Source organism: Tachypleus tridentatus, chromosome 9 (genome assembly GCF_004210375.1).
Source record: "Tachypleus tridentatus isolate NWPU-2018 chromosome 9, ASM421037v1, whole genome shotgun sequence".
Taxonomy (NCBI): Eukaryota; Metazoa; Arthropoda; class Merostomata; order Xiphosura; family Limulidae; genus Tachypleus; species Tachypleus tridentatus.
In genome coordinates, this window is record NC_134833.1 from 61,666,116 (window position 1) to 61,733,315 (window position 67,200).

The 67,200-nt window shown below is 32.4% G+C and overlaps 1 protein-coding gene and 1 long non-coding RNA gene across 2 annotated transcripts; one reads left to right on the forward strand and one right to left on the reverse strand.

The window, feature by feature from the left end:
* Positions 1–17,325: 17,325 nt before the first annotated feature.
* LOC143227101 (uncharacterized) lies at positions 17,326–58,427 on the reverse strand. Its single transcript, XR_013014876.1, has 4 exons — positions 58,131–58,427; positions 23,471–23,559; positions 22,127–22,253; positions 17,326–17,818 (listed from the first exon to the last, which is right to left on the reverse strand). It is a non-coding gene; the product is annotated as an uncharacterized LOC143227101 (long non-coding RNA).
* On the forward strand, positions 44,016–46,126 carry LOC143227099 (uncharacterized). Its single transcript, XM_076458622.1, has 4 exons — positions 44,016–44,154; positions 44,562–44,641; positions 45,314–45,418; positions 45,932–46,126. Exons 1-4 carry the CDS (start codon positions 44,064–44,066, stop codon positions 46,019–46,021), a joined length of 366 nt encoding a protein of 121 aa, XP_076314737.1. The 5' UTR covers positions 44,016–44,063; the 3' UTR covers positions 46,022–46,126.
* Positions 58,428–67,200: the final 8,773 nt, after the last annotated feature.

The window sequence follows — 67,200 nt, forward strand, 5'->3', positions numbered from 1 at the left end:
TGTGTTTAAGAATAATTTAGGAGAATTTTTATTTATTTTATAAAATATACAGACTGGTTTTTTTCCCTGTAAACCAGATAATGAAACAAACAGCATATAATTAAATAGATTTTCAAAATCACACGGTACCCTTTGCTTCATCACAACCTCAAAATGATATTTAACAAACCACTTCAAACTCAACAATGTTGTTGTTTTGACCGTTTTGTTTTCAAAATAAACGTATTTAAAAGTTAAAAACATTTCAAAGAAAGGAAACCACGACAGATTCAGGTTATTATAAGTAATATTTAGATGCTGATCCTCATCAGCTGCTAAATGATCCGTTGAGGCTGTAAATATAATAATATTGAAATGATTAAGTATTATGTCAATTACATCGAATAAATCCAATAACATTTCTTATACCATTGAAATTAGTTATCTCCAAATGTGGTAGAAAAATCACATAATAATGGCCAGCGTTCTAAAGTAGTAAGAAAACTTGGTTATTTTTAGATTGAAGTTTATATGTCTTAGTTGAAGCTCAGAGATATGAAAAATTTAAAATGTTTTTCATATAATGGAAGTTAGGTTTTCTCCTTGGAGTAAATAAATCCTGTCTTCTTTCAGATATTTGAGTTTCATTTTTTTAGTTCATGATTCAGATTCTCTGTATGTGCTGTTTACTACCTCTTCAGTGATTGTCGCATTTCATTTGTCAACTAAAGTAGTTATAAATGTATAGGACGTAAAGAGGACACATTTATCTTTTGTGTCCATTAAACATATAACATTCATTCTCTCATTATTGTTATTCTAAAGTGTTGTGTTTGTTTTGTTTTACAATTTTGCGCAAAGCTACTCGAGGGCTATCTGCGTTATCCGTCCCTAATTTAGCAGTGTAAGACTAGAGGAAAAACAGCTAGTCATCACCACCCACCGCCAACTCTTGGGATACTCTTTTACCAACGAATAGTGAGATTGATCGTCACATTATAACATCCCCATGGCTGAAAGAACGGTCATGTTTGGTGTGACGGGAAATCGAGCACGCGACCCTCAGTTTACGAGTGGAACGCCTTAACCCTCCTAGCAATCCCGGCTTAAAGTGTACCACAAGGTTTTTAACGTGGGTTACCGGTGGTAAGTTTGTAATTACCATCCTCACTAGTTGTTTTGGCATGTTTGGTTTTAATTTTGCTTGCCGTCCCTAATTTAGCAGTGAGAGACTTGAGGGAAAGCAGCTGTCAATATGTGACGGTCATGTGTTTTCCTGCTAGTTTTACTTAAAAAGTACATTTTTATAACTTAAAAGTTTTAAACACCTCAATTCTAGTAGATTTTCATTTTTATTTTTCTCTTTTCTTATTTTCAACTTTCGAAGGTCTAATCAAATACTTGGTTGTCTCTAACAAAGAAAAATGTATATTTTTTCTTTATGTTCATTGACCTTAAGATTTTGGCCAGCAGTGTGTTTATAATTGGAATGAAATATCACTTTTCACTCAACACAATTTTCCGAGGCGAGATATATTGTACAACTGTTGCATTTTTTTACAAAATCATTTGGTAATTTGAAATAATGTTACAGTATAATTTTTAGCTTTTATATTTATATTTCATATTTTTCTCATATTAAAAGTACCAACTTTCGAATGATTAGTTAAACTGTATATGGTTTTGTGAAGAATGCAAAATATATTATTGGATACTATTTAAATTTTTACATATAATATAAAAAAAATCAACATTAATATTTTATGTATTACAACGGATTATTTTGTTTGTTTTTGAATATCGCGCAAAGGTGCACGTGGGCTGTCTGCGATAGCCGTCCCTCTTTCAGCTGTGTAAGATTGACGAGAAGGGAACTAGTCATCACCACCATCCGCCAACTTTTAGACTACGCTTTTACCAACGAATAGTGAGATCGACGGTTACTTTATGACGCATCCATAGCTGAAAGAGCCAGCATGATCTGTGCGACAGGGATTCGAACCCGCTACCCTCGGATTACGAAACAAGCGCCTTAACCACCTGCTCATGCAGAGCCTTACTACCAAGGAAGCAAGTTGACTGAAAGAATGTGGAGTACGAACGTTCATTAAAGTAATTTTTTTCAAGAGTCCAAGGTTGCAACCAATGGAACAGAGGAAATTAGGATGTCATTCCAACTCATCCAATGACAGAAAAAATAGCTGAATGTACTTTCGTTGTTTTATCCACGGCATATGCTAAAATGGTTGAGTTGTATATAATACCGATATTTATCTTCTGGTCAATTACGTAAGAGCCATCACCAAACAACACACTCACTAACTGAAAGGAAGGGAAATTCTAATTTTATGGGTTAATTGGAAAAAAAGACGATAAATCCATTGTGTTGTGTGATCACTAATCAACCAACCTTAACAGGTGTAGTGAATACATATAACATCTAGTACATCAACAGCTTGCACATTTAAAGATGATAGCTAGAGTTTCAAGAAAAGGTACTTTAACCACTGAATTCTGAGTTTCTGATAAGGAACAGCATACCAATTATCTCGCATATTTCTATATTTTGTACAATTATGCGATAGGTCTGTCCAATAACAGCAAGTTGAAATAGGAAATTTGTGGGGGTGACTGTTCTTATAAACCTGACTGAATTTTATGATTATATGAGAAAGGAAGAAGGCTAAACAAGTATAATAATGAGAAATAGAAAATCAAACCAACAAAATTTTAACTTACCTACTTTAGAATTTATTGTTGTCACAAATGATATCAAATAACATAATAACTATCCTTTCTTAGAAAAATGCTCTTTCTATCGCAGCTATCCATGTAACAAATACCTCGCACGTCGAGGTTTACCTACATCACAAAATATGTCACCACCCTTTAGTGTTTTTGGCTGAGTACTTTTAATGAGTCAGATTTCATCACTAGATAACAATTACAAATATAAAGCATGCTATATGTAATGTTAATAGACATGTTATTCCACTAGGTTTTCGGTTTACTGTTTCTTTAAAATAATGAAGCATACAAGAACATCGATTAAAATATAAATATTTGTTTGTCATTAAATGAGCTAACCGCGAGAGTTGAAAATTTTATAAAATCGGATTTAGTGTTAAGTTATAGGGAGTGTGGTAAAAGTTTGTGAGCTGAAACATTATTGAATTGTTTGTTTGTTGGAATTTCGCACAAAGCTACTCGAGGGTTATCTGTGATAGCCGTCCCTAATTTAGTCAATGTAAGACTAGAGGGAAGGCAGTTAGTCATCACCACCCACCGCCAACTCTTGGGCTATTCGTTTACCAATGAATAGTGGGATTCACCGTCACATTATAACGCCCCCACGGCTGGGAGGGCGAGCATGTTTGGCGCGACTCGGGCGCGAACCCGCGACCCTCAGATTACGAAGCGCACGCCTTAACGCGCTAGGCCATGCCGGACCTATTATTGAATTGTCGCAACAGGTTATGTAATACAGGTTTGTGTTTAATATACCATTGATTATTTTCTGAGTGTGACACTGACGTCAGATTGAATAAGTAACAACTGCTATTCCCACATTTTTACATCTACTCCAAAGTTTTAACTTTTTTTTTGGTACATTACCTAAGGTTGTTATTTAAACATAGTTCTTGGGTGTATTCTATAGTTTATATAAAAAATTGATATACATTTTTACCCAGTGTAGAGGTATTTGATTCTTATTTAAATGCAGTTATCAAGTGTTTATTCAGTACTTTAAAATAGAGCATGTTTGGTGAGTCAGTATTCTACATGTTTCTTTATCACAATAATAGCGAACACATGCTTTTATTATAGTGTTTGTTATAGTGTTTTAAATTAACTTCAATTCTAACAAATAGATAAGCAGTCGCCTTATGTGTTTTTTTTTTTTTTTACTCTTTCCTTTACCTATATCATTCAGTCTTTTATAATGAAATACTGCCTTAATTCAGACAGACTTAAATAGGATTCACTGCAATATGAATAATTCGTTTTACCAAACTACACCATTTTCTCCGTAACGACTTTAATTTTTTACTAGTTGGGAACGTCTAGAGAACGTCTTCCACACAAAAGAGATTAAATATGATTTTGTTACAAAACAAACAAACTTTCCAGTTACGCATATATATATGTAAAAACGTAGAGTTCGCTCCTCTGCGTAAAATATTTTCCCAACCCAAAGTATCCGTTTTTACATATATATTTTTCTCTACAAGTGGCTTTTCTCGATATCACTAATTCCCAGTTAAACGTTCTTATATCTTACTTCTTTATTCATTTTCACCATTCACATTCATTTGAAGGCTTTGCGTCATGAATCTATCAGCTTTATGAGGCAAATTACTCACACCTGTTTTTCTCCTTGTTTTCTGTTTACTTCTATTTTGTTCCAGTCACTATTTTTAGTGCACTTTGTCAGGTTACTTTACATTCTCACTTCCACATTCCACAATCTTCTAGCTAGACATGTCTTACACATTTTATCTACATAACATCAAACTGATTAAAATATTATAAAGCATCCCTATACTACAAAAAGAGAAATAAACTAGTAGCAACAATAATAGACCAGAGTTTACAGTGATATAATTGTAGTAAGCCTGAGAAGTATTCGTTATGATAACCAAAACATAAAGTTCTTTGTGAGATGTTAAATACGGACGTATGACATAGCACTGTATTAATTAGTTATCGTAAGAGTTAAATAAATTACAGTACAAACTGAGTGTGTATGCTAGATAAATAATAATGTACACTTAGTATGGTGTGAAGTTAATAGTATAGAATTCGATACAAGACCCTTGTGACAATTGCGATAAAAATCACGTTAAAGTTCCGTAGATTAATTCTTCAATGACAAGTATTGTTTGGTTGGGATACAGCTGAGAACAATCTACTTAGTGTGAAAGGGACTAATGGGATTTTTCGTCTTTTTCTCTTTTAATTAAAAGTGTAATTTTTGACAATAGCTCACACATTTTATTGTTATTACAAATTAGTTACATGTATGTATACACACTCACACACACATGGGCGTCTGACCCACAGGGAAAAGGGGACGGACGCATCCTCAACTTTCTTCACTCACCCTGATGCATAAAATACAACATTTAAATATCTTCTCAATCCATACAAAACCAACAAACAGTCTAACCTACACTCAGATTTTCGTGCTACCACAAAACAGCTAAGACATTGATTATGACTTCCATGTTTCTGAAAGCATTTATAATATGTTACTATTCAGCCTTACATAAAGAAATTAAAAATATTTATTCGATCTTTAAAGGTCTCCAATATCCTGTTAGGTTTATCAGAAATGCCCATTCACTTATCTTAAGTAGCTTTAAGCTTAGAACAGTATACATCTATTTATTATTAAATTTTATTTCAGTTTGCCATGTTGATTGTTCCCTGAACCGTGTATAATTACTATCCAGGACATGATATGCTGCAGGTCACTCGAGGAACTTTATGCTATCGAAGTAACTGGAAAAGACCTATTTTTCTCTTCAAACTCTGCTTTTGTGATCTGGGTAATGAAATTTTCAAATTTACCCATTTACCAGAACATTCCAGGTAGATTCAGTATTGAGTAGGTGACGGAGAATTTTCTCAAATTTACAAGAACTTTCAAGAATGTTGTAGAACTTACAAGAATTTTCAAGAACCTTTTAGAATTTTCTAGAACTTTCCATAATAATATATGTACAGTGTATCACCAATGTGGCCAATTTATTAAGACAAGAGCGAAAAGAACTCTGCGACAGCATCTGCTAAAATGTGTGAAGCCTACAAGGCATATTTCGGCATGCCTATCGGGAATGAAGATAAACCCTGGGTACCTTATTTTACCTGCGAGTATTGCAAAAAACTCTTGAAGGTAAGACGGACAATTTTTTGCTTATTCAAATATTAAGATTTTATATTATTCAAATTTTAGGTCTTTTAAAATTTAAATATCTTTCGATGCACCTCAAAGAGGTATACAACAGCGTCAAGACCTTGCTAAAAGCCTTGAAATATAATGAGTATGGCTGGGAGGTTATCGGATACTTCAAAATCGTGGCATTCCTGATGGTTCTCCAAGGAGGCTTTACCAAGTTTCCCTGTCACTGTTATCTTTGCCTTTGAGACACCGCAGCGCATTACAACAGGAAGCACTGGTCACAACAAACCGAGTTTTGTGTAGGGAGGCCTAATGTCAAATGTGAGCCACATGTGGACCTCTAGAAGGTGTTTTACCCACCATTGCACATAAAATTGGGTCATATAAAACAATTTGTCACAGTTCTTGATAAGAAGTATGCAGACTTCAAGTACGTTCAAGACTTCTTCCCTGAGCTGTTTGAGGCAAAAGTCAAAGCTAGTGTTTTCCTTTGACCACAAATAAAAAAAATCCTGGAGTACACAGAATTCCCCAAGAAGCCCAGTACGAAAAAAGAAAATCTTGATGCGGCTTTGTCGCAGTAATTTGGGGCTTCTTGGGCAATCACAAGGCTGAAAATTATGTGAAACTGGTTCTGGCTTTGTTGAAGAACTACGGCAAAATGGGCTCCACATGATGTCCCTGAAAGTCCATATCCTTGACGCACGTCTTGATAAATTCAAGGACATGGAGGCATACTCAGAGAAGCAAGGCGAGTGCTTCCACTAAGATATACTGGACTTTGAAACGCTTCTACCAAGGAAAGTATAACGAAAACATGATGGGAGACTATATTTGGGGGCTAATACATGAAAGTCATTTACATTACAATCATAAATCTCGAAAATCTACTCACTTTTAAACCTTTTTATATAAATTTAGTATAAATACATGTAAATCTTGATTCATATGTTGTTTTATTCAGACCTTATGTGAATGAAAATGTGCAACTTTGCCAGTTTTTACATAGAAAATAAGTTAATTTCTATATTTCATTATCCAGGTAATAAAAATAAAGTTTGAAGGGAATAAGGCCAATTTCTGTACTTATACAATATAAGAGATGAAGAAATAATACATATTAACCAGGTACAAAATTTGTGTTACACGGTGTATTCCACGAGCTATTGCAAGATGCTCTCCTGCGAGCCAGGGAAACATTCTTACATATATTTTTATTGTTATTTATTTTATTAAATCTAATCTTAACATACATCAAAATATCACCAGTTTTACAGTTTAATTACTTTTATAATAATAAATAAATAATAAACATTAAAAAACAAGAAATAAAGCAGTAACCCAGTCTTCTTTTTTATTTCTTAACCCTAGACTTTTATTCTAACTGTACCAATCTACAAAATAAAGTTTATTTAATCAAGTAATGAAACTAAGAACCTAGATTAATAGCATGGCAAAAATATTTCTCCTAACTCTCAATTTTATTCTGGCTTTCTGAATAAGCCACAAGAGCCATTACCAATTCATTAAAGATACTTCGCAAATTTCCCACGAGAATGCACAAATGAAGTTGATGAATTTTTGTTCATAATACTAGTTATATAATCCGCCATTTGCTAAATAATAGTCTAGACTTTCTATTGGTTATATATAGTATATAATTAAACAAATCCTAAAAGAGAGAATGTGTTGGTTTGTGCGCGTTTAGAGTGGTCTGATAGCTCTGTAACAAAACAAAATTGAAAGCTGTAAAAAGTGTGGTTTGTCCGAGCAATGACGATTTCTATAGTGAGTAATTTACGTTTAATTTCATAATTTTCAAGGCATGGTGGATGAAATGGGGAAATTCGACCACTTTCAATAGAACACTCCGTAGAATTCTATAATTCTGAGTACCCCTAACACTCTCAGACAGTAATAACTGCCAAACACGCCTCCAATCTTCTTTGCACACACAAATCTTGTGAATATACGCAATGCATTTCTAAACTGTTCATAGCTCCTTTCGTACGATGTTCTGTAATGCACTTTACCTTTCGCTTTCAAAGTAAAACAAATATATAATTTGGAAAAAAATTGCATAAAACATTAAGACTCTTTAATGATAACACAGTATTAGGAAATGCCATTAATTCAGTCTGAATAATGACGTAATATTTCTAAGAATTAAAACTTGATCTGAGAATAAAGAGGCGAATCAACATTCACCTTGGTCACATATTGATTTGGTATTGAAGGACACTGCCTCGCTTAAGTGTGTGTTTAAAGTTAAGCACAAAGCAACACAATGAGCTACCTGTACTTTGTCCACAACAGGTATCGACACTCGAATTTTAGCGTTAAAGTCCGCAGTACACCCCTGTACTACTGGGGAACAACAGGCTGATGTGCAGGGCAGAATATCGAGTTTAGAAAATTTCTTTGACGTCTGTACTATTAATGAAACCACACATCACTTCTGCTTAAATCTGCGAAAAACTGTTATTAAAATAAAATTCAGTTATATTACACTGTCACTATGATTTTACATTATACTTATTATTGAAAATAAGCGCAACATAATTTTAATGTTCTCCACACTTTAACTAAAGTTTCTGCATCATATTGAGTTTTAAAAGTCAGTAAACATGGTTCATAACATAGTGAAACAAAACAATAAATGTATATTCTCAATGTCTGATAGGTTAGCGCTCAATTATTACGAATTGTGCCCGATAAATATCCAGAATATATCAATTGCCTTGTGACAAATTTTAATAATTCAATTCCACGTTATGATATCTGCGTATTATTAATTACTATAAATAAGACATAACGACTTTCTTCAAACCATAAACAATTATACATTTGTAATCCATAATTAAATTGACTGACCTCTGTAACTTATACCTGACATATTACACCATAATATACTGTCTTAAATATATGCATATAAAGAATGTTATCCCAATTTCCAATGTATTAAGCTACCACGAAATGTTTGATTAATAACAACAGATTCTTTGTACAACGTTTTTCAATGCTGTTGAAGTTGTATGTGTTTTTAGATATCGCTGAACACCAGAAGAAAATTTGAGCTTTTAGTTTTACTTACTTTGTTAAGAAAATCTGAAATAAAGAGAGTCGGCATGACCAGATGGTTAAGACACTCCCCTCATAATCCGAAGGTCGTGGGATCTATTACCCATCACTCCAAACACGATCGCCATTTCAGCCGTGGGAGCGTTATAATATGACAATCAATTCCACTATTCGTTGGTAAAAGAGTACCCCAAGAGTAGGCGGTGGGTGGTGATGACAAGGTGCTTTCCGTCTAGTCTAACACTACTAAATTAGAATGGCTGGCGCAGATATCACTCGTGTAGCTTCGCGCGAAATTCAAACCAAATCCTGTACAATATTTAATTTTCACGAGAGACATAATTCTCACAAAGAACAATAAAAACCATCAAAAATACTCTGTAAAACAACAACCCAAACTTGTATAAATTTATACGTCAGGTAACACAGATCATATTGTTATAAAATTAATAATACTATGATTGGGTCATATGCATTCTGAAACATTACCTGGACCGCTAGTTAAAAACAGTTCGCAGAGATATAAGAGTTCAAACTGGAATAATTAGTTACCTGATTGTCACGTTAGAGGTTATCAATGCGAGAGGGATAATACTGTACACAGGCTCCGCCTTCACTTTGAATCATAATTTACAAAACAAATAACTTTATGCTCTGCTTCCATCTATTGGTTTAAATTGGTAATAGTTAATTCAGAAGGAAAAACGATAAATGTTTACTTTATTTTTACAAATGCATCTACGTTCTTGTTATATAGTTGTACACTAGTTAGCAAGAGTAATTGTGAAATTAATTTCTTAAATAATCTCAATCTAAGATTATATTTTTATTTCTTGTAATCGCAAAGCAATTTTTAAAATAATTACACTAATTTGATTTTATAATATACAATAACAGAAATATCAGAAATATATATTCATGTTTATCATAAATAAGTCACGATTTACTATAAGACTAATTATTTACCGATAATGTTTTTTATCAAACTCCTGCCTTCACTTGAACTGCTTCAAATTAAATTCTTCTTTGAAAGACACAAAATAGTATCACTTTTTTTTTTTTTTTTAAATCTACGTCCATAAACTAGATCTACTTCCGACATCATTTTAATATCGTACATTAACTGTTTTCCTTCATGTACAGAGAAAGACATTAAATTGAAAAAAAATTACGAAAGGCATCAAAATATAAAGCTCGAACTTTAAGTACTTTCTTATCAGATAAATTACAAAAAATACGGAACTGATTATTTTAATTAACGCTAGTAAGCAGTATAAAATATATTTATTCTCATTTTTAAAATTAGGTCCAGAAAAACAAAATATTTGGTTAACAATGCAGTATTATGAAGCCTTCATGGTAGCATGTATAGTTTTCCTTTGATAAGTTGCTGTTTTCAGTTTGCAGCATATAAACGAGTGGCCAGACACATCGACTTTCAGACATTGTCATTTTTAATTTTGAACTGCTGAACAAAGGGAGGTCAACTATTAAACGGCACCCGTGCTTGGGTGTATACTTTTAAACAATTGTTTTATTTGTTTTGTAGGTTTAACGCTTCTTCAGAGATAATAAGGTCTGGAATATGTTTTCCGACATATTGTGGTTTGAATCTTGGATCATATGGTGCTCTAAGCTGATAGAGCACGTTTTGCATTTATTATTTCAGTATACCATACCAATAGCGTTAAGATTTTTATTCTATCAGTAGCTTGGTTTAGATAAAAAAAAAATAATACTGAACTTCAACACATTTTGGAAAGAAGTTTTAAAAACAATACTTATTTTATTGTTCTTTTCAAAGCTGTATTACGAGCTATTTATGTTGAAGCCATCGCGGGTATCGAAACACAAAAGACACGTTCATAGGTTTGTTTTAAGGTAAGCTATTCCAAATTTCAATATTGTAGAGTAGAAAAAGCATTTATTAGTCAACTTGCTGACTGCTCTACTCGAATAAAGAAATTTTACTTCCACTTTTATAAAGCGATTTTCTATTATATATATCAAGTCATCCAATAAGTGATAACCGAAAATGTAATACAGAAAGTGCATCATTAATTCTGTCTTTGTAAAATGCTTTAATGATTAAAATATGTAGTAAATGTATCAAAATATTCACACACATACAAGAAACTAACCCAACTCCACTTTTTCAGATGATTAATCAAATACACACTGATGAAGAAGGATGTGGCTGAGGAGTACATAAGGCATATAATGCTTTATGAGTTTAAAAAAGGCAATAGTGCAACATAAACTATACAAAACAATCAAGATGATTATGATGGGGAGTTTTTCAATGAAAGACAATGTCAAAGGTGGTTTCAGAAGCTTAGACTAGGTGACAACAGCTCAAGAGGCACGCCACGTTCAGATCGTCGTAGTGAATTTAATGATGACTTGCTACTGGCTGCACTTGATGAAGATTGTACTATAATAGTTATAGAACTATCACTATTGAAGCTTAATTCAACCCATTGAAAAATTCATTATTATCTGCAACCGCTTGGAAAGGTGTCAAAACTAAAGAAATGAGTCCCCCCTGATTTGACAGAAGCCATCCTCAGAACAAGAGTGGACATTTGCACTTCTCTGCACTCTCATGAGCGTAACTCTTCCTTTTATTCAGTGATTGGAGATGAAAAATGGATATACTATAAAAGTGTTAAGCGCCACAGATAATAGTTCAGTGCATGTAAGCTAACTAGAGCTCAGCCTAAAATGGACCTCCACCATAGAAAAGTCTTGCTAAACGTTTGGTGGAAGTTGTTGGTGTGATCCACTTTAAATTTCTGCCGCTTAATGTAATGATTACTTCAGACTACTATTGTCAACAGTTAGAGCGCTTGAATTTTGGACTGAAAAAAGAGAGACCTGATATTTGTAGATGCATTAACTAGAGTAAAGTACAGTACAAGTTGATAGTACGTATATTCCAAAAAGTACAGAAATGTATCTTCTAACGTGTTTTATAAAAATATTTACTTTACTTTTAATATTTTTTGTACATTATATTGTTTTCTTTAGTATATATTATTGAAAAGACAATATTATCATAGTAGGTGTTTAATTTTCCATTCAACACCAATATGTCCCAAAAATTATTGCGTCTTTGTGCAGTTTGGCTAGAAGTCGCCCATGAGAGATGCTTTCAAAAGGTTCAGATCGTATGGTCCAGAGTTAGAGCAGCCACACAGTTGGATATGGTCCACACTTTCAGCTGTGAGAGCATTATACAAGTGACATTCAATTCCTCAGTCAAACAGCATGATAAAACTCAAAGTTACCGAATGGCCGCCCTGCCTCTGGTTAATAATTTAAAATTAATGTTAAGTAAATTTGAATATATTGTGGTTTTAAAACTTCGCTGTTTGGCCTGTGTATCATATGAGATACCTTTCAGGTTCAAATTTACCTATTCTCAGTAAAATGTATATATTAGTATCAACTACTTTCCACTGGGGTGGAAATTTTTAGCGTTCCAATTTGATTCGGTTGTGGTTTTCTATTCTGATTTCTCATGTCACAAACTGGGTATTAGGGACAAGGGTCCTCATGTGTCAGAGTCTAGCGACATCTCTGCTTGAAATTAACTGTCATCTTCAACAGTTACATAAATGTTTATAATTCACTGTAACAATGGGTAGAATTTCCATTTTAAGTGTGTGTATGTAACATTTAAAAATGAAATTTAGTTGTTACTTTATGTTCTGATAATAATTTTAATGTTCCAGTCCAACTACTGACCTATAAATCACCTGAGAGCTTTTCTGTCAAAATCAAACCTAGAAACCTCGATAATAAATGGTTTAAGTATTTGACACTTGAGTTCTTATCTCGTCACTTGTTACAGGTACACCTATAAATATTTGGTTTATTTTATTTAACAGTTTTTTTTTACCGTTTGGCTTGTTTATTTTTCAATTAATATTATTAACCTTTGAGGGGATAGTACATTTATGAGAGATTTATTCAAACCAGTCTATTATTTTCCCCATGATAAATTTTTTTTTTACAATTTAAACAATAAAGTTTAAACACATTTTAATTACGTTTGTCAAAAAAAAATGTTTAAGAACGAGAGGTAAACTGGGATTATTTAGATTTATTTCTGATTCCTTACCTAATTTAACGTTATTTTATTTTTCAGAAACCTTAGTGGTATGTCATAACTATGAAAATTTACATACATTCAGCTGGATTATTATATTTTCTTCCAACAATAACCGGTAAAAAAGTTATTTAAATTTTTAACCTTTCAACTGTGAACTTCATATTAGAATGCATCGGGTTAGGATAAAAATAAATTGTAAAGAAATTAAATTATTTAAAAATTATAGTATAATTTATCCAAATTATTTTATTATAATTGAAACATACTGTACGTATAAAAATCATGTTTACTATGATTTATCTCTTCCATGGTTCTTTCAGATACGTCAAAGCTGTTGTTCTATTAAACTTTATGGATTTCCCTGTTTGTCCTATAGACACTCTTTACGCTTATTACAGTGCTTGAAATAGCTCTTGTGTCTTTCGTTGTCTGTATTACTCTCCTACTCGTGAAGTCCACAACGTAGATTCTTATATATATGTTGCCTTTATATTTTTAATATAAGAAAATCAAACTATAAATAATAGTGAAGAAGTGGTGATATTCCAGTGTTGCATTATAGCATTTATAGTTTTAAAAATAAAAATATATAGCATATTTTCCCAGTAAGCTATTAAATTAATCTCTGGTAGACTTCTATAAATTCCTGGCGTCAATCACCATGGCTTTTTATCTCAACGCCTAGTATTCTCTGTCATGTAGAGCTATACTAAATAGAACTTGAATCTAAAATAAAGTGTGTGTGCCTTTCTTATTGCAAACTCACATCGGACAATCTGCTGAGTCCACAGAGGGGAATCAAAACCCTGATTTTAGTTTTGTAAATTCTTAGACGTAACGCTGTACTATCAGGGGACGAAAGAGGAAGTACTGCTGTTGCACAACACGTTACTAATTTCGTACCATCTTGTTTTCTTTCTCTCACACCTGCCAATCTCTCGCGGCACACAGGTTGAGAATCACTAGCTTGAAAATACACATCAGGACCTACAAAAATGATTGCCAATGAGTCCACACAACCTTAAGTCCACCACTGGAACCAGAGAAAGTTATTTTAGGCAATGCTATCAAGTGGTTGTTTATGCGATTGTCAGTATAAACTCATTGCTGTGGAAATAAACACACACTGGCTACTCTGCGCAGTTCGAGAAAAGCGAAAACAAGGTGGATAATCAAGATACTAGTGTGTCTTTCTAATTAGCCCATTGTTTAATCTAAATAAAATTTCAATATTTCAGTTTTCTTGTTTTAAATTATATGTATTTTACTGTAATTTAATAACATTATCATTAAAAATTATGAAAGTTTCTTCAATCATGATTGCCAAGTGTCTGTCGGTAAGTCAATGGGTCGTGTTTGATTTCTCCGTATTTTCTGAGTTACACGAGTCCAATTTCACTTTTATCCCACAATACTTCCTCTTTTGATTGCCTGTTTCTCTTTTAGTTACAATTGTGTCCATTACATTCGCCCCATTGGTTTTCTGTTAAGAGCATAATCCTCGGCTGGTTATCAGAGCCCTCATCTTCTAATTAATTTTCTCTTTGCTATCAATGGAGAATTTTCCCACCCAGATCAAATATAACAATTGGAACAACGAAAAGCACATACATGTTTATCTCTGATCGTGAAGTGACCGCAAACCGTGACAACAAGATATTGCCTTTTTGACTCAATCACAACCAGTTTTAACGTAGACTTTACCATTTTATTGTCTTATTTGGTGGTTTTCAGTTTTAACTACTTCACTACAGCTCAAAAATAATCATTGCTTGTATCATCCATTTATGTAAAAATTTGGAGTATTCCTTTTTCCTGACCATCTCCAAACGACATAAGCTATGTTGAATATCTAATTCAAGAAGAGACTTTCCAAGAATTTTTACTAAATACTAACTGTTTGATTGAAAAGTATTTGTGAATTTCTTGATTACTTTTAATTTTAAACCAATTTCGTATATGTTAAAAAGAAACAAAGAGTGGTATGTGACTGTGTTCCTACCCTCCAGTGGCACAATAGCATGTCTGAAACCTCGCATTGCTAAAAATCAGGTTTCAATTCCTTTGGTGGGCAGAGCACATAGTTCGTTGTGTAGCTTTGTGCTGAATTCCAAACAATCCGCTCCTTCATTGTAGGTAGAATTCAACCAGTTATTATCTAGATGTCTTTGACACTTTGAGTGAGGTTTAGAGAAAAACACGTTTTGTCTTTTGAAATTACTGTTGTTCATGTGAGAACACTAAATTAATACATTTTCTGCTCTAAAGTTTTTAGGTTTTTTCCATGTTGTATTGTCAGGTGATTGATTTCCTCGCAATTATTTTAGACAGTTCTACATAATAACTGGTGGAATCGAGCTGATAATTTAGAAATTTATCTCAACCTGGAAACTACGTTTTAAACTGTGTGAGAAATAAGGAGACTGGACACCTGTGGCGGAAGCTCAAAACAATTTTATTGGTGAAACAACAACAAAGAAAAGCAGTGTGCGAATATGCATAAACACAACAGTTTCTGCTGGGTCTGTTAATAGACTGTCATCATTTGTTGTCTCGAGATGTATTTTTGCAGAATTAATGAAAATGATATATAAATTCACTTTGAAATTACAAAGGCTTTATATTGATTGTTATGTATTACAATTTCAAATAGCCTGAAACTGAGTTAAATGAAAATTTGAATTTAGAAGTTAAATAAATGTCTGTATATCCAGTTTATGATGCTTGCCAACTAGAATGATAACTTTCTTTTTAATACCAATGTATTTTAATACAAAAAGAATAACACAGTTTACAATAATCGATTTTCAAATAATGATCTCCTACAAAGATCTTCAAACTTACAATCAGTACTGAGTTTTCTTTCTGGTCATAAACATCCCAAATATCTTATCAAAGATTTACGATGAGCACGTTAATTTCAAATTGATGTAGGTACAACTCACTTAAGAGGGAGCTAGCTAGCTTTACATTTTTCGTTTATCATATTTTAATTTTTCATAACTGAAGTTATATAATGTCTTCGTAAAAATATTTATGTCTGGTATGAATCCATTGATCGAACATCTGAAGATTCCTATTAATAAACATTAATCACTCATACTTTTGAGGTTTATAGTATACTACCTGTAGCAAACAATAATATATACTCTCATTTGGTTCGTCATATTAATCATATTTATTTGTGTGAGAAGTGTTTCTATAAATTTCAGCCTGTACTACAATATATTTGATACATTAGTGTTTATGTACTCACACAATGTTAATTCTTACACTTGACAATCTTCTACAATTTTAATAAACAGACTAAAGTCTTGCAATGCAGATTTAACGGTTTCAGTTATGTACATTTCTAAATATGTTTCACTTTAAACAGGCATTGATATTAAAACTGATGCGACAGTGAGTCGTATAACAATGATATAAAATCCTCATACCAATTCCTTGAAATAGTGTCACGAAAAAAATGGTAATTCCCTCAAAATTTACTGGTTGAAACATACAGACGCCGTCTCCCCAGCCAATAAAAGTTGTTACTATTGCTGCACATTTCCTACATTAACGTACAAAGGTACTACAACATCCTCTTGACCAAAATAGGAATTATCTATTACTGAGAACAACAAAGACAACTAGAAACAGTTTCAAGTTTTCTTAACTACTTATTTATAGCAAAACTACATATAAACAAACTCAAGTGAAGAAACTTAAAAGCTCCAGTAGTATAATAAAAATGGTGTAATGTATAATATTCCCACATATCCATCAGCTTAAAAAAGTAGAAGTGGGAATGTAATGCTATTTAAAACAGTTTCCTTTCTGCAATTATCACACTATTATAAGATCAATGTTTTCCAATGTTGTGACTTCACGTACATTAAATAAGAACAATTCTGCTACCATCTTTGGTTCAGTCCATAGCGAGGACTTGAAGTCATCCAATGTAGCCAGACAAAAGATACCAGTGTATAATACATTTAGTTCACAGGAATATTAGTAATAAACCTCATTTATGTAGTGAAGGGTAATTTTAAACAGCAACTTGGTTAAATATTGGTTATTGTTAAATTACTTCATATTTTATTCTATGTTACCATCAGTGTTTCACGGGATCAGCTAGATATTTAAAGATCACTGTTGTCTCAAGATTATTTTTAGTTCAAATAGAAAAATCATTTTCATGGAAAGAATGAAAAATAAAAATATTACTCTGTCTTTTAATCTACTTTTTATAATGTTTCCCTTTATGGAATCATAAGCCTATACAACCTGAATTTCCTTTGCACTCGAGAATTGTTAGTATCGTACAAGGATGATTCAATACTGTTCAATCCTGCCATGATAATGTGTGATTTTTATGGACAGAGAATCCACTTATACTGATAATCAACAAATATATGATCTGCTTAAAAGGTCTAACCAAATCCAACATAATGTGAAAATACTGATATATTTTAGATGTTTCATTAAGGTTCGCTATGTTTTGTAGTATGCAAACAAATGTTTGATTAATCATTTAGTAGTATTACATCTCTTTTTCATTTATTAAGGTGTATCTTTGGTCAAGAAAGTCTTAAGTTCCTTTTGCTATTGCTGCCTTTGGCATTCATCAAATATAACACCTATTTACCAATGGAGAAAGAAGTTGTGAAATTATACTTTGTAAATGAAGATAGATAGCAGTCTTCAATATCAGTAGGTCAGGTGATACCATGGGACTTCAGTTGCCTTTTTTTCTAAATGAAATAAATAATATTCATATAATTAGCACAAGTTACTGATAAAATGCATGACATTATAGTTTTAAATATATGTTATATTCATAATCTGAAAGAACTTATGCAAATATAGGTTTAGGTAGAATATGGTCTGAACCAACCTTTTGTAGATATAATAATTTTCATTTTTTCAGCAAAATAATACTGTCTTTCACCTAATAAATACCTAAACCATTGTTTTACAATAAAGGCTGTTTTCACTGTATGTTACATAACATTCAGTCTTTCCTTCATAAACTGAATTAGTTAAAATCTAAGTGTTGTGATCCCCTTGAGAAATACGTTGATTTTATATCCTCTTCTTACAGGAAGACGTTATCTAATGAATTATGACGCGGATGTGTATTATTTTCCATTAAAAGAAAGTTCTAACTAACAACACCCAAATATTATAACACTTATGATTGTAGTATTACTCCTATCTGCTGTATTCCATTCATAGTGCCATTTCACATACTTAATATTCAATCTGCACTTTGGAGCTATGGATGTTCTACAAGAGAATAGCAGCCATTTAATAAAATGTATTTATCACTTATAAGCTGTCTTACTTTCTTAAATATGCACACAATTCAAAGAATGGAGATCCAAATCTTCAAAATAACTTTATTGATTTGTTTATTTTCAATATTCCTCTAAATCAATGCATGTAAAAAGTAATAATGTAACAGCAGTTCCTTCTACCATTTTTGGTAATGAGGTTTGTAACATAGATGTGATAAACACTGACATTTGTGATAACTGGATCCAAACTACGTTCATATAATTATCTCGAATAGCACTACATTCAATACCAATATATTTTATTCACCTATACTTGGATAATCTCAACTTCCATTTTTCTTTACGTGTAAAATGTTTGAACTCTATCTTTTCTGCTTTAGAATTTTACTACCTCACAACATAAGCTACTTTAGCTTCAATTAACCTTTAGGCTGGTTTTTAATTACAAAGTTTTAAATTACATTACTTTAATTCCCCTCATTTTGTTCCTGAATGTATTTGGGCTTTTACCATGTAGCTCTCATTATATGTACATATCTTAGAATTTTCAAGAATATTCTATATAATTCTAAAAGATTCAACAGTTTTGGGGATGTTCTAATATATTTACTTCAGGTAAGAATAACTGCTTATTTTACATTAATCTCATATGGTAGAACACATTATAATGGAATCTTACTTATTCATACCAAACATAGAAATTCAGATGAAATTCATTAACGTTAATAACAACAAGTCCCTAATTTTTACCTAATAGAATAAAAGTAAAACAGCTACATAAAACATCTACTAGATATGTTGATTACTCTTCTTTTATGGAGCATCCACAACCTCAGAATAGGGAGCGTTTTATGACATGGCAAAATGAATGTCATACAATACAGAGGTGTAGTCTTATAACAATTAATGCTGTTATATGAGTTACAAATTTCTTTTAACGGATGATAATACATGGCCACATCATGCTTCACTGGGTAATATCTTATAGGAAAAGGATATCAAATGAATGGACTTGTTGAGAGTATCACAACACTTGGATATAACTGTATGCTCATGGGGTGTATAACAGACCTGTCTTTGAGAAATAAATGTTTTTACCAACTATTTTAGCTTAACATTTTGGAGTAAAAGATCTTGCATATCGTCTGAAGGATTAGTATTATTTTACTTATTTCTATACACACACACGTTTTATTTTACTTGATATTACTACTTAAATCACGGAATTTCCAAAGTAAAAGAAAATTTATAGCATGTACTAAAAACTCAAATATACAGTATAAAACAGATGTGAGATAACAATACTGTAAGAAACAAACAATGGTTAATTTCTCAATAGCAAAATAAATAAAAAAACATGCAATTTAAAAACTAGCCCAGCAATAGATTCCTCATATCAGCATTGAAGGCGAAATGTTAATGTGAGATTTTTATTGTGAAATATTCTGAAACAGTGAAATGCATCAAAGTTATTATAGTTTTTAAAGCTTTTAATAGTTTGAGCTTTAAAACGTCAATAAAAGATACTTTTCTGTACTTTATTGCATGGATTTGTGATTTTATTGTGTCCCATAAAAGGAATAATTAAACTGCAAATATTTTCTCATTATTCAAATAATAATAACTATTAATTGTAACATCTGTTTATACTAATAAGCACTATCATTCTGACATCAGAGATTCAAATAGTTTTTTCTTTAATATCCAATACTCTGTTGGTATTAGTTCTTTTCACTGGAAGGGGGTTTGCATTTTTTATAGCAAAGCCACATCAGGCTGTATGCTGTGTTTACTGAGGAGAATAACTTAACCCCTAATTTTAGCTTTGTAAATCCATAAACTTATGTAGTCCTAGCAAAGAACTTTTATGAGCAATCTTCGAAATAATTTGCACTAAATTTTACTAATGTATAATAAATGTTACTGTTGAATCATAAAATATTAAAATAATTATAAAAAACTTAAATGAATTTGCATGGATTTAATTAAGAAAAATTTGGCCAGTTTATGTAACTGTAAATATGATTTAAAGATCTGCTTTACCATGTTTAATGAAATGACATACTTACTGTAAAATACATAAGCATTTAAATTTATGTACTTCTTACTATTACTTGGTGAATTCAGTCTACGTTTTAAATACTCCTTTTTATTAACAGATGTATTGATTGAAAACATAACATAAAAACAACATACAGTCATGTGAAAAGTTATGACACCTATGAAAGCCTGTGTATTTTTGTAACATTTTTGGATATATAGATACTTAATCTCAATTTTAACAATACTGAGAGATTATAGGAATATAACTAAACAATTAAAACTGAAGAAAAGACTTTTCAAGATCTTCTACAAATGTAATTTTACAAAAAAATGCATATTCTTACCTAGGAAAAGGTTAGGACACCCTACCCGCTAATAGCTGGTGTTACCCCCTTTGGCTGAAATAACTGCAGTGAGACGCTTCTTGAAGCCATCTACCAGTCTCTAACATGGCATGGCCAGGTGACTAGGAAGCATAACTCAGTGTTCACTGGTGTTAAGATTAAAATTCATTGTAAATATGCCCAACTTTCAGTGCTGGAGGCATTGTATTGCATTAGTTGATCCCCTTGTCATTGTTAAAGACCAGCCCAAGAATTGGCAATTAATAGTATTAACTAGTCTATCATTTCAAAATTACAAATCACTAGTGCAGAAAGCATTAAATTGGTTTGACACAAACTTCAACATACAAACGTTTTACTATAAGAGGTGTAGTGCAACTGAATACAATAGTGAATAATAATACATTTTTAGAAAATTATTAGCTGCTATTTTTCACATTCTGATTTAGGATCAGGTGTATTTTAGCTATTATTTATTCTGAAAATGTGCAGATTTTAATAAATTACTATATATTTAAGAATTGTTTGTTTGTTTTAATCTCGCGCAAAGTTACAAGAGGTCGATCTGCGCTAGCCGACACTAAATTTGCATTGTAAGACAAGAGGAAAGGCAGCTAGTTATCATCACCTACCTCCAACTCTTGGGCTACTCTTTTACCAATGAATAGTGGAATTGATAGTCACATTACAATGCCCCCACGGCTGAAAGAGCCAACATGTTAGGTGTGACGGTAATTCGACACCGTGACTCTCGGATTACGAGTCAAATGCCTTAACAAACCTGGCCATGCCAAGCCCAGAATGTTTAAAAAAGCCACTGAATTAATATTTTTGCAGGTTACCTTTGTTCTGCTTTCATTTTTAAAGTTGGTAATACCTGCGATCTGCCATATAAATTACTGCTTAAAGTGACCTTGTATCATTTGATAGCAATGATTTCATTTATTGTATAGGTAATATCTGGAGATAACAGCCACTCCTATCCATAAAAAGATAAACTGGAAAAATAGAAGGTTTCTCCTAACCTAAGAAATTTATATTTAGCACTCTGACAGATTTCCTTGGAACACTATCTTTAGAACGAGTACTTCCTAGCTTTTAGCTATAACATATAGGAATATCCACATGTATGTATACCATATAATGATCAAATATTTTGTTTGAAACATTCATTCATGCACTGTCTCATGTTCTAGTTCATCTTACCACTGTTCTTCTTAACAGTTATTGTTTTCTCGTTTATATTTTAAGGTATCTTTCCAGAATTTTACTCATTAGTCTATACAAAGCCTCTCAACCAGTTGACATCTTTTAATTCATTCCTATTAATTTTAGCATCTCCCCTTTTTCCTTTCAAAAATCTTCCACCACTTACGCTCTCAGACTATAACCTGTACTTTTCTTTTAGTAGTGTTGTTTACCATCCACTACTTTAATTTTTCCTTCAAAATGGAAGACAAAGAAGAAACACCCTTCTGAATGCCAATGGTTTCTTTCTCAACCTGCAATTAAGTTTAAATACAATAAATTGCTAAAACCTCTTAATGTTTATTACAAAAATGTTTAAAAACTTATCTTGTAATTGTACCAATGATGATATTATGGATCCTTTTTGTAATCATATTGTTACAGATAATTTAGAAGTTATTAAAGAAAAGGATGTACCTAATTAAAACTAAATTTAGAAAAAGACACTAAACATAAGAAAACAACAAAAAAAATGCTTGATATTAAAAGACTTAGAAAAAAATCTTGAAAAACTGTATCACTAATATTAATAAAAATTGTCATTATCCTTCACGATTCCTTTTTAATGAAAATTAATTCAAAAATTCTATAAAAAAGCAGCGAAGCTTTAAACTTTAATAAATATAAAAATATATTTCTTTTAATAGTTTTTAAATTCAAGAATAATATTACTACTTCTGTTGATAAAACATGTTGTTATTTTAATAATACATGTAAAAAATTAACAGATATATCTTATTTAATTAAATTGACACAACAAAAGTATGTACAAAAAAGTGCAATCATCACTAATTTGAAAAATGCCATTGAAAGTGAAATATCAATATAGATTCTACTAAGTTCAATGCTTTTATCCACCTTTATACAGGTATTGAAAAGATGTTCCCTGTTTGCTTTTTAAAATTGGTAAATAAAATACTCTAGAAGGAAACATATTCTTGGAAAAGTCAATACATTAATGAGTTAATTACATGTCGCAATTAGACCACTTATGTAACAGTTTATAAAATGAATTATAAATGTTATTTTCTAAACATAAAATCCAGTTACTGCATAAAACGTTCAGTGTAACAAAAATGTTTCAATGGGTGTAGAAACTTAGAAAATTAAAAAAGGATGACACAAAAATATTCTACTGACTTCTTTTATCTCACAATATTTCTTCACAAAACTTTCAAAAAATCTTTATCTGTCAAATTATACATATAGTTTATGTTGTGTAGATCTGGCATGTGTATTTTGTAAATAAAGAAGAATATGAGATATCGTAATTTTTATTTTCGTGAATCTCTAAAGAGTTATCCCTCTGAACGAGACACTTATTTATTATATATTATTATCTTAGAAATTTTTCTCATCTCTGTTTCTAGGTTTGTAGTTACTATAATATATCATCCCTTAAAAATATAGTGAACTACACCTGATTTTTTAAAAGTTTACTTTTTATTACAAAAGTTAATATATTATTTACCTTTTTATTCGAGAAGCACTTTCTGAATTTGTCATTAGCTTTACCAATGGCTCTATTCTGTTGTAGGGTCCAAGGTTGTGAATCTATTACTATTTTAGAAACATTTTATTCACCAATCACTTCATTTCTGACAAATGAATTATCTTAAAAGAATTAATTAGTTAGTTACCAACATAAGATTGTAATAACCAAACACTTCATAGTAGATAAAATTATTTTCACATTGTCCAAAACCATTTTTTGTTTTTGAACCTTTCATCACTTACAGAAAAGAGAGAAAAGATTGTGTTTGGAATAATGTACACGTTAGCTTTGTTTAAGTCAGAGGATAAGCAATGTATTCTTATAATATCTGAATAAGTTATAATTTATAATTAAACAATTAGTTTCATATAAACAACATCACTATATGGAGCACCGTCTTTTTAATTCGATTTTCTTTTGTTCAGGGTAACTGTCCAAGCAGAAATTCATCGAAACCTGCATTACACATTGATCAAAAGTGAATTCAATTATACATCAAGTTTTATATTTATTTTCTTATAATTTTTTAGGTTCTCTGAATACTTACTGATGTCCATTGAATAAATGAAATTAGTTGAGCATTTTCCAAAAATTTCATTTACACTATTTTTTTTCTTCCAAATTATTCTTTCAGGTCATGTTTCACCTATGATACAGAATCAGATTATACAGTTATAAAACACCAAACTGACTAGCATAAAAATGCATAGTACATCAGGACCAATATTTGATAAATACAATGAATGTGGCTACAAATTCGGTGAGAGCTTCTAATATGAACGAATTTGGATAGAAATTTCAGTTTATGATCTTTCCAGAAAGAAGAAGACAACTGTGAATGCTTTAAGGCTGTCTGCATCCCTTTAGTAAAGGGCTAATTTGTGGTGCTGATGGGAGTGCAAGGAAGTATCAAGAAAAAAATGATAAGTTGTTGGTGATCTTACAGGTTACAAAGTTGTGAAGGAGATAAGCTGGTGAATATGATAGGTCGGACCAAGACAAAAGAGACGAAAACAAGTTCCAGAGAGAGAGTGAAAAAATGCAAATTAAAATGATAATAATTGTAAATTTATACTAAATTCTGGCCATGTTGGTTAAAAGAATATTTTGTTGAACTTCATATGAACAAGCTTTATAACAGCGACAAAATAAACGACCCATTATATTTTTCTCATAATACTTTATTCTTTATTTATTTGGTTCACTGCAGTTCTTGGACAAGTAAACTGTGCAATAATGATAAATGTTTCTTCAAATTATGCTTATAATAAAATGTTCTCAAAATTGTTAGAAAACTTTCCGTCTGGAAGCTGGATATTTTACAATAACTTCTTGTTTAGCCCTGAGAGCTGAACCCTACTGTATTCTTTAGGCTAGTCAGTATAAATTATTTATTTATTTATTATTAATCACAAAGCTACTCAATAAACAACCTTTGCGGGGCTAAACAAGGGTATATAAACTCAATTTGTAGCGTGATAATTATTAATTTGCATTTCAAATTTCACCGATACTCATCTTATGCAGTTTCAATTTTCTCTGTTTTTGAATGAAGCTGTTAGACTAGTAGTTACTATTTGTAAACTTTTATAATTTTAATACTGGATTAGATCATATGCATAAACTGCAATATGTTTAGACTTACTATATACATTTTAACACTTCACAGATATATATATTTCCACATAAAATGAACAAATTTATTTCAGAAGATAGTACAATGAATTTTAAGACACAAAGTTATGAATTGAAAATACCATTGAACTTCATTCACGAGAAGAAATCCAACAGAGCAAAAAGGAAATCAATTGGTTTCAACAACTTGTCATATGTTTTATTAAGTCCTCATATTTACAAACAGCAGTATTTTAGAACATTATAAGTGTATTATCCCTATTTTGTCTGCGAAAAAATATCAGTTTCAAAATACCAGTTTAATTTAGTAAAAGAAAAACTACAGGAATGCAAGTTGTAAAGGACTTTCTGCATCATATTGTGATAATTGTAATTATCATAACTGGCCCGGCTAACGGCCTGGCATTGACAAGTGTGTTAAGACGTTCGACTCGTAATCCGAGGAACGCGGATTCGAATCCCGGTTGCACCAAACATGCACATCCTTTTAGCCGTGTGGGCTTTATAATGTGACGGTCAAACCCACTTTTCGTTTGTAAAAGAGTAGCCTAAGAGTTGGCGGTGGGTGGTTATGAGTAGTTGCCTTTCCTCTAGTCTTACACTGCTGTATGGCTAGTACAGGTAGCCCTCGAGTAGCTTGGTGCGATATTCTAAAACAAACAAACAAGCCAGGATGACTAACGGGTAAGTTCAAAAACCAGCATTAGTCACCTTAAGTTAACTTTTACATTCCTGGTTTCGAGTTATCTGATTTTACGGCTATTTTCTTCTTTCAAATCGAACAAGATGTACTTTGATTCTTAAAACGGAAACACAGTAAAAAACGGTGTAATGTATACATTAAAAACCTAAATGGCATTAAAGAGATTAATGGCTTTTAAAAAACTAAAATATTTACCAAGGTGGACAGTGTCACCATCACCAATAATATAGTCTAATGTTATGGACTAAACTTGGGACAGAACATGTTTAAAATGGTGTCGTAACGACGGCAATACAGTAAAATGTGGCTTACTGTGACCCGAGTTTTACACAGACAACACATTGTGCATCAGTCCCAAATTAAAAAAAAAACGATGAGTTATAAAACTCTGGCCATTGCGTAGCCTAGTTAGAACAACTTCCCACAAGACGGCCAAAGTCCAATACAGGGTTTTATTTGGAAAAAGCTTGTTTTCACGTTGCTAACTCCAAGTCGACTGCAAACTAAAACGGAGCCGAGACTTGAACACAGAACCAAAGTCCATGTATGGAACAGGTACAGCGATGATTGCGCCAGAGCAGATAGATTTAGGTGTGATGTCAGTGATCTCGTACATGCGAATACCAACATGGCCCAGTATCCAGAAAAACTGGATAGAAGAAGATGTTAAAATAAAATAGGCCAGTCGGTTTTATTTATCAGCGAGAACAGGGTGTAAACTAACGTGAAGCGATTCCAGGGCCAGTAGAGAACTAAGCACGATAGTATAAATAGCACAGTTTCAATACTGCTTAGCTTCCATGTGATCCAGGGGAAGAGAAATGGCATACAGTCTATCAGTCAAGGAGAAAGCTGTAGAGGGGTTTCATCACCAAACCATTGAACAACAATTAACCATGGCAAGCCAGCACAGTCATCTGGGTTCCAATCATATGTATAAATAGGAATGAAAGGATGGTTTGAAAGACATTCATCAAATAACAGACAATATTTCCAATCGGGAGTGTCTGCGTTTCTCAGACGACGTAAAGATAGGTCACACTTCGGGATTGTAATAAGCCATAGAGAGATAGGCTAACCAGTGAATAGAAACCCAAATCATTCATCTGCACCTGGATACGAACGCCAAAAACACCAATGGCAGATTATCTGTTCTGAAAAAGCATGGCCCACCGAGGAAGGAAAGAACAATCCCAGGTGGGATGCTTTGATAAGGAATAAAGATTCGAATCATATAGTAAAGACACCTGCAAATGGTGGAGGAGCAAAAGAGGTTCATGAAACTCTGTGTCTTAGCTCTGAACTGGGAAAGTGCAAAAAGCCCCGGTACAGAGCTAAAACCCCAATGATGAACAGTGTCCAGCACTTTTAAGGCAGAGGTCCTGGTAGAGTCATAGACCAGTGATCCATAGTCTAGTGTGGATCGAAAAGGAGCGCGATATGTCTTTAGCATAGAACATTGTTCCGTTCTCCAAGTGGTACAAGAAAGGACACGGAGGATGCTCAGTGTTCTTGTACATTTTTCCCATAGCTGCTTGAGGTGTGATACAAAGGTCAGTTTCCAGTCAAAGATAAGCCCCAAGAACATAGTTTCAGAGTAAACAGGAAGCACAACTTCTCCGATATGGAGCTCAGGATCAAGGAGAATACCATGTTGCCAGCAAAAGTGCATGCAAACTATCTTAGAGAGAGAGAAGTCAAAGCTGTTTGCTGTGGTCCACTTCAGTGAATGATTTAGGGCAGTTGTAGCTACCGCTCAATATACCTCATGTTTGACGACTGACGTGAGATGTGGAAGTCGTTGACACAGAGCCCCTTTGCAACAGAAAGGGGGAGTTGCTCATTGATGGCATTAATATTTATACCAAAAAGTGTGACACTCCACACACAGCCCTGAGGTGCTCTAACTTCCTGTAGAAAAGAACGGGAAAGTGTAGGAGCCACACGAACTTGTAATCGCCTGTCCATTTATTTTTTAATAAAAATGGACAAATGGCCACGTAACCCATATTTATGGGGGTCTCGCAAAATGCCATACCTCCATGTTGTATCATAAGCCTTCTCAATGTCGAAGAATATTGATACAAGATGTTGTTGCTTGAGAAAGGCTTCTCTAATCGACAATTCAAGTGTAATCAGGTGGTCCATGGTGGAGCATTGCAATGAGAATTCACAATGGGTGGGTGGGAGGACGTTATTAGATTCAAGTAACCAAACAAAATAAACATTGATCATCATCTATAAGGTCTTATAGAGATAGCTCATCAAAGCCACTGGACGGTAGTTTGTAGGACTCTTGGGACCCTTCCCAGGCTTTTAAAAAGTAGAACAATAGCGTGGTGTCAGGCATCAGAAAAAATATTATCCTGCTAAATCCAGTTATAAACAATTAGACGAATAGGAAGAGTAGCAGGAGATAGATGGTGCAGCATTTCATAGTGTATATAATCAGGTCCGACCGATGTACTGACAGACTGATGAACGGCTAGATTCAGTTCAACAAGTGTAAAGGGACAATTATAGCCATAAAGACAATCAACTCGAAAGGAAAGAGGTGATCGCTCTGACCGAGTAACAGCAAAAGCTTTCATCAACAGTATCAGTGATGCTCCGGTAGTCAGATGCTTCCTAGCCATCAGAAAGCAAGATCAAGAGAGGGACAGAATTTATATTATCCACTGACCTTTCAAATTTTGTCCCATGTAACTTTAAAACTGGTTATAGACGATATGCTGGTTTTGAACTTAATCCAAGAGTCCTTCTGGCTTTGATGATTTACTCACTGAGCACGTGCACGGGCTTATTGGAAATCGATGCAGTGCGAGAGTGTGGGATACCTACGAAAGGTATCCCAGGTCCGTTTCTGAACTTTCCGTGCCATGTGGCAAGCAGGATTCCACTATGGACAAGGATATTGTGGATAATGTGTCGAGGTTTTAGGAATACATTGAGCAGCTGTCTGTATAATACAGTTAGTTACTGCAGCCACAATCGTCTGTTGATGGCTTACCGACGATGGCAGTATCAAGTTCTGCAAGAGCAGTAAAAAAGGTCCAGTTTGCTTTATCTAGCTTCAACTGGGGCACACGAGTCGCGTCGTATACACCACAGCCAATCTCTCTCAAAATTATAAAAAAAAATGCCACGTGGGTTATTGTCAACCCTCCATGAAAAGTGAAAAAATAGTGAAGGGGAGAAAATTGAGAGATCAATAGCCGTAAAGGACTGACTAGCTACATCAAAATAAGTTTAAGAACCACTATTGAAAAGAGAAAGGTTGTGAGTAGAGAACAAACGCTCTATGGAGCGACATCTCCCTTCAATATCAGCACTTCCCCTTTAAAGTTCTCCAGGATTGAAAAAAGAGACGGCAACTGTTCATTGAGAATATCAAGATCTTATCATTGGTCTCTCCAGTCAACAGGTAGAGCAAACAAACAGTGGTGGTATGATCCAAGGAAACACGGATGGCCCTGACTCCGAGGGTGTGTCGAATAGCAAGGAGAGGGTGGGCACATGCTGATCAATCATCACACAACGTGTTATATCTGTACAAAGAGAACTTCCGAAAGGTGACTGTATTGGCAGGTTTCATAAATGTTTCCTGTAAGGAGTGACATACAGGATGGTAGGAAGCAACCAGTGCTTTGATGTCATCCAGATTAGAACGTAAACCTCAACAGCTCCATTGTAACAAGGTAGCCATTTGTATTTATGTCTAGGCAAATAGGGTGGAGAACCCTTCTGTTTAAGAGCACGTAATTTTTTCTTATCTGTTTTCATTCGAGGGAGGTCTATTGACCTCCATGGATCCTGCCCTGTGTCGATTGAGCAGATTTTTGTTTCTAGAAGAGGATTCCAGCAACTGAGGACGTGAATGAATGATCGTTTTGCATCTTGGAGTAGGACAAAAATATGTACCTAAACAAATGCTCGGACCTTTATAGTTTTCTTAAGGAAATTTTGAAAATTCTCACTTTTCAATTGCATCTGGAAGCTTCTGATGAAATGTGTTTTCTGTTACATCAACTTTGATGCTGCAGTGTTTTTTTCGTAACATAATTGTATACTTATATTCGTGTGTCAGATAAGATGTAACTGCGTAAATTACAGTTACGGGTAATACATAAGATTATTACCATCATTGGTTGATGATGGTCTTTAACCATCATTCCAGCTATAATGTGTAGAATTATAGTTCTACACTACTTATAAACACATTTTCTTCTTTTGTTTATAATCAACTTTATATGTTTAGTGAGATATTTTTGCAGACTTACAACGCTAAAATCCGTGTTTCGATACCGTGGCAGAGCACAGATAGCCCATTGTGTAGCTTTGTGCTTGATTCAAAACAACAGAGATATTTTTTGCATATCTTTATTTATACGTTTACTATTTATTCACTGAACATGTGTTACAATCTTGAACAAAACACAAATAATGGAAATCATAAATAGAAAAAAAGAGAAATTAAATTAAACTGAAGTCACCTCGTACTTGGTCTTTAAGTTATGTCCTATTATAACAGTATTATGAAACACTCTGGTGGAGTTTAAGGAACGAATAATTTCCTGTTTATGAATTTCCTTCTTAAACCTTAAAGTTGGCTAAATATGGGTTACACATTTGAAATATTTTGTTATTGTTCGTGATCAATTTAAGTTTTAAAAGTGTCTAAATATTTTTTTACAGTTTTAAAATACAGAAAAGGAAAACTTGTTAAATATATTTTATTGTTTTTTAAATACTGTCGTTCTTAAACACTTGATTCTTAGCAGCTGCTTTTATTGTGTCAAACGTGCGCTCAATATAAATGAAATTTTAAATACAATCTGTACATTAACTGGGCTTTTAGTGAAGATAAGTCACAGTTATCACATTAATATTAGTAATAAACATTATTTTAAAGATGATAATAAATTAACGGAAAGTAATTAATCATGACACTAAAAACACCTTCTCATTCTGCCTTTTCTCTCAAAACATTTTATCTTACCCACTTCTTGAGTTCTAACTTTATTCATCTCTGAATTAAAAAAAGCATGTGTTTTATTTACATCCAAGATGGCATTTTAATTATACTTATTCTATTATTATTCTATATCAGATAGCGTATGATAGATCATGCGTGTGTATAAAATTACAGTCTGTGTAAAATCATTCAAGAAGTTCACGTATAATCCAGTTGTCTGTTTAAGTTTTAAAATTACTCTCAACTCATCAGACGCAAAGAAAATAACATCTACACTTATTAAACAATTTTAATCATTTTCATAAGAAAAGAAACATTGTTGTGTACGACATGATGCTCTGTTTTAATGGCATTTAATATCATTCTGTTGCTCTGTTTCTTTCTTGGTAAAATACAAATATCAAAAGAGAACAATTATTCAGTAGTGTGATTATTTAATATTTTATATATGTCAATAAAGTTTGGAAACACAGGTACTACACATCAGTTGCCGACCAATGTCTACTGAGCTGTTTTTCGTCAACGTAGGACTTTCCCTACGTTTATTGGAACCAGTTAAATGGTCCACTTTTGAAAGAGTGAAGGCTGGAAGACCTAAAATCCTAATTGTTTGGGTGGTTTATTGCTACTATAATGCTCCTTTATTTGCCTAAATACCAAGTTTTCTCACTACTTTAGAACGCTGGCCAGTACTATGTGATTTTTCTACCACATTTGGTATTAACTGATTTCACTGGAATAAGAAATGTTATTGGATTTATTCAATGTAATCGACATAATATTTAATCATTTCAATGTTATTTATATTTACAGCTTCAACGAATCACTTAACAGCTGATGAGGATCAGCATCTATATTTTACTTATTATAACCTGAATCTGTCGTGGTTTCCTCTTCTTTGAAATGTGTTTGAAACTTAAATACGTTTATTTTGAATATAAAACTGTCAAAACAACAACATTGTTGAGTTTGTAGTTATTTGTTTTATGTCATTTTGAGGTTGTGATGCAGCAACGGGCACCATGTGATTTTGAAAATCTGTTTAATTATATGTTGTTTGTTTCAGTAGCTAGTTTACAGGGAAAAACCAGTCTGTATATTTTATAAAATAAATAAAAATTATCCTAAATTATTCGTAAACACAAAGTTTCAATGAAGAAAACAGCCATCATTTTCAAGTGCCAAAAACTGAAAATAAGAAAATTTTCAAATTACACGAGTTCAAAGTAGTAATTCATTCTTCTAGCTTATTAATTTGGTGTAGAAACTTTCTTCACGGGTTATAAATTATTTTTTTGTTTGTTGTTTAGTGCAAAGCTAAACAGTGACGTGTCAGCAATCTAACGACCGCTGGTATCGATATTTCACATTTAATTCTATTAGAATAGTTCGTTCGTTTGTTTTGTTTAGAGCAAAGCGAAACTGGATTTTCCTTCATGTCAATCACGCAGAATTTAACTCCAGGTGTTAGCGTTGTAAATCCCTAAATTAACGAATGTTCAATCAAGAAATCTAATAGTTCCTAATCAAGGAACTTATAGTTAAAGTTATTACACATAAGCAAAATATTGACGCCACATTAAACACACAAGAAGGTAGAATTCAGTGTTAAATCCTTCCAAGAATTATCTTTTCGTTTATATATATCGGATCTTCTAATGGTGTTACTACAATGAATGACAAAATATTTAACTAATGATAAGAGTTGGTTGGACATTTAATTACAAACAACAATGTTAAATTTTAAAGGTAAGTAATGAGTCGATAACGACTGTTTGTTTGTTTTAAATTTCGCACAAAGCTACTCGAGGGCTATCTGTTCTAGCCGTCCCAAATTTAGCAGTGTAAGACTAGAGGGAAGGCAGCTAGTCATCACCACCCACCGCCAACTCTTGGGCTATTCTTTAATCAACGAAATGTGGGATTGACCGCAACATTATAACGCCCCACGGCTGGGAGGGCGAGCATGTTTGGCGTAACAATAATTCGAGCCATCGACCCTCAGATTACGAATCGGTTCCATAACCAACCTGGCTATTCCGGGCCAAATTGAAAGTGAAAACAATATTTTTTAATAACCACAATAACTATTTGGATGCGTGCGCCTGTGAAAACTGCAGAGTTTCTCAAACTTTAGAAACAGATTAGACACCGCCTTCCTAATTTCCTATTTTACCTTGATTTTCGCGACGCACTTGCTTTTCATCACAGCAACCGCAGAAATTCCAGCTTTGCAGATATATGACGATGTAAATGGTATTAGGATTCGCTGAGCTTTAGCACCTGGATCGTGAGTCTTCGATCCATGCAAACTTCTTCATATCTTCTGGAAAGTAATTTTCAAACCAGTCACTGAGCTGTGTTAGGTAATCCTCAAAAACAGATTTTAGTTCGTCAGTCAAGTCTACTTCACTGGATGTAACAAACTCCTGTAACAGAGAGAAACAGTTTTTGCCACCATCTTCATTCATTTTTCTTCTCTATAGTAGTAACTTTTTCTAAAGACTGAAATCTTATCTGTGAGTTTCAGAATGTGCACGTTACTTCCCTTCAGAAAAAGATTGAATGCATTCAGTTTTTAGAAGATATCACACAGGTATGCTAATTTTGACAAAAATCAGTGTTGATGAAGTATTTAGCACTTTTGTGTTCTTCTTGTTCGAGGTAATAGTAAATTTCTGGTCGTACACACGGGACAGTGTATTCCGACAAATGAGCCAATACGAGCTACAGTAGTACAACAAAAATGTTGTACCCTAAGTCGCGAACCCGCGACCCTAAGATTACGAAGCGCACGCCTTAACGCGCTAGGCAATGCCAGGCCGATAACGAGAGAAATGTATATTTTGTGATGGTGAATCTTTATTTATAGAAAAAAAAAAATTATGACTCAAAACGTTAAACGTGTGTGTTTGTGTGTGTGTGTATTTCCTATAGCAAAGCCACATCGGGCTATCTGCTTAGCCCACCGAGGGGAATCGAACCCCTGATTTTAGCGTTGTAAACCCCTAACATACCGCTGTACGGGGGCAAACGTTAAACATTAAATTGTTTTGAAGTATTATGATAAATCAAATAAATATATACTAGGAATAGTGAGAAACTGTAGGAACACGGAAAGGAAAGAAAAACAAATTTAATTGGAAATATTCATATTTTTGAGTAGTTTAAAGTAGTTATTAGATGCTAATTATAGAACTTTATCAACACACTAAAAATAAGTAAAATAATTAAATTATTTTCAATTGAGTTTTTTTTCTTTTTTAATACGATGATAAACTGTACCACAAAGGTCGTTATAACTCGAGTGTAGTGTTTCCGTCTCCATCAACATCTGTTATCTTTATTTTCATGGTCATTTTTACGGTATTGTCATCACGTACATATGTTTAAGTAGATTTCTATATTTTAATTTTAGCCATATTCAGATTGAGTTGCACATATTGCGTTACCTTTTTTTTCTGAAATTGAATCTGAACATAATTTATACAGTGATACTTTTGTTTTCATTTCAGTTTTTTTATAGAAGAACATCTACTGCTTACAACACTGAGATACATTTAAAACATGGTAAAGAAAATAATACTGCGAAAATAAATTTAAAAATTACGTTTGTAGAATAGTGTTGCACTAATTACTGAGCTGAAAACGTCGCACATTTATTTGTACAAACATTCTACAAGGCCAAAATTAAAATACAGAAATCTACTTAAATATATGCAGATGATGTCAACACTGTAACAAGGACTATGGAAATAAAGATTACTGATGTTGTTCTAAACGGTGACATTGCCTTATACTTTAAAGTGTAAACTGACTGTATATGTTCTTTTCAAAATGGAAAAATATTAAAACTCTTTAAAATGTTCATTCATAAATTTTCTCATTCTGTCTATTCATGAATTGTTTGCCTGTCAATTGATCTCTAAATCGACCTGTATAGTTCACCTTTTTATATTGCATTTCTAATGGTCATTCATTATAAATAATAAACATTGACTTATCAAAGAGAATACTGTAAAGTAAGTGTCAATTAATAATTGACATAATAATAAGAGTAATTCACAGTAAACAGCTCGGAACAAAAACGATATAGGTAAAGGAAAGAGTAAAACAGACATTATGCGTCTCCTTATCCCTTAGTCAAAATTTCAGTTCTTTGAAACAGCAACGTTTCTCTACATTAAGGACACGCCCACTTGCATTCCACATCTGTCAGAACAAACACAATAAGTAATACTATATAAACACATGTGAGCTATTGTTTCTGTTAGCAAACAAATGGTACACTTAGTCGCGAAACATGTTCGGATTTAAGTACTGATTAAAGACGTGTTAACTGAAGTTAAATGACGATTAAATACTTCTACACTAAGTAGAATTGTGCACCAAACATTATCTGTATTGTCTTGAACGCAATAAAAATATTTGAATTTTTTTAGTTTGAATTCACTCCAAATATTTCGTTCCATAAAAGTTAAAAAGTTGAAGAAATTTTAATTTTGTTTTGCATTTTGAGAAAAGCTACACGAGGACTATCTGCGATAGCGATCCCTAATTTTGCAGTGTAAAAGCAGAGGGAAGGCAATGATCACCCACCGTCAACGCTTGGGCTTCTCTTTTATCAACCAATAGTGAGATTGACCACCATATTATCACGCTTTCTCGGCTGAATGGGCTAGCATGTTTGGTATGATTCGAATCCGCGACTCTAGGATTACCAGACGAATGCCTTAGCTACTTGGCCATACCGGGTCATGTTGAAGGAAATGTAAAGCATTATCGATCAGATTATTATGAAAACACGTGGGATTATCAGTTCTTATATATGGACGATGTCGCCTACAGCGTATTTAGAAAATGATAAATCATACATTTTCTTTCCAAGTTAGTCTTAAATGTAAAAAAAAAATACCTCGTGATCGTTTATGTTTATGCTAAACCAGCCTAGCTTTTGTTTCTTTGTTTTGGAATTTCGCACAAAGCTACTCGAGGGCTATCTGTGCTAGCCGTCCCTAATTTAGCAGTGTAAGACTAGAGGGAAGGCAGCTAGTCATCACCACCCACCGCCAACTCTTGGGCTACTCTTTTACCAACGAATAGTGGGATTGACCGTAACATTATAACGCCCCCACGGCTGGGAGGGCGAGCATGTTTGGCGCGACTCGGGCGCGAACCCGCGACCCGCAGATTACGAAGCGCACGCCTTAACGCGCTAGGCCATGCCAGGCCCCCAGCCTCGCTGAAGGTAGCAAAAACACAAATACGTAAACAACAAAATACAGGAAATTATATATTAACAAAGGCTAACAGAGATCCAGGGTAAATAAAACGCGGCATTCTCACAAAGTATTCAAATAGTAAGGGCAATACATTAGAAAACATATGAGAATAAGCAAACTCAAGTGCAACTACAATATTCATGACCTCGGTATTTCTCCCTTTAAATGTTATTAAGAATTATCTACACAAACTTATTATCGGAGATAGGTTTAGTTATATTTCTGTTGAATAAGTTTAATTATGTATGTACGTGAGCAATACATGTAACAGTGTAGTGAGTATAGGACTGAATGTGCAATCTTACAAAAAGTAAACTCTGGTGTAGGTGTACAAGATGATACAACGAGTAAATGGACACGGCTGAAAAGGGTATGTTAATTAAAATATCAACGTCTTGTTGCACATAAAGTAATATAACGCACGTAAAGCAACAAAATATTGGATATCATATCATAGAATCTGTGCAAAGAAACAACTTCCTAAGAAAGGAGTAAGACGTTTGTCGAGCTCCTGACCGTCCTCGTAGAAGACACGTGTTGTAAATTCAACAGCGTTACCGGTCGTTTGTGGGGCGGTTCATAGTGTTGTGTATTATACCATTCATTTGACGAGTTTGGTGTACCGACACAATTTGTATTTCAAGGCATCGCATTTACTGCATGTGGAAAACATTTTATTCAACGTCCTCTCGTAACACACCGTGGTGGAAAGGTCAGAGATAGCCAAATATGTGGCTTTTTGCTTAATTAAAATTAACTCGTTCAACAATTTCACTATTGTTTTGGAGATTTAACCTATAAAAATGTCCGTTTTCCAACATTTGACTGTACAATTGTATCAGAGAATAATCAATAGTCCTAGATCAACTTCAACTAGGAATAGCAGTAGTAGAAACACTGTTAAATGTAGGCTTATAAAGATATGACACTTATATGCAAACTTCATAACTTTCTATGCATTTACAAAAAAAAACACAACCTGAAAATATTTTATAAGTACAAACTTTTTTTTTAAAACAGAGATGATATTGTTTGTGATATTTGCTATGTTAATTCAAGGAAACGGTATTGGTTACCTAAACAATTTGCTCTTAATCGCATAATACGACTGCATGAGTGGATGAGTTGTATGTGATATTTCTTCTGTGATGGATGTGAAACACTTAAATTTTCAGTCACCGTTAAGTTACTGTGAAGCCGGTGCCTCTTTATGATTAATGTCGGATTTTCCTAATGTGATGTGCACTTTGGAGCACGTATTATGCATAAATTATTTTCATTGTAATTTGTTACTCCAAATTCCTTTTCGTGGGAAGCGTGTTAATGTTCTACTGTATTTCGTCAGAGTCTCTGATTCATTATATTACATACGTTACGTTTTTTCCACTTCAAATACCCGCAATTTTAATTTGAGCTTACTAGTTTATTAAGTGTTAATATTATTAAAGTTATATTAGTTGCCAACGAATTTGACAACAATATTTTTTATTGCAAACATATTTCAATTTACAAAGATAAAAGCAATACAATTTAAATAACAGTTACACTAATAGTTATCACAAATGATGATTTATATAAAAAAAGTTTTACAAACTTACAGACAACACTGAGTCTTATATCGAGTCTACATCTAAATATTTTATCGACTACTCATGTCCACGTCGATCAAATTAATTCTGAATTGATAATGTTACACCTCGATTACGCTAATGACGTCTTTCCAGGCTAGCCTCACGCCCTTCGAACTCTCTCACCTGAGTCACGATTAATCTTCACCAATACGATACTGTTAATCACTAGTATTTCATACATATCTAATACATTGTTGATTTTTATGCACACGAACTCTCTGAAAATTTCGAGATGTGGAACCTACACAATAAACAGTTGAAAATATACGTTACTGGTGAAAAAGAAAATTATACAGAATTAAGCGTAGATATTATAATAAATGTAGTAAATCCGTTACAGGGTTACTCCATCCCTGTGTGGTATGTCGAGAAAAAATAGACAGGTTTGGGTCTCTAAAAAAAGAGAAGGTTAACATCTCGTATGTGTGTGTTTTTTTTTTCCGACCGATGTAATGTTAACAGATGGAAAATAAAAAAATGAGGCAGAACACGTGCATTAACACAACAAAACAATGTTTTATGAAAATCTTTGCAGTGTACAAAACAACAATAAAGCTCCGGACTCCTAAACATTTGTATTAAAAACAAACAGAAATGCAGGTTAGCTATATACTACATTATGAACTTAGTTTTAAGTACCTTTTTTTTTTCTCATATGTTATTAATAAGAATATTAGAAGATCAACTAGTAGTTGGAAAACTGGTTCCAAAATGAAGTGAGTAAAGATGATGCATGGAACATTTCCCATTTTTAATGTGAGTCTGATCCTTTCAATGTCTTCACTTTCTACATAATTACATATACAATGAGCAATTAGTTTTGTTAGTGCATGTTATCCTTACCTTGTAACGTAGGCTACCATATAATAGTAAAATAATAAAAGACAGAGGGTGCCACCAAGGGAATATGCAACTCAAGGAGTCAACTCGATGAAGCTTCGCAAAATAACTATAATGAACAGTACTAAAATAAATACTTGTGTTTCTCTTATAGCAAAGCCACAAAGGGCTATCTGCTCAACCCACCGAGGGGAATCGAACCCCTGATTTTAGCGTTGTAAATTCGGAGACATACCGCTGTACTAGCGGGGGGCAAATAAATACTTATGCTCGTATATCATGTGGATTAAGTTATACATGAATTGTTTAACTAAAGTTTATCTTTGAATACATACATAAGCTTGTTCCTACTTGTAAGTTTGTCTTCATTTTTTATTAGACATCTCTCATGTTTTTTTTTCCTTTCCTTTCATTATGAGACACTCACCCATGAGGCTTTTATATTCTTAGCTCTGATCTATCTCTTTGGGATTAATGTTTTGAATACTTAGGTTCTGGACACTTCATTTATTTTTCCCATTCTTTTGCGTTTTCAGGAGATTGGTTTTCACTATGAGCATCTTTTCATTACTGTTTTTCTTTCTCTACTTCTCACTTCCATTTATTTGTTATGAAATTCCAAACTACAATACTTTTCAAGAATACTTTACGTCTAGTGTGGTTCAACTTGGTTTTCTCTCCCCACTTCTAACTTCCATTCATTTAATATCCAGTAACAGACTATACTACTGTTTGAGAATACTTTATATTTGGTCTGGTTCAACTTGCTTTAAAAATACCTCATATTTCTTTTTCATGCCATCACTTCCTCTTTATCTTAAACTTCTCTAACATTACACTATGTAACACAAATTTTGTTCCTGGATAGTATGTGTTATTCGTTATTGCTTATGTTGTAAATGTACAGAAAATGTCCATTATTCCCTTATAACTTTGTTTTATGACGTGGATAATGAAATTTAGAAATTAAGCTATTTTTTGTGTAAAAACGAGCAAACTTTCACATTTTCACTTACATTAAGTCTGAATAAAACAACATATGAATCATGATTTACATGTATTTGTACTAACGTTATAAAAAAATGAACAAAAATGTTTAGAAGTAAATAGTTTTTTTTGAGATTTGAAACTGTAATTTAATTCACTTTCACGCATCATTCCCCAAATTTTATCCTATTATGTTTTATTATATGCTCCCAGGTCACAAAAGCAAATTTTGAAGAGAAAAATAGGTCTTTTCCATTTAATTTACTCACAAGCAATTGTGAAATAACACTTTCTACCCAGAAACAAGAAAATGTAAAAATTGGTTACATGGTGCTCTTTACCACAGGTTCAGCTTGAAATTATTCCAATTCTGTCTCCAAAGATGGGCATCCAATGACACAGTGTGTCTACAGCTTCACTCTGTTAAAATCCTGATTTCAAAACCTGTGTTCGGCAGAGTACAGATAGGTCATTGTATAGGTTAGTGCTTAATCCAAAACAATTCCATAAAGTTATGGACTTACGAGTGAATATTTGCTGTTTCCAAGCAATTTTTGTTATTAATAACATATTTTTATTCACGTCAATACATTTCCAACAAATATTAACAGGAAGTTTGTTTTTCTCTATATTTAACAAAAGCAGAAATATATATATATTCTTTAGATATATATCAATTACAAATTTAAAAGGAAAAGGTGTGAGTGAAAAATTAAATGCTTTTGTGATACATACATATGTCATATGTTTTATTGTTTTTATTATATATTTTTTTTATAAACTCAACATCTAGCTTGTATGCTTTATTTTATTGTTCTCTATAGTCTAAAATTTACTACACCCAAAGAAATATTACAGTGATATTGCATATCTGTATTAAAATTATAGATTACTATATGTTTTTATGATTCACCAAATGAAGTCTGCTTGTTGGTTCCAATACACCTGTACTTTAAGATTAGAACCATTTCGAGGTGACACCAACAATTTGAAAAAGTGAATACATTTACCATAGAATTCAGGCATTCTTCCTTAGTACAGCTTCTACCTGAAGATTTACAAGTGGATTCCTAAATGGAGATAAATGTGTTTAGTTTGATAGACTCCTCTCAAGAGCAAGAGACATCTGTTGACCTAATCACAATCCTGCGAAAGTGAGTGTCAATTGTGTGCAAAAGTACGTAAGTTGTATTTTCTTTATACCATTGTTATACTATTATATTTATTCATGGTATTCTTGTCTTTTACATCAATGAAACCTTATATGTTGTAGACTGTAATCAGGTTCTACGGCTGATTGCTTTATTTCTTATTGTTAATAAAACAACTTTTATAATTTAAACTGCTTTTAATAAGAAATAATTGGAGGAGAAACTTCCTATATAGTTTCAACCAATGACAGCTACAGGTTACTCGCCTCTTATTCAGAATATTTGTTTAGTGAAGGTTTAATAGACTAAATATAAAACGATTCTGTGAATTTTCTTATCTTCCAGAATTTTCCATGTCGATGATTATAGTTTTCTCTCAGTTTATTCTGTATCCAGTTAACTTGGCGTACTCTGAAATGGCTGAGTTTTGTGTTTTCATGAATCCTTGACTTGCTACACTTAGTATCATTAAATCAGTAAATTTGATCAGTAAATAGCTTCAGAGAACCTATGGATAATATGTTACTTCTGTATGATGTATTTTTACTTTCATGTCTCTAGTTTTATTCTTCACAAGTTTTGGTTAGTCATACTGACAGGAAGTATCACAAAATAAAATGTGAGTCACTTTGCTGAATAAGAAGGCTCTAAACATAAAAATAAAGACCCAGAGTTCATAAATGTCTAAAGCAATAATTATAGATGTGTTAGTCTCAGGCCTCATAATGAAAGCAATAATGGTACAACCCGTCTGTTGATTTTAACACAAATTACAATAAAACTATTTCTTGAAAAGACAACATGACTGCATGAAAATATTTGAGTTACATTGTAGCTATGTTATTAATATAATAGTTTCATGCTTCATATTTGTGATTGTTGTCGACTTACGACATCTTAGTCACGGATTGGTGATGATGGTTTATATCATCCTTTTTCAAAGGAATTGTTGAAACAAATAACTAATTTATTCCTTTGCAACGTACACCATTATTACTAAAACTATTTGTAATGTGTGTACCTACCTATAATTTATGTTTTCTTCGTGTTATAACAAACCCCAGTAAGCTATCTACTGTGATCACTGCGTGGAATCAAACATCAGATTTAGCATTGTAAGACAGTAGACTTACTGCTATTTCACGAGGGGACTGTATTATCACATTTATAATCATGAATAGACAAAGTTCATGGAACCATTAATTAGAAATGATGATACTCTCGTAGAATTTTGAATTTTATAAGATGAACAATAAAATTTAATTCGTGACGATATTGCGTTAGTTTTGAAAATAGCCCCTTGTACTACACACTGTTTCATGAGACCATAAAATCTATTTAATGAACTTTTTGTCCAAATTATAATAACATTTGGTTTGTTTTTGGATTTTGTACAAAACTACACGAGGGCTGTCTGTGCTAGCCGTCCATAATTTAGAAGTGTAAGGTTAGAGGGTAGATAGCTAATCATAATGAGCCGCCGCTAACCCTAGGGCTACTCTTTTACCAAAGACTATTGGGATCGACCATAATATTATACCGTCCCCACAACTAAAAGGGCGAGTATGCTTTGTGTGACGGGGATTCCAAACTGCAAACCTCAGATTATTAGTCGTGTGCATGAGCCACCTGGCCATACCGGGCCTACAGTACCGAAAGTAGATTTACTAAACATGTGTTTCAGGAACTCACGAATTTTGCTACCACGTCATCATTTGTTATTATTATTATTCGGCAATGATATATGTGACCAACTGATGATTTGCTATGGGAACTATGTTAATATCGTATTTGTAAAATGCTCCAATTTCACTATGACAAATGTTTAGTTAAAAATGCCTTTCTCAATAGATAAAGTTTTAGCATACTAATGGGCAGACGTATCTCAGGTAGAAATGACGTTTATGGAAGCCTTTATGAGAACTAGATTAATATCGTCTTTGTAATATGTTCCAGTTTTGCTATGGCAAATGTTTAGTTAAAGTCCCGGCATGGGCAAGCGTGTTAAGGCGTGCTACTCGTAATCTGAGGATCGCGGGTTCTCATCCCCGTCGTGCCAAAAATGTCCCCCTTTCAGCCGTGGGGGCGTTATAATGTGACGGTAAAGCACGCTATTCGTTGGTAAAAGAGTAGTCCAAGAGTTGGCAGTGGGTGGTGATGACTAGCTGCCTTCCCTCTAGTCTTACACTGCTAAATTAGGGACGGCGAGCACAGATCGCCCTCGAGTAGCTTTGTGCGAAATTCAAAAACAAACAAACAAACGTTTAGTTAAACAATGCCTTTCTCAATAGATAAAGTTTTAACAGACTAATAGGCAAAAGTAGCTCAAGTAGAAATGTCGTTTATGGAAGCCTTCAGTTTTTTTACACCGTTTGACTTGTGATATACTAAAATTAATAGCTGCGTTTGGTGCGTATATCTGAACGAAACATTGATTATACTATATTAAAACCATATGAAATATGTATTTCAGCAACTTACTTAACCCTCATAGATGTTATAATGTCATGACGAGAGAGCTAATAACAAAACTACATTTAAATCTTGTGTGATGTCCGTAAGCTCTGTGTTGTTGTGGTACTTTTAGCTACTTCTATAATTCTCCGTACCTGAAAATTTGAAATATATTTAACGGTGTTATTACTCTAACCTTAGATTTGCAGCCTGGCATTCTGACTATTAGGCATTATCTTGGCCAACTCACCAAGGAGGCAGTACGTTTTGAGATATTTTGGTGTTGTATCGTAAATTTGAAACCTACTATGATATATATAATATTACTGTATGTAATAAATTATTTATGTATAGAAACTGATATCAAACGTATTAGTCTTTTACACGAATAAATACGAAAGAAAAAAAGAAAAGAATACACAAAAATATTAAAACTGTAACACATTAATATTTCTATCAGCATCTCAGCAGGTAAACATTTATTTGTTAGTCTTGCTTAAAAATTTAAGTTATTAGTTGATCATTAAACACTTTAATAATGTTCTATTCTAAAACCTCTATGTAATTTGTGAGCTTAGAATATACGTAATGCAATCTACTATATTTTACTCTAACGGATGTATTTGTAAATATCTCTTCCATCCTGTAATACCTATAACAAAGGAAAGCTTCCACAAGAAAAGAAACAGCAGTTCGAGTCACGTGATCTAATTGTATAGATGCATGTGCCTTAGTTTAGTGTAATCGTTCTGTTATTGGCTTTAACCAAACGCAATTTGGCCAATCCGCAATAAAGTGAGCAATCAATTTAATTATAGGGTAGTTGAAATTACTGGCTGAAAGCTTTTGATGAATGATAGAAAGGTAGCTTTGGAAACTGAAAATCTTTATTAAAAAGCAACATTCTCAAGATGAGAGTTCTGTTTGTAGCTCTGGTTGTGCTCTTAACGCTGACGTCGACAAAAGGCAACATCATCCATATAGGTTCAAATATAATATGTAGTAAGTTCATTTTGAAATTTATTGATGTATAAAATGTTAAATAATCGAATTAGTGGTATAAATTTTCTCTTTTCATATCCGTATTTGAGCAGTTAAAAATAACGCAACAAAAATCTTGAGTGAAAAATTAAAGTTTTACCCCTCACATAACTGTAGTTTACATTATGTCGAGAGTTAATTTGAAAATCCACAATAGACGTATTTCATTTGGGTTATACATTAACTTCTCGTATAAGCTGTACCTATACAGTTTCATACCTGAGAATAATTTATAAGTTTGTTATAGAACAAGTCCTTCCTTTTTTAATTTAATAAAATGTTTTTATAAATGCTGGTTCGTCTAATGAGAGAAATATCCTCTTGAAATGAATGAAATATTTTCTCTTTCTATCTAATTTTTAATGCAGAGATGAACAAAGAAAGCCCTGAAAAAGTGAACGACCTGAGAGAGTGCCTGGAATCAATTTTAAAAGAAAAGTCTGAATGGGTTCGTGTTTATAGTATTATGATTTACCCTGTTTCGATAATTTACTGTAATTTGGTAAACATCGTCTTCATAACGTAAATGTGCTAATTTTAGAAACAATTTACAAATTTTGGAAAATGTAATTTTAATTTAATATCCTGTTTCTTAGTTATGGATTCGAAGTTTACATTTGCATGAAGAATGTTACATATCTCCAGTTTCAAAGCAGTAAATACATATATAAAAATTAGCAATTCGCAATAAAATTGAATTCATATTTAGGTTAATTTGATCCATAAAAACTATCCTAAAAGTCAGAGTTCTCTGGTAGATCAACGTGTAGAATCATGGATTTTAGGCTGAAATATGTAGTACGATTTCCCACTGTGAGGTCCACAGTCAGAGTCGATTGTCTGCGGACTCACATTGCCAGAAATCGGATTTCGATACATTTGGTGGGCACAGATAGTACAGTCAACTGATGATTTTATTTTATTTGTTTTAATTATGCTTTTATACTCTGTCTTTGTTTCAAGAGTGTTACTTTCAGTTTATATACAGTTATTTATGTCTACAAATACACATTAAGTTCATTGTAAACAAACGAAAATAAACAATTAAATGTTTCGATAACAAAGTGGAAGAAGGTTAAATAAAATTTGATGTCAAAAAAAGTTCTTTTTTTATTTGAAGCTTCCTGGTGCATTTCGAGACTGTGAATTTGGAAAACTTCCTTACCAGAAGTATGATGAGTTCTTAAATGAAATGTGCAGGGAAGAAAGATATGACGATGTACAGGTGATGATGAACTATAGTATATATATTGATTTCTGAAACATATTCACTTATTTATCTTAAAATGTTCAATAATAAAATATCACAAAAAGTTCTGTTTATAACCACCAAAGTACACGTTTCATAGTTCAAATAAATTGGGTTTCAGTACTCTTCGAATTCGGTAATTTGTGACTTCTTGTTATGAGTTGTAGTTGTTTCTAATAATGATAAACAAAATACAATAACGTATAAATATATGTTACTTGTTTACAGTGTAGACGTTTTATATAAATTAATTTTGAAATTTATGTCAATACAAGAGGAAAAGTCTTCAAACTGTGGAAGTGTTTTTCGTTAACTTGTACGTTATAGTTTGGGAACTGCGAGGAAACGATACGATGATGTAACTTTAATTAATAACATCAAGACTAGTTTTAGATGTGATATCCTACAATAGAACATCTTATATTTGTAGAAACATCGAATCTCGTAAAATCTTACATGATATTGAATATTATATATATATGCATGCAGGACATTGAAGAATGCGTCGGTAAAATATATGCAGCAGTTCAAGAGGACCCAGAAAATATACTGGATGAAATGATTTACAAGTGCTTGTGAAGAGATAACGTTAATAACGTTAAACATACAATTACGTGGCAATACGTTAAACAACAATATCTGGATTTGAACATGTTATGTACTGAAAAGTGTATAAATATTATTTTCTACACAAATATTTATATTTTGCAATAATTTATTATTTTGTAGAATGGTTAAACATTTTACTAAATATTCATGTAAAATTATAACATTTATTCAACTAAAACAAATAATCCCATAATAATAAAAGATATATTGTAAATTATATTTGTAATTAGCATATTTAAGTATATTTTAATACTTATTTTCGAAGTATTGGAAACTGGAGTTTTAATTGATCTTTTATTTTCTAATTACATAATTTTATGAAAATATGTGATTATTACGCAGCACCACAAATAACAGTTTCATTTCTAGTTGTAAGGTAGCACGTTTTTTCTCAAAATAATATTTCTACCCTATGTAATAGCCAGCGTGTGTCCCGCCATGATTGATTTCATGAAACAGGAAGAGGAAGAAAATCCAAAATTTATTGATCGGCAGAGAAAGTTTGATTACTATCCGCCCATTACGAATGTAGTAATAAGGTGTAAGTGTAGTAAGGGTTACTATAATCAGTCTTAAAGTAATAACATAGTGTAGGATCACCTAGCTTAGAAGCATAAAATTACTCGCTAAAGTAAAAAGGTCTGTTATAGTTTGAAATTAAATCATTTCTGAATTAATGTACTTTCCGTTAAATTATCATTGTTTATAAAAAAAATAAACAGAGACTCCAATTTAAATTATCTAAAATATTTTTTACAATTTTATTGTCTATACATTTTATTTTGTACTTTCAATATGTAAACTAAAAACAATAGTAATTATGGTTGAGTTGCTAAGCAACATGACATAAAAGCCATGGTTGGAACATTGTTTGACCAAAACGCACTATGTTGCTGTAAATTAGAAGTTGTAACTCTAACTGTTTTAAAGAATAATTATTCATGGAAAACGTCACGAATTCATTTCATGAATTATCTTAATTCTAACTGGCTCACAAGAATTTGACTGCTTCGTCTGCACTTTCCCGTCTCTCTGTTAATTAAGCTTTAATTTTGCAAACTATAGCCAGTAAACAGCCAGTAAGTATTGAGTCAATCGGAACAAGCTTATGGTTATCAGTCACTCTATGACTGTATAGCACTTTTCAGTTTAATTGCTTTTTCTAAAACTGAATTTATGCAAATGTAGAAAATCAACGTTCAGTTGTTTAAAAAGTTATTCTTGGTAAGTTTGTGCAGTGGTTTTGTATGTTTTTATGTATTCATACTCACCTTATTTCTGTTATTTTTGGCACTGCGACACCTTCATCATTACTTTTATTACTTGCTTATTAAAGGGGTACTTCGTATTTTACTTGTTTACATGTTATTTTGAAACGACGTTAGAAATATATAATAAAACTAGAAAATTTCATGTATATGTTGTTAAAGCACCTTTTTTAAAAATATTATGTCAAAACAATTCACACATTATTAAAACTGGATTGTTCATTTTAATTTGTTTAAAACTTTATAACTTTAACAATATATTTTTAAATGAAACAAGTAACAAAATATGTTACTATTATTATTTTCTCCTTTCTTAAATGAAATATTTAGTTGAGTAATTTCATAAACAGTTCAAAAATTAAGGAACGCTTATACAAAAGGTTTTATAGTACCTTAGAGAAGTAAAATGTACCCACTATATTACATCTTCTAGATACATGCTCGTACTTGTAATTATTTGAGAAATTATCTTGTTATCTTCTACCACATACGGTATCAGATTATTTGACTGAAAAATAAAGGAAATATTAATAGTTCTATTGTAAGTGAATTGACACTAATTATTTTAATGTAACTTGTATTTGCAGCTTCAACACTTCACTTAACAACTGATGAATACCAGCATCTAAATATTACCTATAATATAATAATCTGAATCTGTACTGTTCCTTCTTTTAAGTTTTTGTTTAATTCTCTATATCTTTATCTAGAAAATAAATCTTTGGTAAAGCAATAAAACTGTTGAGTTTGTGATGACTTAGTAAAATATCTTTCTTTTTTGTTGTGATGTTCAAAGAGATACTTCATTTATATAAATGTTGTCGTTTTCATCAGTATCTTCTTTGAACAGAGAAAATCCAATATTTCTTTTGTATGACTATAAAAGCCATTAATACAATAGGCATGACTTTCAAATATTAAAAAGTGAAAATAAGAACATTGAAAAATATATATAACATATATTTAAATTTGATGGTAACTTGTACTTAAATCGTTTTACTTCAATGTGTTTTAGAAATTTTCTCCCCACAGCAACGAACCATGGCTATAATGGTTACGTGTTATTAAATAACTTGTTTGTTCATTGTTAAATACACCTTTACACATTGATCTATCTGTGAACTGATCGCCAAGTGACGAAATTGCAGTTTTAGTGATATTAAGATAGTCAGACTTATAGTTAAAAATATTACAAATAAACACAGTTTTCACGACTACATTAAATAAGCTATGTTCTCGGTAGCACATATATATCAAATTTGTGAAAAATATACAAGAAGTTAACGATCAGTTTAAAACCTAAGAGGAAAATATATTTAGTTTTTGCCTATAACGGATTTACTATTATGTAATTTTTTTGATATCGGTATTAGATTTACTTAAATATATATGTTTAAAAATGAATGTGACTTAAATTGTTAAAAATGTATTGTAAAATTCATGCCTCTCATTTAAATGTGATAGAATCAAAAATGATGTGGTTACCAGTACTGTTTCCTACTGAACCTTCATGAACCTCGCTTTAATGTTTATAAATAGACGCGCCAAAAAAGTTTTTTTTTTTTATTCGTAGTTTGCTACAGTTTGTAAAGTATAAACCTTGGAAGCTATAATTGCGATTGACAATTTTTAATTGGAAAACTACAGTTGCTTGACTAGGAACGTTTATAGAATTTGAACATTACAAACCGTTTACCTTCACTAAATTAACTTCGGACATCAGTATTTCTTCGAGGATCTTAGATATCTTCGTAGAAGAAAAATCGGTTTCCAAACGGGAGACAAGCCAAGGATAAGCAAGGATAACAATATCAATTAAATATTAATTCGTTCATTGAACTGTCGACAAAATACTCAATTACAGACCAAATAGAAAATTTAACATTGTTTGTGAGATTGTAAAACGTTTGTTTCCAAATCATTATTTCTAATTTCCAATAGTATAAATTGTATTGAATTATTAAAATATATTTGTGTTAAGCAATAAAATGGTTTAAATCAATCCTGTTAGAAAATATAATAGATTTGATATATACTGACATTCAATTAAATCCTAAATCCGAATTACAATTAAACTTAGTTTCAGGCTATTCCAAAATGTAATATGTAATATACTAAATTGTAGGCTTGTGTCCGAGATCTGAATGAGAGACAAAATTCGTTCTGAATTGATTTCAAATTATAATTAAATTTATATTCATCAGTGCCAACAAGATATGATCATGTTTGATTTACCTTAAAGTTTATAGTTCAAACTTACGGTATAAACACAGGAAGCCATGTTTTGTTCTCATTACGTAATTAAAACTGGATACTGTTGTTAATTTAGAATACATATATAGCATCATTTAAAAGAAAGACGAAGTATACAAGACAAATGATATATTTCTGTTTACTTACAAGGAAAAGCTCCGCAAATGACTAGGTACTAATCCTAATTATTGTCTGTGTTACATTATGCACAAAGCTACAAAATGGGATTCTTGTTTTCCACTGTGATATTGAAATACTATCCACAGAGATACTGTTGTACTACTGACGAAATAATGAAACAGCATGCTTGTTAGCATAATAATGTGAAATATACTAAACTAAAGAGTTATCCATATTATTATTTCAAGTGATTTTGTTAATTCATATCGTCATTATTTTATTCGTACAGATAGCATTTGTGTATACCGATATAAAACAACTTTAATGAAGATTAAAACGTGAATCTTTATGCAGCTAATTAATCTCTTATGTAATTAAAGATCAATATTTAAAGATATTTTAGTGAATGGTTCAGTGTTAAAATCGTCACTGTAATTTATATGTATAAATTCATTTTGTGAGGTTTATAAAATACGGTCTTTTAGTACCAGACCCTCCTACACTGGCACAGCGGAATGTATACAGACTTACCACGCAAGAAATAGGGTTTTGGTACTCGTGGTGGCCAGTGTACAGATAGCCCATTGTGTAGATTTGTTCTCAATTAGTAACAAACAAACAAAGGTGCAATACGAATAGTAATTGTCATAGGTTAGATTATTAGGTGTTTTAAGAATTTTCGCTAAGAAAGTTCAAGAATTTTAAAGAAACTTACTTTCTCAAACGTCAAAAGACTGGGAAAACGAAATTCATAGAGGTGTTTGTTCTAATTGTTCAGGGTTCCGTTAGTATAAACATATGGTTTATTGTTCTAGGTAAAAATAAAAGTGACAACTTCAGCTCACAAATTAGTAAATAGTGCCATAAAACCTGTCGAAATATGTGTTTATAAATTCTATATATCCTGAAGATTCACTTGAAAATAAGGCCTTATATTTAATAATTCCAACTATCAAACACCTAAGGAATATTAAAAGGAACGTTTATAAATATTATTATACCTGCCACACGAAATTACCCTCAGCGTGCATTATATGTCTATCCTTTTTTATATATGCTACTATATTTATTAAGATGATGAATATTTAATCTTCTCTCATAGGCAGGCCATTGTGGATATGTCACGAAGTTTTAAACAGTTATATTAATTTTTTAATTAAAATAAATTGTCAGTGTAAGTATCTGTAACAAATATTGTACTAGGAACCAAAGTTGTTTTTATAGAACGTTCATATTCTTAAGATCAAATTGAAAGTTAAGTATTACATCTACTATTGCTGATCTAACTATTATATAATTGAAATACCTTCAAGTATTTCTTTTGAACAAAATCATACCTTATAAATAAACATAAATTATTTTATACAATATACACACGATAACAAAATAATCGGTGGCAACATTTGGAGAATTTTTAAATAAAAGTATGTTAACTTAAAACGCTTTAACACTTATTCGTCTGTTTATTAAAAAGTTCTATAGTGTCAATAATTGGCTGTTTCAGAAAAGCAAATATGGTCGTAAATTTAGAATAAATATTTGATGTTATTTGAATAGATATGAAGAATTTTTATTCAAACAAATTACATGTGTCTATTTAACATCTAGATCAGTTATGCATCTGACAGAGTAAAGGATAAATCTTAAAAATAAAAGATATGTTTGTCGTTATGAGTTCAGTTTTGAACGAAATACTTTTATTAGCTATAGAGTATTTCAAACAAACCTAATGAAATTGCAAACTAGATAGTCTGAGTACGATTAAAGAGTAATCATGTGTTTATGTAGATTAAAATAATATTTTTTTTCAATTATAATCTACACAGAAGATTTTATACGTTATATTAAAAACAATTTACTTTCTTAAAGTATGGTGTTGAAACCTCAAGTAAATAAACAGAAATGTGACATCCTTGATGACGAGTAACCCACTTGAAATAAAAATATATTTCAGAACGGTTCGTATATGTATTAAGACTTTTATTGATTTGGAGAAAACAATGTTTTGACCTTCCTAGTTCATCTTTAGGGTACAAAAGAGAGAGTTTGAATATGACCGTTAACGGACACAGTCTTAGGGACGAGAGTTAAACGTGTACGGGATTGTAGGTGGCATTGCAAGTGGATGTTAGTTTAATTAGTGAAGGTATTAAGGAGATATATTGGTTATATTTTTGTTTTAGTTGCTGTATAAGTAGGGCTTCTTTGACTTTGCGTTTGTTTATATGAATCATTTAACGACAATCTCGGTTTAAAACCCTATAGATATTTTATTTTCATGATAAACTTCATGCTCTTCGTTCTAGGCTGCGTGACCCTATATTAAATTTACTTTATGCTTACTATACCATCACTCACTGCCCTGACATCGTGTCACTAAAATAGAACTTAGAAGAGAGCAATTGAACGAGTTTATCTGGATAAATTTATTTTGCCTTTTATGATTCTTATTTTGATAAATCGAGCATGACGTTACGCACAATGACTTTTATATAATTAAAATATATTATTTTGATAACAAATATCAGTTGTTATCCAACTGATTAAAGACGACAACCATTTGTTTCTTGGTCTATTTCTACATATCAAGTACCACATTGCTTTGTGATAACAGCATACTTTCATAAAATCATGTAATTTAAGAAATTAAACAATAACTAAAGTGTCAGTTTCTTATGCTGGAAAAATAAAATAAACATTTTACATAATTGAGCATATTAATATTAATATTTACAACATATTTATTGTTATTATGGAATGTTTACTTAAATTGAAAGTTATTAAATTGATATTTCAATATTTACTACAAGGTTTAATCATTATATAATGTATCACGTTATTTGAAACTACAAATATTTTAAAACATTTTATTGTAAAAAATATCGTTTATACACTTTTCTGCACATTAGATGTTCAAGCCCAGAGGTAGATGTTTAATGTATTTTCAACATATTAACTCGTCTTTTTAGAAATACTTATCAAATATTTCATAAAGAATATTTTCCGGATCATCTTGAACTAATGCAAATTCCAACGACGCATTAATAGATTTCCTGCAAGCGTAGATAAATGAGACTTTATGTTATGTAAGATATTGTAAAATTGGAAGTTTGTACATGCATAAAACGTTACTGTTTAAAGCTTTAAAGCGAATTATAGTTATATTGTAGGATATTATGTATAATACTATCTACTGGTGATTATTATTTTAAGTAACATGATGCTTTCCTTTCCTCAAGCCGTAACGTTCATGTCATAAGAAAACACTTTCAAAGTTTAAAAACTTTTTCTTCTGAAATTTATGTCTGTTTCACAACTAATTTAGATAAAACGTTTTCATTGTCAATATTAAAAACAACAACAACTCATAACAAAAAGTCACAAATTACCTAATCGTTTGAGTACTGAAATATCTTCTATTTGATATTTTAAACGTATTTTACACTGTTGGTTACAAAAGAACTTTTCCTTTAATAGTTCATTACAGAACATTAAAAGATAAATAAGTAATAAAACTATTAATACAACAATAGAAATATATATATATATATATATATGTGTATGATAGTTCATTATCATCTGTAGATCAGCATATCTTTCTACACTACACATTTCGTTTAAGAACTCTTGATTATTCCGGTAAGGAAATTTTGCAAATTCACACTCTCGAAATGCTCCTGTAAACTTCTGATGAAAAACACTTTCTGTTACATAAATTTTTTATAATACAGTCCATAACTTTGTTTTCATAGTATTTAATTGTATACTGAAATTAATGTGTCAGGAACGATATATTTGTTCTAAATTGTATTAGAACAAGTTTCGTATATGTTTCTCTTCCGTTTGTCTACAATCAACTTGATGTGTTTATTGAGGAAGAAAAAACTCCTAATAAGCTGAAAGTAAGTCATATTCTCAATGTTCAAAGACAGAGAAAATAAAACAAAACAGAACCAAATAAGATTTAATAAAGGTAGTGTTGCACCGTTCCAGATATGTTAGTTATATATATATTTAAAAATATGATAAGATATTCATAAATACTTTGTTGTACTTTACAAAACAAAATAATTACTATTTTGAAGTCTGTTAAATATAAGTTACAAATTGAAGATATTTAAAGTTCACGTTTTAAACGATGTATAATGTATTCTCAAAATAATGAGAGACAACACAATGTAACACAAATTTTGTTTCTAGATAGAATGTATTGTTTCTCAATTTCTTTTGTCGTAAAAGAACAGAAAATGGCCATTATTCACTTCAAACTTTGATTTCGTGACCTGGATAATGAAATTTAGAAATTAACTTATTTTTTATGTTCAAACGGGAAAATTTGCACATTTTCATTTACATAAGGTCTTAATAAAACAACTTATATATCAAGGTTTACATGTATTTACACTAAAGTTATACAAAAATTAAAAAACATGTTTACAAGTGAGTAGTGTCTCAGATTTACGACTGTAATGTAGATCACATTCACGTATCAGCCTTCAAATATAGTCTCCCTTCATGTTTTCGTTATACGCTCCTTGGTAGCGGCGTCAAACTTCAGTATATCTTGGTGAAAACGCTCGCCTTGCTCCTCTGAGTATGCTTCCATGTTCTCCTTGAATTTTTCAAGATGAGCCTCAAGGATATGGATATTCACGGACATCCTTTAGCTCATTTTGCTTTTGTTCTTCACCATAGCCTCAACCATTTTAACATAGTTTTTCACCTTGTAAATGCCCAGAAAAGCCCTGAACCACGGCGACAAAGCTGCCCCAAGCTTTTTCCTTCATACTGAGCTTCTTAGAGAATTCTATCCATTCCAGGATCTTCTTTATTTGCGTTGCAACGAAGACACCAGCTTTGACCTTTGCCTCAGACAGCTTAGGGAAGAAGTCTTGAATGTATTTGAAGGCTGCAGGCTCTTTATCAAGAGCTGTAACAAATTGTTTTATAAGATTCAATTTTACGTGCAATGGTGAGAACAACACCTTCTTGAGATCCACTTGTGACTTATACTTAACATTGTGCTTCCTCACAGAGAACTTGGTCCGTTATGGCCAGTGTTTCCTGTTGTAGTGCGCTGCGGTGTCCCTACTGTTCCAAAGACAAAGAGAACAGATAAACTTGGTAAAGCCTTCATGGAGACACATCAGGAAAGCCACAATTTTAAAATCTCTGATAACCTCACAGCCATACTCATCATACTTCAAAGCATCTAGCAAGGTCTTGACGCTGTTGTATTCTTCTTTGAGGTACACCAAAAAAGCTTGAGAAGGAGACGGATACTTATTCCCATTATGGAGTACCACAGCTTTGAGGCTTCTATAGGAGTTATTAATGAAGAGGCGCCACTCGTTCGGGTTACACGCAATTACAATTGTTTCACGCACACTGGATACATTGTGGCAGAAGTTAAACCATCTTGAGAAATGTCGGTGACGCTTCTTCTGACTTGCGACTTGCACACTTTCGTCTTACAAATCCCATTCCTTGTTTCTAGGTGTCAAAAGCTCGGCATTCGATATTGTTAGACCAAGATCTCTGGTCAAATTATTGAGTTCTCTTTGGTTGGGGTAGTATCGGTTTCTCTCACCAATTGCACCTCTGAAATTGTAATCTGGATCTTCATAGTCTACCTCATCTTCTGATTTGCTGCTCTCCTCTGAGCATGGTTGTTTTCTATTCAACAAAAAATGGTCCATCTTACTTTCAAAAGTTGTTTTTTTTTGCAGTGCTCGCATGTAAAATGAGATACCCAGGGTTTGTTTTGATTCCCGACAGGCAAGCCGAAATATGCCTTGTTGGCTTCACACATTTCACCAGATGCTGCCACGGTGTATCTTTTCCCTCTTGTTTTAATAAATTGACCATATAGATAGCAGAATGCGTCTGGGAAATGTTTGTAGCTTCTCGATGCCATCTCTTATAAAATCACATAGGTCTACGTGTTAACTTAAGCAGCTGGAACTAAATTAAAGTGGTGAGTGGTGAGTCCCTTTATATATATATTACTATGGAATGTTCTAGAAAATTATCTTTTAGCTACATAGCACTGTATCTTCCTGGAATGTTTTGGAAAATGGGAAAATTTGAAAATTTAATTACCCAGGTTACAAAAGCAAAATATGAAGATATAAGTAGGTCTCATGCATTTGCTCTAGGCATAACTAATTGGGAAATAACACTTTCAACCAAGGAACAAGAGAAAGTAAAATTTTTGTTACATAGTGTCATTAAAGCATAAAGAAAATAAGTTATTGTAGTTTCTCACCTTTCTTGAAATATGATTTGTGTTTAAGTACATCACTGTGATGAAACATTCATCGGTACTGTATCTGACAGGACTTTATTCTTAGTTTAAATTTTATTAAATATCAATAACAAATTGTAGATGTTTTCTTTCTACACATTAAAACTTTAAGTTTTAAACGTTGCATCTTAATTTTCTAAACTTAAAATATGGAAAAGGTCTTAAGGTACTTTTTATATCTTATTTGACTTTTTTTCTTTTTAACACACTTGTTTGTAGTGTTGTTCCTTTGTTGTAATCATATAATATTCTACTTGTGTTATTCTTACAGTAAGATATCGAACCACGTATTATAGCCTTATAAGTCTTTTATCTCAATCGTTGACCTCCATGGGACTCTCACTTTAAGGATACTTCTTCAAAGCGACAAGTTACCCTCAATAGAAATCAAATTTTAATTACAATTTTCATATCTTTCTTGATACGTTTACTGATAAATTTAAGGTATTTAACCTCCTTGATTCATGGACGGAAAATGGAGATCACAAATAAGAAATGAAAATTATTTACAATTACATAGTTCTAGAACTGTAATTCTTTTCTAAAGTTACATATTTATGTTGGAAACACATTGTTTACCAAAATATAATGATTTACGGAAACAATCTTAATCATAATACAACAAATACCAACACATTCTGACTTTTCTTTATAAATTAATTTCATGTATTCTATCAGCTCGTCCCTTTTTTTTAGGGTTTTCTGAATTCATCTCTGTCTTGTAAAGAAAACAATTTACATGAAGAGGATATTCTTCTTATGAAGAAAAAAAAACTTTCGTAAAACACTATTAAGTTAAAAAGGAAGAGGCTGCATATTATAAACTTTTGTTGGGTATAAAAGTGTATAGTTTCAACATATACCTGAAGTTAATGTATGACCCAGATTAAATATGTCTTGATGTTTTCAGAATTAATTTGCAGCTTTAAATATAGTTCTTTTATTGTGTGTATGGTAAAACATTCTTTAATACTTTACTCTAGATTTTACTTTCTTTGTTTTTGCTACTCGAGTACACATATAAAAAGAGAACGTGTATTCCAGTAACACGATAACTTAATATTTCGTACACCAATAAAGTTTGAAAATGAACTTACTACATATTATATGTGAACCTATAACGATCACTTTGCCTTTTATCGACGTCAATGTTACAAGCTGGCTGCAGTCAACTGATAAAGTGAAATCGTAAATGAATTTTAAAAATTTTTGATGATAAATAATATTTTCAAACAAAATTTGAACATTCCTTTCAGTTAATGTACAAGATAAAAAAATCAGAGGACAAAGCTAATTCGGGAATTTTGTAATCGTTTACATATAGACCACAGCTGAAGGCGAATGCTACAAACTTGTGGTTACGTTATCCAGTGTGGGTATATTGTGAGCAGTAACTGTGTGTATACGTGAAAGCTGAGTACTTACCTAGTAGGTAGACACGTGCTTTGATTTTATCTCTGTCGGTTTTTACGTGAACATAGGAAACGTTGTAACTTGTTTCTAAAGTACAATCAGAAGAGATCTCTTGTACTTTATATGAAGACTCTGTCGTATTTATTTTTTTATCTTAACAGTAAGTAAATAGAAATACTCTGGCAAGCATATATGTGTCTTCTCAATGCAAAGCCACATCGGGTTCTCTGCTGAGTCCATCGAGGTGAATTGAACCCCATATTTTAGCGTTGTAAATCCGTAGACTTACTGCTGTACCACAGGGATACTTTAGTACGTAATGTTTGTTTATGAAATATGTTTATACAGCATTATTATCACATCAGCCAACGCTGAAGCACGAATGTATACCATAAATGTATTCTAATGGGTCTTTCCGTTTCCTAGATATATATAAGCTCCTTAGTAGCATGTTTGCGGAGTTATAGCTTTGTGTTTAATAGCATTGAAATAAACAAATTCTCAATATAAACAGCTCAAAAAAAGAAAAGGAAGAAGTACATATTTCACTATATTTTGCCATAACTACATTTATGTAAGAAAACATATCCGTTCGTCTACAAGTGTATTTTTAATCTTGCGAGTGAAGTTTGAAGCAACTCAAACGAAACTCACCTTACTCAAGGAGAATACAACTCAAGGTATCCTATGTAAGGCTGTTACGTGAAACTATGCATACCTCATTTATTGCAGAAACAAACACCAACATGGATCTTTTGCTGCTCGGTTTGTCAGTGTGTACTTTCATCTTGTATACCCAAGCAGTCAGGCGCCATCTGACATAAAACGAGATGGCCAGGGCGGTCAAGATGTTGGTAGATGGCACAGCGCGTCGGTGTGTCACTAAGGGTTGTCAATCGACTTTGACGACGTCACCAGGGGACGAATACTAAGGCAGAAGACCAGATCAAGGCCGACATCGCTGCACAACAGCCAGAGACGAACACTACATCGTGACTACCGCCCTGCGGGACAGGTTAGCTACGGCTCGATTACGTCGAAATGATCTTCCTTATTTGACTGGAACTCATATGTAGAGGCAAACAGTTCGAAATCGCCTGCACGAAGGACGCCTTAGGGCTAAACATATGCTTAGGTGGCCGCATAGACTTACTTCACAAGGGTGCTTTGAATGCACACGATATAGAGACGAAATTCAGAAGCCCATTGTGAGGCTTTCTGTTGGTACTATCGGCGATGGGTTCATTCTCATGCAGGATAACGCGTGAGCCCATGTCGGCACACTGTTAATGGACTTCCTTGACAAGGAAGACATAGAGACTTTTGAATAAATCAGTTTTGGATAAATTGGTCATTTAAAAAAATCTTCATATTTTACCTTTCATCATGCATTAAAAAGGGATACTGATGAAACTGAAATGAGGAAAATTACCTAAAAAATAAAAATATTATCACATTTGGAACACTGAGATAGATTACATAAGATGAACTTGTTCCTTTAATTTTTTGAGCAGTTTATTTCTAGTAACATATACCAGAAGAAATATCATAATCCAAATATTTGTTCAGATTTGTTTGTTGTAATTAAAACACAGATACACAAAGGGCTATTTGTGCTCAGTCCACCACGGAAATCGAGACCCGATTTCTAGCTTTCTAAGTCCACAGACATAACGTTGTGCAATATATGTTAAGGAATTTGTTGTTAAGACATAGGTCGCATGGAATATAATTCCTTTTTGACATTCTTCTGATGGTTTAAATATTTAGTGAATTAAATGTTTCTTGGTATGTATTCCTGGTTTTGCAGTTACTCTGTGATAAAGAGGAATCTAATGTTTTGTATTCTAAATAAATATCTTTCTATTCCTCGTGTCTACTCTGTTTATTCTATGATCCTAAACTTGTCGTTTAGTTAAATCCAGACCTACTCTGCAGTTATCTAAAAAAAATATCCATTATTTAGCGGATCTATCTATTAATCATGCAGAATTCAGTTAACCCTTAAAAATACCACAACATCTTAGTGCTTACGGACACCCAACAAGGTTTAAATATTGTTTTGTCATCAGTTATTTCATCGTGATTTTATAACTACAAATGACATCAAGTAAGTTGCTCATATACGTATTTCAAATCATTTTATTATAACGTAATCACTGTTTCGTTGAGACATGTGCACCAAACGCACCTTTGAATAGTCAACATACCTTTTTTTTTATACATAACAAGAATTTCGGTTTACTTGTATCTCTTTTTACATATATTAATTTTATGTTTATATAATAGTTCACAACTTGTTTTTATACTAATTTATTTCTTAAAAATAATTCGCCAAGAAAAATAATTAAGACTATTTAATCCTATTACTAAATGTTTTTGAAGATACTTTAAGTAAATGGTATAACATGTTTCTTCTTCAAAATAATTTTAATATATCCAAGTTATGCCTACAGACGAATGACTAGAGGTTTTCAACAACGTCATTCCTACCAGAGATAATTTTGTCAATTAGTCCATTAAAACTTTATGCATGAATAAATGCATAATTTAAATGAATACCTTTCATGTTGAAATTAGACGGGCAATAGAAATGGACAGAGATAATCTAGTTCCCATACATGCACATCAACTTGTTCATAGATATAATTGCTGAATAACAAAATAATACATTATTTGGTAGCAAATTTTACGAGTTTCTGAAACTCATGTTCAGAAAATTCCAATTATTGTAATTTTGATACAAAGTTTACTAAATAAAGTTATAGTCTAACCTAACATTATGTAGTTGTAAAGGACGTTTTCAAAACTAGCATGATATACTAAAAATTAAATCTACTTTTTCTTTTGATAAAATTCCATACTCTTTGTCAGTATCATCGTTTCAAATTAATGTTTCCAAAAACATTACAAAAGCTTCACTTATTCATGATTATACGCATGAATACAGTCTTCCTGTGGTATAGAAGTAAGTCTACATTCTTACATTGCTAAAATTCAAGGTACAATTCCACGCAGCTGATACAGCAAATACCCTAGTGTGGCTTTGTTCTAACACGAACAAAACATAAATTCAAGGATCATATACAAATGGCAAACAATTTAATAATACCTGTATACGTTGCAAAATTAAATATTTGTTTCAACAGTTGCAGAAGCTGTCAATACTGAACCACGAGTATGATTTCGTTACTCGATAGCAGTCACAAATATGAAGCATGAAACTATCATATTAATAACCTGTATTAAATTTTCTTTTCAATCCATTGCCCCTGTGATTTATTGTTAACGCTTTGTGTAAAATAATTAAGTTTACGAGAATATTGATGAAATATTTTAGCGTTAAAATCCTTCGATTTTACCTTTGAGACACAGGGGGATATCAATGAAAGTTTCTGAGGCGAAATATTGATTTCAAGGAACAATAAAGTTCGGAAGTATAGTTTTGAATCTAGTATATATAGCATTGATTTTTTTTCTAATTATCATGCTGATAACAAAGTGTAGAAATAACAACTGTTATTTTGATGTGTTTCATAACAATAGGTCGACAATATTTTACCTTTTCTGCAAAATTTTAATTTTTCTGATACAATATGTTGTTAACAGGTATTAAAAACTTTGAAAATGACAAAAAAGGTAAATTTGAGAAAACCATTATGCAATGGCTTTCTGCCTATTTTCAGGATAAATAATAACATTAGAGAAAGAAAGAAACCTATACCATATAAATAGGTAAGATATGTGAACGTTTCAAATTAGATTTCATCAGTATGGGCCTGAAAGACTTAAGTTATTTGGAAATGTTTAAATTAGTTTTCTGTCGTTGTTTGTCATCAAATAATTTTTATTTTTTTTATTATTTTTGCAGATTTTGTATTTAAAACACTGAGCTACATTGATTGTCGGACAGGAATAACTAGAAACACTACATGAATTATAATCGTAATAAAGGTTATTAAAAAGGTTAATAGTTAACATAATAAAGGGTATAATGTGGATTTAGAAATCAAGGTTTTATTCTGAGTTATCATTTCATTCCAAGTACAAAAATATGATTTTTAATCACTTAGTAATATCACCACATGACAAAACCATTTAATTATACAAACAATTAACCTATCATGAGAACTAGTTCTGTCAGACCTGCCGTTTTTCCCAATATTTGAGAATTTTTGATGAATTATTTCTTCACACAACAAAAGTGACCCCTGTTTATTATTATGACAATTGAATCACAATATATTACAATATGTTATTTCCTAAATTAGAATATTTCTAATCCAACAAATTTTCTGGTTTAACTAATTACAAAGCTGAATATCAAAAGTCATTAAGCCTTTATAAGTCCTTCTAACGATTAAAAAGTGAGCTGTTCAAAAGAGATGTGGTTTATAAAATTCTTGAGAGACAATTGAACTTAAGAAAAACATGAGAAAAAATTATAAAATATATTAATAAATACCTTGTTTATAGGGATGATTCCTTGGAGGTACACAAAGATAAAATACGGAATATCTATTTTTCACTTCTTTTTGCAAAATACTCAGAATAGATGCAATTTAGTACTAAATGTTCAATCTAAAATATACTTAATTAAAAAAATTACCAGAATTATAATTATTATTAATCTCCAGGTTTAAAATTTGTAAGAAGGTGTGTTCTGGACTTCTAAAATGTCCTTTTCCAGCCCCGGATTAACCATTAGGCAAAATAAGCACGTGTTTAGAGCACCAAGGGAAGAGGCACCATAGAGTTTTCCCTAGTTATCAGGCCCTTAACTCTTTCACCGCCACACTCAATTTCAGTCGATTTTTTTGTAATTGTGCTTGTCTGTTGTGTTGGGCTTTACTCTACATCGTTAAAAAACGTTTTCTTTGGCTTGATGACTGACTAAAGTTTCGAGAAGTATTTGAAGTTAGAAGTCATTGATTTGATAAAGATTACTGTGAAGAACAGTACAAAATATTGATAAAACTTCAGGTAAGATGATCGTATGTTATGATGTCTGATCTTAAAGATGAAATATTTTTCTCAATCATATTTTTCTGTTCTGGCTGTTTATAAGACATTATAGGCAGTTGAACTGCTTTTACTGCTTAATTCAGTCACATCTACAGAAACATAAGGGTATAATACCACAGAAACATAATTCAAACAAAATGGCTAGTTTTATGTTTTCTTCGGCTTTTGCTTTCGTACGTTATATTTGGGTTATCTTCTCATTTGTTTCAGTTTTATGTGTGTTAGTATTGTATTATTAGTGCGTGTTTTCTAATATTTTTATAAGTGTTTCTCACTGAAGCTTTTCTGAGCCGTAATTTTTTAGCTTCAAACAACTGCTGTAAAAAAAAAAAACCTCTTTTGTGTATGAGTACATGTTTTGAAATTTATCATACCTAGAAAATATAGAAAGGAATGCCACCGTTCGTAAATTACATGTAACTCACAAGAGTATTTAGGCATGTATGTATTTATTTCTGATTATGTAATAATATAAACAGATTTCTAGCTGAGATTTAATTAGGGGATAAATTCACTGCTGGCTAAAATCTTGAGGCCAATGAGAATAAAGAAAAAATATGGATTTCGCGTTGTTAGACTCAACCACTTATTTGAGTAGAGCTTCGAAAGATGAAAAGAAAAATAAAATAAAAAAAACATTTTTAGCATTTAATATGGAAAATGTGAATACTATGAAATATGATTTAAGACCCTTGTTTCTATACCCATTCATAAAAAGCCAACAAAATTTTGTGAAATATGCCATTTTTAGACCCATTAATAGAGATCACAACTATATTCTACTTACCCTTAACTTGATCCTATTCTGACAGCCTGGCTTGGTCAGATGGGTTAAGGCGTTCGACTGGTAATCTGTAGGTCGCGGGTTCGAATTCCCATCACACAAAACATGCTCGTCTTTTCAACCGTGAGATTGTTAAGTGATTGTCAATCCCACTATTCGTTGGTAAATAAGTAACCCAAAAGTTGGCGGTGGGTGGTGATGACGAGCTGCCTTCCCTGTAGTCTTACACTTCGAAATTCGGGACGGCTAGCGCAGATAGCACTTGTGTAGCTTTGCGCGTAATTGAAAACAAACAAACAAAGCTATCTGACATCATAATTTCGCGACCTGGCTCGGCCCTCTGGTGATATTTTTTTATGAGACGAAAGAACAGTCAGAGACAGAAACACAAAGAGAACGACGACAAACGTTTAGGTGTAATTCAAATATTTAGCGACTGTAAATTCAGATCAGTATATGTACTATTACATTTCTGAAAAGTTGGGAAAACAATTGAATGATTGAAGCAGTCTTGAGGCCATAATTCGATCTTTTAGGTCAAATTGCTTAAGACTTCGACATGTGCGACAACATGATTCTTAACGTTGTTATGTATACGGTATATTACTAGTAGTAGTACAATACCGCGGTCATACAAAGATACTGTAAAGAACCCATAAATCATCAAAATTAATTTAGGATTGTCAGTAAAAGTGCATGAATTGAACAAGTTCATGTGAGCAAGGTTAGGTCTGCGTAACAGGCTTAACGTTAGTGGCTTCAGTTACAATGTACTAGCATGAGACATGACATTAGTGTTGTTACCGGAGAACTGAGCGACTAAAACGTTAGGCCTAAATACTGCAACTAGTTTAGTGTAAGTAACTGGAAACACTACTGTAGCCTGCAAAATGAAGTGGATTATTCCCAATTTAAGGCCGTCGTTTTGAATTTGCGTTCACATCCAGGCATACAGATAAAGTTTCAGACATATATCTATTTTGTCGATGTGTGTTGTTTTTTTTTGGCTCATCTAAAGCCCCCAGTTCAAAACTGAGCTTAAAGTTGAGGTTACAACTCATTCTTCAGACATTTGATTACTATTACGGTACTCTAACCTAGGTTTAACCCAGTATTTAGTAGTTCAATGTGCAGTACAGTTTACATTTGATTATATGTTATGTATGTATACCAGACTCACTATCAGTACAGAAAGATCATTATGAATAGAGGCTACTACAGTATGTGTTGTTGATCACAAATTGTTTTGGAATACATTTTGGCTCATAATGGATTTTCATATTACCATTGATACTGCTTCTTGCCTGCAGCTACCATAGAAACAACCTTAATGAAATTTTTTCAATGACTGAAACTAATTTGATTCGAATCGTTTCAAGACTGGTCTCGAATGGTTTTTAACCAACCAAAATGCAGCAACTCGATAAAGATATTTTTGAATTCATTTTTAAGTGCTGATGGACCTTGGTCCTAGGTTAACTTCTGACAATCTTTGTCTAAATGTAGACCTAGAGTTTAGTATGTTTGACTGTCTTATCAACGTTTTTCTCTGTGAATTTCAGCTTTTCTAATCATTATAATTATATATGATCCATATTCTTTTGAGTTTTTTATTTTTGTTTCTGTATTTTTCACACTGCAAGATGAAACGTGTTCAATAAAGTGGTGCACAAAAGAAAACTGGCAAAAAGAACCAACAAAAGGCTTTGGATTTAGTGACCAAGACTGGAAAGCTGACTAATTTTTTCTCAACTTACACAACATAACCTTCTAAATCAAAACCCATCTCCGCCATCAGAAGTCACTCATATTATATATGACTCTGACAAGATTGAAGTTGATCCAAGCTCCACACCTAAAAATACCACTTTGTCCGTTTCAAGGTTCGAACATTACGATGACGTTGAGGTGTCACAAGCTGACTCAACTAGCACAAGTCTTTCCTTGCCTGTAAATTCTTCCGATATCTCTACTGTTAATGTTAATGCAAGTTGCTCTTAAAGACAATCTGAATTGAAATCATGCTGAAAATGAAAATCTACTGAACTATGGTAAAATGCTTCAGTCTACAAAATATGAAGAAACTAAAGCAAAAGATTTAGGGTTGTGGCTCGATTTCTGTGCTGCTGATGTGGCTTATTGGATTGTTTGTGGACCCACTGACTATCAACACCACAATGGGCCTTTTGGCAAATCTTGCTGGACTTTCAGTAGTGGCAATCCAACGAGGTACTGTTTGCAAAACGTTTCTTTAGGGTAAAGCCAATGGTGAACAATACAAGAGTGAGTCGTTATTGTATTTACCATAAACACGGTCAGTTTACTACTTTATTTGTAAACTTTTTGCCCCTAAATTTTCCTTGCGATTTCTTGAAAGAGAACGATTCAGTGATTGAAGAAGTACTATTTTGATTGATCATCATGAAAGAAGCACTTCTCACCGAAACTGTATGCTAACATACTTAACTGATAGACATGGTTTCGGCTTGTAACAAGAATTGGAAAAACAAATTAAAGAAGGGTGAAATTACTGGGAACATTTGTTGTAGTGTGCAATAGCTGTTATTGTACGTTAGCTGAACATTGCCTCGCTTTTCGAGGGAGAGATTAAAATTTGGTTCACTGCAGAATGGAAATTTTTAGGGCCACTTTAACTCATAAGTCAGTTTGATCCATTTCTAGAAGGGCACATTTCGAAATATGGAAACTCTGAAAGAGGAAATCCTTCTTACTTGTCCAAAAACCACCTGTAAAGAACTCATTGAACTAATGGCTCAGAAGGTCCACGTGTTCATTGTTGATGAAGAAAATTCTTATGCTTCTTTTAGCTTGTCAGTTGACTCGACGCCAGATCTATCACATATAGATCAGTTGAATGTTGCACTGCGATACCTAAGAAATAGGCAGCCTGTTATACACTTTTTGAACTTTCTGGAACTGATAAGCCATAGCGGTGAGGAAATGGCAAGCCAGGTGTTGCAGTACTTACGTGAAGTTTGCAAACTTAATTGTACCACGCTAGTACAGCGGTAAGTCTATGGATATATAACAGTGAAATCAGAGGTTCGATTCCCCTCGGTGAACTCAGCGGACAGCCCAATGTGGCTTTGCTATAAGAAAGCACACATACAAACTTAATTTTTCAAAATGTAGAGGTCACTTACGGCAATGTTACCAACATATCTGGGCGTTATGAGGGGATGCAGCAAAAGATTTTAGAAGAAAATAAGTTTGCCATATATGTGCTCTGTGCAGCCACTTCACTAAATATGATGGGCCGAAGTGCTGTTGACTGTTGTCAAGTGAAAAGTATTTCTTTCTCTCCAGTGCATTTGCTCTATAAATTTTTCAGCCTCAACCAGCCGGTGGAAAATTTTTAAAGGTTGTCTTAGAAATGAAAGTGTATTAAAATCCCTCTTTGATACTAGATGGGAGGCACATGCTTTGGCAACAACAACAATTTTGAAGTCTTTCTTTAAGATTTTGGAAGCTTTAGAATGTCTTGTTGAAGACCAGTCACAAAAGAGAGATGCTAAAAAAAAAGCAGACATAACTGCAATTAAGATGCAAGAGATAGATTTTCTAATTATGTTGATCATATGAGATGAGATTTTGCAAAAGTTTCATGAAGTTTTTCAAAATGCGGATGCGAACTTAACAACATGTAGAGATCTGTTCGAGTCATTAGCTGACCAACTACGCACTTCAAGGGATGACTTTGAAAGATTCGAAACAGTTTCAAAGGAAATACCATCAGATGTTGATCACAATGCAGCTCAAACTCGCAAATGTGTCAGAAAGAAGGTACTCAATGACGGTGATGCAAAGAAGTATATCTGATTGCCAGAAATAAATTTCGTATCAACACCTTCTGCACAATTGTTAACAAATTAGAAACCCAGATGAGAAGAAGAGGATAGGTGTACGAGAAAATAGCAAACAGCTTTCATTACCTAAGTGATGTGCCAAATGATGTCAC

Excerpts from the sequence above, each read along its gene's own strand:
- LOC143227099 (XM_076458622.1), top strand. The coding sequence starts at position 44,064 with ATGAGAGTTCTGTTTGTAGCTCTGGTTGTGCTCTTAACGCTGACGTCG. Across the intron at positions 44,155-44,561 it reads AGGTTCAAATATAATATGTA|AGATGAACAAAGAAAGCCCT; the intron begins GTAAGTTCATTT and ends TTTTTAATGCAG. Across the intron at positions 45,419-45,931 it reads AAAGATATGACGATGTACAG|GACATTGAAGAATGCGTCGG; the intron begins GTGATGATGAAC and ends ATATGCATGCAG.